The sequence below is a fragment of the Ananas comosus genome, linkage group 24, assembly GCF_001540865.1.
Source record: "Ananas comosus cultivar F153 linkage group 24, ASM154086v1, whole genome shotgun sequence".
In the NCBI taxonomy this organism is placed as follows: domain Eukaryota; kingdom Viridiplantae; phylum Streptophyta; class Magnoliopsida; order Poales; family Bromeliaceae; genus Ananas; species Ananas comosus.
In genome coordinates, this window is record NC_033644.1 from 727,883 (window position 1) to 796,914 (window position 69,032).

The 69,032-nt window shown below is 34.4% G+C and overlaps 4 protein-coding genes across 4 annotated transcripts; 3 read left to right on the plus strand and 1 right to left on the minus strand.

Moving 5' to 3' along the window:
- Positions 2,560–3,486, plus strand: LOC109728731 (E3 ubiquitin-protein ligase ATL4-like). The gene has a single exon (XM_020259236.1). The coding sequence runs from the start codon at positions 2,745–2,747 to the stop codon at positions 3,279–3,281; it is 537 nt and encodes a 178-aa protein (XP_020114825.1). The 5' UTR covers positions 2,560–2,744; the 3' UTR covers positions 3,282–3,486.
- LOC109728730 (MADS-box transcription factor 50-like) lies at positions 6,767–20,914 on the minus strand. Its single transcript, XM_020259235.1, has 7 exons — positions 20,556–20,914; positions 9,304–9,385; positions 8,185–8,246; positions 8,017–8,116; positions 7,874–7,915; positions 7,714–7,755; positions 6,767–7,417 (listed from the first exon to the last, which is right to left on the minus strand). Exons 1-7 carry the CDS (start codon positions 20,735–20,737, stop codon positions 7,289–7,291), a joined length of 639 nt encoding a protein of 212 aa, XP_020114824.1. The 5' UTR covers positions 20,738–20,914; the 3' UTR covers positions 6,767–7,288.
- LOC109728704 (homeobox protein BEL1 homolog) lies at positions 40,871–46,486 on the plus strand. Its single transcript, XM_020259188.1, has 4 exons — positions 40,871–42,256; positions 43,070–43,452; positions 45,279–45,339; positions 45,574–46,486. Exons 1-4 carry the CDS (start codon positions 41,582–41,584, stop codon positions 46,150–46,152), a joined length of 1,698 nt encoding a protein of 565 aa, XP_020114777.1. The 5' UTR covers positions 40,871–41,581; the 3' UTR covers positions 46,153–46,486.
- On the plus strand, positions 58,849–68,996 carry LOC109728762 (E3 ubiquitin-protein ligase RHA1B-like). Its single transcript, XM_020259285.1, has 2 exons — positions 58,849–58,856; positions 68,122–68,996. The coding sequence occupies exon 2, from the start codon at positions 68,140–68,142 to the stop codon at positions 68,590–68,592; it is 453 nt and encodes a 150-aa protein (XP_020114874.1). The 5' UTR covers positions 58,849–58,856; positions 68,122–68,139; the 3' UTR covers positions 68,593–68,996.

Sequence of the window (69,032 nt, forward strand, 5' to 3'; positions counted from 1 at the left end):
GTTAGGATGATGTGGGCCCTCTAGGGTTGAGTGAGTGGTTGGTTAAATAATATAATCTAACGGATAAAAATAATCAAAGGTTAAATCTAACGGTGAAAAACTCGATAGCACCAAATCCTTGGTGCTATCAATAGTACCACAACCATAATATATATATATATATATATATATATATATATATATATATATGAGTTGATCTAGGATACTTTTACAAGGTATCATCCCCATGTTGCTATCACTTTTTTAGCTATTGGATCTACTTTTTGATTACAAATAGCCCTTGGATCAAACATTATTCCACCTACCACCACCTACCCCCACCTACCCCCATCATCTCAACCTCACATCTCTTCATCCAAGGGCTAAAAACACACAAGTATCACTTAGGTGATACTTGTAAAAGTATTCTAGCCCTTAAATATATATATATATATATATATAAAAGTCAAAATTTTAATGTACTAGGCCTCTATGTGTCATGAATTCTTTGTGATTATATCAGAAGTATACGAAATCATACCATAAGAATCAGACAAAATGGGATGCTAAAAACTCGAACCAATCCAAAAGCCTAAACTGATAGATGGAGAGATATATATATTCTTTTTACAGCTCTTTTATTATCCAAGATGAAGGTTAAAGGAAATATTTATTGCTTATGTCGAGAATAATAAAAGTTCCCTGCCAAATAGTCATAACTATCTAGTAATAATTTAATTACCACTATATAATGCAGTAATTGTTATCCGAACTGAGTTAATGTATACATATTACTTGAGCTTTTCGACTTAATGTCCAGCGTACGAGGAGTGACAAGAGTGCTATATGAGTAGAGTTGTTTTTTTTTTTTTTTTCCTAAAAAGACAACATTTTTCTTTTAAATCCGTCCAAATCACTACAGCAAAATTAGATTATTTGGACATATTTTTTGAATACTTTTGTGTAAGTGTTCTATTTATGCCAAAATTTTTTTAAAAAATCTACTAAGACTTAAATACAAAGTCCAATTCAATCAAAAACAAAAAAGTTCCGGTGGCTAGAGTTCGACCACGAGGATCTTGTAGGGACCGTAGAGAATTACGATCGCCACGTGTCCCTCTGCCACAGGTCACTAAAGGAGTAAGTGTCAAACATCAAGATAATCCTACATATAGCGACTCCACATATAGCAATACTTTTAAAAAGTATCGGTAATTTAGCCAGCAACACTTTTTTTTTGATCTGTACCCATATTTAAAAGTATCACTATATACCGTTTTTTTTTATAATGAATCTCTTTCACTTTGCAAATGCACGCAGAGAGTTATCAAGATGAACAAAATGCTATCAATTAAACTCCAATTTAATTCATCGTATATACAAAATTTTTTATTTTTTTGATATTTTATTACTGCTTATCGAAGTAGAGAAGTTATTATTCTATGGTCACTTTGGTTTGACAAATATATATGCGATGGATGGGAAATAGCACAAGTCAAACAATGGGTTGGCAAATTGATTTTAGCACAAGCACTTTTAGTACCATGTTTAAGTTCAATCAAATCAACTTCAAATTTTTTTTTAACACCTGTAAATTATTAATTATATATTTAATAATCCCCCTTAAGAGTTCACACACAATACTATGTTTAGGAGTCAAAAAGGATTTGGGCATCCAATTAAAGTCGGCAGCATTTGTTGAATCTCCTCCGACTTCTATGTACAAAATTATATTAAAAAAATATATTTAAGATAAAAAAGGACTAACATTAGCACATGGGTTGTCAACCCCTATCAACCCTCCATACATTGCACATTATATTTAATGATTAATATATATCGTCGCATCACCGACCAACTGACCAACTGTCCCTAACGCAAATGGTAAAGAACTTGGTGGTTAGTATCTGAGGTCCCGAGTTCGAATTCTAGTTGATTCAATTTTCAGCTAAGTTTATTTCTAAATGAAACAAATGAAATGGGTACGTAGCAAGCTAATATATAACAACTGAAGAGTCGCTACGGATCGGCACTAAATTATGTATTTTAAAAACCAATTACCTAGGAATCAAATAGTTTGAAAACTCATTAATGGAGAGAGACTGTTAGCTCTTTAATTCGAACGAAATTATTATAAAAAATTTAGACCATATTTGGATGTCAGAATTAAATATCCGGTGATAACTTATTCATTATTATGAGAAGTTTGATTTTTTACTTATTATCTATAAAATGATTTATATTATTCTAAAAACATTGATTTGGAGATCGTATATCCTATTCTGTTGTTCTAGACATCTGATCGGTATGCTTTTTATCTACGAAATGTCACATATCTTTTGAGTAAATTAAAAAGATATACCGAATAAAATGTTTATACATACAAACAGAACCTTATAGTCTTTTAGTCAGCAATCTTTTTGATTAATTGCATAATACATCTGATGAGTTACATTTTGATTTTGAAGCTTTTGTCATGGAGATGTAATTGTACACATGGTGTACCCAATAATTAATTCTCCTCTCTCTCTCTCTCTCTCTCTCTCTCTCTCAACCATGCACCCTCCTATTTAAAGGCCCCACCTCTCATTCCAACTCTCATTTCCCCCTCTCCATACTCTCCCTTTCATCTCCCCCAATATTAACTCCCTCTCTCCCACAACCACAACCAACACCACCATCTTCTTTCATTTTGTCCCTCTATTATTTCTCCTCTAACTCTTGATACACATCAATATCAATATATCCAATATTGCACTTATACCATGGGGTTCCCTTCTGTGTACTACTGTGTTATCCTCCCAAAGCCTCTCATCCTTGTGATCCAACTCCTAGACTCCCTTAGGCATGCCATGTTCCTCTCTCTCTTCTACCTCGGCCTCGCCCCCTCCGTCGTCGAAGACTACTACACGCTCCCTCCTCTATCCACAGCTGCAGCTGCAACTGCAACTACATTAACTGCAATTGCGACCGCAACTGCGACTGCAACTGCAACCCCTCCCCCTCTCTCTCCTCCGGTTACGCCCTCGGCGATCAAAGCGCGGCTTCGCACCGTGCGCTTCGCGAGCTCTTCGAAGATCCCATCATCATCATCATCATCATCATCAACATCAACACCATCATCACCAGAGCTTGGGGAGGAGCCCATGTGTGCAGTGTGCTTAGGGCCATTGAAGGCAAAGGATGAGGTGAGGGAGTTGGGGGGGTGTTGCCATGTTTTCCACAAAGGGTGTATAGATAAGTGGGTGGACATGGGCCAGGTCACATGCCCTTTGTGTAGAGCCTTTCTTTTGGCAAATTAGGGTTAGGGTTAGGGTTAGGTTAAAAAAAAAAAAGGATCCTAAATTGTCATATGTTGATTTTATTAATGAGAGGAGAGAATTAGGTGATGAGGAATTGGAGAGTTGATGGGAATTATATATGTGTCAAAATGTTAGGTAAGAATAACTCTCTTAAAAATTAATGAATAATATTAATAATAAATAATAATAATAATAATAATAACAAGAGTACAATATATTAATTATATATATATATATAATATTATATATATATATATATAGATCCGGCTACTATGCTTTAATAAACACGAAGCACTTTAGTGCTACGAAAGTTTTCCGCCGTTTAGATCTACCATTTTCATATTTTACCCGTTAGATCAACTATTCAACCAACCACCCACTTCAACCCTAGGGGTCACATCATCTCTAACCGCACATCTCTTAATCCAATGGCAAAACTTGGTAGCACCAAGACTTGGTGCTATTAATAGCATAGTAAGCCTAGTTCGTATACTATATATATATATATATATATATATGCATAGTTTGATTATATTTTTTTTTTTGAGAGATAAATAGCACGCTACTCGTTTCGTTTATTTCATTTAGAAATAAACTTAGTTAGAAATGTGAATCAACTAGGATTCGAACTTGGGTCTCGGATACCAATTATCAAGCTCTTTGCCACTTACTCTATAAAAGCTTGATTATATTAACTTAGGTATTTTTGTAATTAATTATTTCCCTTCTCCTTTTGGGGAAACTTGTAAGAATGATGATCCCAAAATTTGATAATGATAATGAGAATGTTTACACTCTGATCAATGATTGATGGTGATGTGTGGTTCAAAGAAATCTATACTATATATAGGCTAAGGCTACATTATTTTATTGAGTATAAACTTCTTTATACTCATAAATTTTTGACCGTTAGATAAAAAAATATACGGTTAAACTAATAGTGATTTTCTAGGGTTGCATGAGTGGTTAGTTAAATAATATAATCTAACGGATGAAAATGATTAGAGAAATAGATCTAACAGCCGAAAATTTATTAAGTAAAGAAGGATTTATATTCTCATTTTGGCCTTTACTGTAGGGAGATGGGAGTTGTTGATAAATGATAAGTGATACATGAATGAATGCTGTTGATAACTGCTGGTGTTGTTGTTTTAGGGTACAAAAGGAATTAATGATTGTTGCGTGTGTAGAGCAACTTGTTGCCCTTGCATTTAATGAGCCAAGATCTACTCCCACATAAAGTTGGGTAAGGGTTAATTACTGCACCATGGTCACTCAACTTTTACCCATGTTTTTTTTAAAAAAAAAATTTAAAATCCTAGTCCTAGCTAGGGCTGTCGGCTAGCTGAACACGACCGAGCTGGCTCGTTAAAATATAATATCGAGCAAAGAAAATTTAGCTCATGTACGGTTTATTTATTAACAAACCGAATACGAGCTGGATTGCAAACAGTAAATTGGATTGTCAGTCTTACTATTGAGTGAAAAGTTAAAAAAAATTTAAAAATTAGAATCTTAATCTAATAATTAAAATTCATAAAATAAGTGTCTTTACATGCATTTTGATTGGCCACGGCTCGTGTTTAACTCATTTATTAAATGAGCGATCAATCTCAAATTCATTTCAAGCCGAACATAAGCTGGCTCACAAACTGCGCGCTGGATATATAGTGAGCCGACCGCCGCTCGTGTTGGACTCACTCATTAAACGAGTGATCGATCTCAAACTCAATTCAAGCCAAATACGAACTGACTCATGAACAGCAAGCTAGATTGCCAGCTTTAGCCCTAAACTTTTAGCTTTCACAATTAAATCCCTAATATTTACTTATCTACTTAGATTTAAGTTCTTCTTGTCAACTGGAGGAAACTAGTTTTGGTCCTGGAAAAAATAGCAATTATCTTATGTTACTAATGCGACGGCGATGCGTAATCTATCTAAATTTTTGATAGTGAGTTCTAACCTAACTACAATTCATATCGCGATCCTTAATAACTGATTTGAAGTAGAGGTTATGCAACATTTCATTTTCGATCTAATTAAATTATTAGTTATTTATCGATATCATTCATAAAACCTGAATAGAGTGATTGCGACAAATTGAGCATTATAGTGGTAAAATTAAGAAGCTGCTTTGACACACAAATCCAGTTGAACTACTGCGTTCGAACCGATCAAACCTGAACCAGTGCTAGATCAAGATCAAATAGTAAAAACTGGTCCAAACAGGCATTCGATAAAGCTGTGTTCTTTCCCAATTTACACAGCACAAAATTTATATTAAATTGGTTGAATACATTCGAAAGTGGTTTTTTTAAAAAACTTAACTTTTACTTTATTTTGTTTGTTCTCCTGAAACTAGATCTCATTCACCATCTTATTTTGATTCATGGGCATTTAATTTTGTGCCCAAAATTTATAGAACAGAGAAAAAGGAATTAGCATTTCTAATTGAGACTAGGAGTGGTTGGATGCATAACATTATAATTAACATAATCATTTTTACTATATGTATAATAAATTTAATAAATCTAGCTAAATTCAATTATAAAATAATAATAATAAGGGACAATTACTTATATACTCCTGAAAAATTTTTAGCTTTTTAATTTACCCCTCTTAGAAGGCTAATATTAAAAATATTTTTTTTAACATTCCAACCTATTTCAAATATACCCATAGAATTAAAATCTGTTAATAAACTATTAGCAATAACTATTATCTCTATAAAATTACTATTTTATTCTTTCAAATATGTCCTTCTACTATCACCGACTTTCCTTATTTGCCCTTAAGTCATGAACAAAAAACCTATTTTTCTTGTCTTTTCAACTTCTACTATCACCAATATTTTTTATTTGCCCTTAAGTTAAGGGTAAAAGAAGCATTTTGATTTTTTTAAACTCTGATGGATATTTAACTCACGTTTAATTCAAGTTAACTTAACGAGTGGTAACTGTAGATGTATTTTGAAACAACGGAGGAACATACGAGGGTATATTGAAAAGAAAAAAAAAAAGAATAAATGAGATATTTTTGAAAATTTGAAGGGTATATAAGCAATTATCCATAATAACACCCCCTTTAGTTCAGACTTTAAAACACATTAAACAAAGGGACCCTCCAACTCCTCCTATCATGGCTTAAAGAGTCTCTTCAACTCCCTATCTCCAACTTCTTTTTTTTTCCTCTATAAAACATGCTTCATAACACCCTCTTGTGTACCATACACAAAAAGTTCTCATTGGATACAAAGCAAATCTCTCCAGCCTCAAACTTTGTTCACTTTTAAGGTAATTTAATTTGCTCTATTAACTTTATTATGATGTATTCATTTCTTATCTTGAGGATTGTTTCTCTTTTTTTTCACTTTTATAGTCATTTTTCACACAAGCAAACTCAGAATTAATGAAAACCTATCACTACTCTTACATCCATTTGCATGTATTTTTTGTATAGACAAATGATAATTTGAATGAGATTATATAGAATATGTATATTTTGGTAGAACAATTAAACAATTGTGGTATGGGGGTTACATGGACACTGCAATTACATACATGCAACAACAGTGAACTTTTCAATAAGCATGAACATATAGATCCAATGAATGTATACCGAAATTCGACATCTACAAAACAGTTTAGATACAGTTGTAAGAAACTTATTTCTAACTTACTATAGTGCACATCCACCAAGTACATTGGATTTAAGTTCTTTTTGTCTACTAGAAGTGTCTAATTGGATATCAATGTAGAGTAATTTTGCTCTTCCTCTTGAGCACTATGGATTTTGTATCTTAAAGTGTACCAGACCAGTTGCATGATTCTTCACTTTAGTTTGCACACAGATTAAACAACACCCGAATTAGTCGGGAGACATGATTGCTGACAATTAAATTGCTAGTATACTTAATTTGATGTGCCTTTGAGTTCTTATTTTTGTCATTTCAAAATGATACAGTAGTGTATCATTATACTGATTGTTTGTAAAGTCGACTAGTCATTTACCGCGAGTCGCTGGTTCCTGGCCTCCCAATAATAAGCTCTGTTTCTACCTCTACATTTGGACTAGCTTGGTCACTGGTATTAATCCCTTCAGGTATAGTTAGCTGTAGCAGAGGTTCAACCTTGCACTTTTATAGAACAGATATAATTATCATGTTAGTCGCAAAGTTATTGAAACTTCTACTAGGGCTAAACTTATTTATGCAACATCCAGAGTCTCACACATAACACTGCTATCTTCTTTCAAAAGTAAAATTTGGTTGATTTTTGTGTTATAAAAAGTTCTTTTAAAGAGGACCATGTTCATAAGTATTGAGTAGACGTAAAAATTCAAGTTCATAAATTCAGATTTAAGAAGATACATGTAAATATATAATTTTGCAGAGCGAAATATGGAAATATTTCTTTGGCATATTACTATTACCTTCTCACGGAGCACAGCATTCTCCCTTAAAGCCATTCTCTCCTGAATTCATGAGCCCAAAAATGCGAAGCCACATTTGTAATTAGCATTGGAAGTTAAAACAAGTCGATTCGTTGGGTGAACAAAAGAAGATTCAAGGTAATAAGTAATTGTAGCTAACCTGTTCTTTTAGCTCTGAAATGTGATCCAATAACATTTTTTGCTGAATGTAGAGAGAACGAAATGTTAGCATTATCAATTACTAATAACATTTTGCTTTAGGCTTAAGATAAAACAAAATGAAGCTAATGCTATTATACTAACCTTTGTTGCTCGAACGTTGCTAAGACTTTTCTCTAATTGAGCCTCTAGTTCACGTAATTCCTCCGTCGAACACGGCTCTATACCTTCACCCATGAGTTTCCTGCAGCAATCTTATATTATACATGTGGCGGTACGAAGCAAGATAATCCTTAAAATTCAAATCCATACCTTTTATGAGCTTCAAGAACTTCTATCTTATTTGCCAGCCTTGCAGTTTCAGACTTCCAATGCTGCATTTATAAATAGAAGTATTTCAGAAGACAAATTTGCTGACATCATTTCTTTGGCAGACTCTTAGGTGATTAATAGATAGCAGGAACATCATGTTCTCTATCGACAAATTGTTCTTATCATTTGATTTTACTATCATCAATCACATATACTTAGTTGCTGTCACTTGATACAGCTGATCCTTTTTTGATGGTGTGTTGAAAATTAGCATCTAAGGTTGAAATTGGCTATTTTTCTATCTATTCAGGGAATATTCCACCGAGGATTCGACAAAGTAAATGAATGTTGTGTGGAATTTAGCAGTTCCTATCATAATTAGGCCACTCAATTTGATGATTTACACTCTCTTCTATGTCAGAAACTACTGGATTTGAGCCAATACAATGCTTCTATAATATTAGTCTAGGATCTTTATTTAGGAGCTATTTTTTTAATATTTTAGATCAACATACAAACATTGTTGATCATCAAGTTATAAATAGGTTTTTTCTGTTTGGGATATCACTGCCAACTCTTCCAGATGTATATTTGAAAAACTTTCAATCATCATAATTGAACAACTGGAATCCAGCTTGCTGTCTGAGATACTGAAATACCTAGAAAGAAGAAACAATTTGCTTTAGGTGCAATAATTTGTGCATCATCAGGAGCAGCACTCATAGGTAAAATAAGAGAGATTAAAGTTTCGCATCAACCACTGATGTATCTCATAAGCTCTACTATTTTACGACGATACGCATTAAAACTCCTGCATATATTATATCAGAAGATACAGCACTCGGATGCCCAAAAGTATGACTGAACATAAAAAGTTGGAAAGATAAGAGTTTCTGATCCACGCTGTAAGCACGTGGACTTGTTTTGCAACAATACCCTGTCGAGACAGCGCATGTCTTGCAAATGACAATCCTTGAGTCTATAATCCTAAGATGTAAATATAAATCACCGAGAAAGCAACAAACTGCAGAGACCTTTAACTTGATTTAGAACTTATAAATGCCGCTACAAGTAATCATATTTGTTGAATGAAACTGCTTAATTAACCACTGTTCAAACCTGAATGCTTTCCACTGCAGCTCTCTTGGTACTCCCTGGCTCTTTCATATGCATTTTATACCGATCAATTGTCTTCTGCACACTGACGAAAATAACAAAAATTTCAGATCATGGGAAGTCTACATCTCTCTGACTAGTTTGAGGCAAAAAATATGAGCCCGATCAGTGCGACTCTTTACAAAAGAGCTCATTCTACCACAAGATTAAGCAGATAATGATGACGCTGAAATAGAATATCACATTCACATCACCTGCTTATGATTAATGCTTCAATGCCGCTAGTATTTACAACACTCTGCAAGCCACTTCAAGAAGTTTTAACAAAATGCTAACAACAAAAACAGGAGGCAAGAGAGCACATCCACCGAGAATAATGCAAGCAACCCTTGCTACCAAAAATCTGAAGCTATCTTACATAGCTAAGAATGCTAAATATTAGAACAAGAGTTACATAGCTAAGAATGCTAAATATTAGAACAAGAGTTACATAGCTAAGAATGCTAAATATAATATCAAAATGAAATATTGCGCACAAGAAAACTATGTTCTCCATATATGCTGTACTCAAACCAGCAAATTATGCTAAGATTTTTTTTTTAAAAAAAAAACCAATATTAGAACTAGATAAGGCTGTTTGGATTCATACACATCTTGCTTAGCATATCTTTTTCACTTAAAAAAATTTGTAGTATTTAATAGATGAGGATTATGGTCGAACGTCTAGAAAGAAATACTAAATTTGGCCTTCAAGCCATTTTCTCAGAATAAAATAAATCATGTCATAGATGAAAGTTATACTACCCGACGAAAATCATGATTTCCAAGACCTTCTGGAGAAAAAAAAGGATCAAATTCTTAGATTGCAATTACAAAAGAAAATTGTCATAATGCATAAATTATCACTGAATAACTTGTTCTAACATCTAAACAATGCTGAAGGAGCTAAATCCCCTGGGGATGAAGTACGCATTTAAGGTGAGGCCTTTTGTTGCTCAAAAAGCTGGATCCATTCATTTAGTTCAGGTCACACTGTTTGATCCCCCTTGAACCTATTTCAGGTTCCCCACTATTTGACAATGCCAACCTTAAATTTCAAATTTAGTCAAGAATTCTAACAACCATTTGAGGGTTCTTCTTGAAATCCTTATTATTTGATCATATAAATGATACTACTCTATAATAGGATATTAAGAGCAGAGGAAACAAAGTTCTCATAGTGGTCTGGGTGCAATTTCGTATCTTGGTTTAGTTACAAAATTTGGTACTCAGGGTCAAATTAATTTCTACTGTAATCCGACTAGTTTTAATTCAAAGTTGTGTTGCAATAATATCACCTTCTTAATAAGAGCTGAACCAATTTACACAGGCTAATTCAGAAGCATTAAGAAGATACTAATAAAACAACCACTTGTGCCATATATAGCCACAACAAGCCAACATTCTCCTTGCAAATAAATCCATTTGACCTCGAATTTTAACATCATAATCTTAACATCATCCCCAATAGCATGCTAAATTCTGCAATTTAATTCAAAGAATAAAGGAACAAATCAAAGGAACAAATCTTCTGCTAACCTTTCTAAGTTAAACAATAACAGTTGAACTATATTTTTCATCATCTTCTTCTTGTTTAGTCTTTCATGAGATAATAAAAAATCACGATGAAGAAGAAGGGAAGGGAAGGGAAGGTTAATGGTGAGGGAGAAGTTGAAAATAAGAAATCAGAGAGGAAGGAAAGGAGAATAGGAATAAGGGATACATTCTATCCTTTCTCTTTTATTAGTTTGTCAATTTTTATGATTTATTTTAGATTTCTACGATTTTTTTTTGCCCGTAATAAATCTCTAAAAATTAGGGCTATGACTTTAGAAGATTATTAGATATATATTTGTTTATGAAAATTTCTAATATCTTGAGATTTCATTTAAAGCAGGATTATGTTTTGAATGATAGAACTGGCCGAGTGATAACCAAGCACGCCTCAAACCCTTTGGATAAGATAGCGCAGTGGAAAATCGAATTTTATGCAGAAAAACTTTGATGAGAGCAATCGAAAAGACAAGCACAAGAGTAACGAGCACCAAAGAGAACAAGGGAAAACAAGAACACAATAAATTTACATGGTTCGGCCAAAGATGTGCCGACCTATGTCCACGGGCAAGAACTCCTTAATGCATTATATGATTAATCCATGGCACAATGTACGAGGAGTAAATTGGATACAAAAAATTTCTCTCCAGAGCTCTCCCATGTTTTTCTCTTAACTAGGGTTTACAATGAAGTTATAAAGTCACAAGCATGGATTACTAGGTATATAAACCCTAAAATCTAAACAAGTAGAAATGTATCACCACCGTTCATCCAAGCCTCCCAATTCACTTTTATCCATCAATCACCATTTTAAAAACCTACACAAGATGGTTCTGGACCATTTCTAATCTTAAAGCACAAAATTAGATAAAGTTGGAGTTGAAGCCAACTTAACTTGCATGTCATAGCCTCGAGTCTGGAACTTATATAGGGTGACTCGGAACCTGATACTTAGCAAACTGTCATGTTTCAGTACATAGATGAGGCATTCTGGAACACCAGCCCCCAGACCAGCTTCATGTCTTTCAGGTTCCGCGAAAAGGCTGACCTAGGTTCCAAAACCTAACTGAGGTTTCAGATCAACACTATTAGGTTTCAAAACCTGCATCTAGTAACCTGTATTTTTCGATGCTCATCTATGAAATTGACTTGAAACGTGGCTTCAACATGATCCAACATTGAAGACTATAAATCTAGCCTATGTCTTGTAATTTTGTTTATTTTGAAATTAAGATGCTTGATTTTAGAGAAATCCCCATGCTATCTCTCTTTATCTATTTGTTCTCTTCTTTGTTGTTGGGAGGTGCGTTGTTCCTCTCTCTTTTCCCCTCTCTCCCACACATCCTTTCGACACCCATTGCGCGCAACCCGATGCAACATAAGGTGACCTCTCCTGTAGCAACATAATTGTGAGACCCCTAGAATTTGGAAGTCTAAACTTTAGAGCATTTTGGGCGGTAGCTAGGTCCAACAAGTTGAGAGGGTTGAGCACCCAGAGCTGAAGTATGTAAGATGGATGAACCCTTTGAAAGCGAAGCATCACAATTGGTTTCAGAGCCAATCAGCAGCCGAAAGTGTGAGATCTAGTGAGGCGAGTTTCACATCATCAAGCGCTTGTAAGTGTGCAGGAGGCTAACAAGGACATTAGGACTTAAAAAGGAAAGAAAATCTGACACCCCCAGGATATGGAAGTCCTATATATAAAATAGGTTATCTTCTTTGAAAGCAGGACTTCACAATTGGCATCAGAGCCAATCTTCAGTCGAACATGTGAGATGAGTCTTGGCTGAGCTACAGCAAAGCATGGCTTCCCACGAGATCGGCTAAGGCTAGCGAGACAATTCTCACATCGCCTGATACTTGTAAGTGTGCTTAAGCTTGACGAGAACGTCGGGCTTAAGGAAAAAAGGATGTGACACCCCCAGTATTTAAAAGTCCTATATATAAGGTAGAATAAGACTAACCTCTTAACCTGGCTATAACATTTTGGGCGGTGGCTAGGCGTAAGAGGTTAAGAGGATTGAGAGAGCCTAGGGCTAAAGTAGTTCCAGGACAAGTGACTTCTTTACGAAGCAGGGCATCACAATCCAGGTAGAGGATAATCAACTCTACAGAAGTAGCCGACTGAGCCTGGCCTTAGGTGGACTACGGGGGGTAGTCCGGTGTAAAGCTATTGAAAATAAAAGGATCTTTAAAATAAAACATAATGCAGATTGATCAATTGACAAATATAAGACCCAATTAGTGACGAAAAGATACACCCAAAAGGAAGGAGTAGACTATGAAGAGACATTCTCTCCAATGGCAAGCTTTGTCTCTATTCGCCTGATTCTGGCTACCTTGCACATTTAGATTTGAAATTGTTCTAAATAGATGTGAAGACTGTATTCCTAAATGGGGAACTAGACGAAGAGATTTATATGAATATACCTCCTGGTTTCATATTGTAAGGAAGTGAATTCTCGAAATACGAGGATTGTACTTCATCCAAGATCGACTAATTGTCGAAAGTATACCCTTTGTGGAAGTTGAGAATGTCCCAAACACAAAATGTGCTTTGGGGTTGAGTCCGCGAGAGCAAATGATGCAAACTGCATCATTNTAGTGTAGTAGCTTTTCCTTTTGCATTAGTACACCTATGTATTGAGAGAGATTCATGTAGGTGGGGTTGGAGAGCTATGCATTTTGAGGATCAAATGTATTCATTTTTGAAAATGATGTAAAGGTAAAGAATGTAACTATTGTAATAGTTAGTAAAGTACTCTCTTTATTTCACTCGTATATCTTGTGGATTACTTGCTCTTCTTGTTGTTGGCACTGTTTGTGCCCCCGTTGAATGTGTATGTTTAGAATTTAAAGTCCTGGATAAATTCTTGTACACATTCCTGTGGTTGAGCCTTGGGCAGGCAGGGGAGGTGCTGTCCGTTCGGCGGTCTGTCGCCGCGGCCGAATCGTGCCAAATTGGTAGTGGTTTCGGGGCGGGGCGTGACACATACCCTAAAGATAAGAGCAGAAAGTGTACAGCTTAAAATGTTCTATCTACGACTTGAAACAATCATTTAGGCTATGGTATCAACAATTTCATCGAGCAATTATTATACTAGGCTTTATGATGATCGAAGAAGACCATTGCATGTGTTAAAAAGAAAAAATTCTTATCCTTTCACTATATATGGACAATATCTTGTTAGTCAGAAATGACATGGAGTTGATTGTCACCACACAGAGGTGGTTGTCCTCCACATTTGAGATAAAGGACCTGGGACAAATGGGTTATGTATTAGGAATCAAGATCCATAGGGATTAGTTTCAAAGATTTTTAAGTTTGTCTCAAGAGACTTACGTTAAAAGAATCGTAAAGCGATTCCAAATGCATAATTCAAACGTGTTGATGCTCCAATGGAAAAAAGTGATACTATCTTGCTCTTGAACAATGCCCTGAAACGGAAGAGAGAGAAAGTAGATGAAAAAAGTTTCATTTGCAAGCGCAGCCGGTAGCCTGATGTATGCGATAATGTGTAGTCAGTCAGACATATGCTTTGTAGTTGCATGGTAATTTGATATTAGAGTATTACTAGTGCGACACAGTGGTAGATAGTTAAGATGATTCTCAAATATCTACGAGGTACCGCAAACCTTACTCTATGCTATCACGGTGGGAACTCACATTAACGAAGTACGCGGACATAGATGAATCTACAGATAAAGATGAGCATAAATCCACTTCAGGATATGCGTTTCTACTTGAAGGTGCTGCTATTTCATCATGTAGTAAGAAACGACCTTGTCTCCTTGTTGACGATGAAGTTGGAGTACATTGTGTGTACAGCAGCAGTGCAAGAGGTAGTTTGGCTAAGGAGATTTTTGACAAATTTGAATATAATAGCATATATAGATAATGCTGTTATTATTTATTGTAATAATTAGCAACGATAGCTTTTGCGAATGATCCAAAGTGTTATAAAAGATCTAAGCATGTTGAGAACAGATAACACTTCATTAGAGATATGATTGCAGATTACAATTGTAAATAAGCAAGCAAGTATTTCAATTGTATATGTTGCCTTAGATAAGCTAAGATGAGACCTTATGAAGTCGACAATAGAGATGGTCCACGACTCTACTTGGCCTATATGAAGTCAAATGTGAAGAAGGCACGATGTGGGTTAGTGTCTTGACGTTGTTGTCTTGAGTTGCAATAGAACCAACATTCTTATGGTGTTTTGAGAATGACATGTCCATAGAGGTAGCTCTATCATAGCATATGTTCTTAACTTCTTACCATATGTGCAAAATCGAACACTACAAAAGAGAGTGATAAAATTGATCTCTGTTTCGTCGCTTTGTGAGCCTTTTGAGACTTGGAACCATGTCATAAAGTGGATACTTGGTGATGCACTTTACCATGATATCCAAGGGCCAGGATTCATCAAGTCAAGTGGAACATGTTTAGGAAAGCAACCAAATTGAAATGAATTGGCATAAGGCATCTGAGAAAAAATTATTTGACAACACACTTGTGATTTGTGACTCACACATGCATTAATAAGAGATTTAGCGTGCTCGACGATAGGAATCAGATATGCTATGATCTGGTACAGTTCAGTAATTTAGAGTATTAAACGAGATGTGGAGAATTAGTATCATGTTAGTTGGATGGTGACTTAATATAGCATTCCTCATTTTTTATTTTTCTCATTTTTTGATCACACCAATCATTTTCCGTATAAAAAGTAGAAATATATGAGAGACTATATTTGGGATAAGAAAATATGAATAAATACAAAGTGTGTACAAGTGGGGATATTAAAACTTGTCCATATATATTGGGACTTATCCAAAATATTCCTAGTCCATATAGGCTAAAAAATAAATCTAAAAAATAAATCCTATTTTGTTAAATCCCTATTTAAGTGCGATCTAGTTAGAATCATATTAGGATTAGTATCTCCCCTCAGACCTATAAATACACGAGGGATTGGCCACAAATTATACAAGAGAAAATTAGAATTATCTCTTCACAAAATTTCTCTTTGGTTCACTCTAGGGCATTATCAGAAATCCTACGGATTTGGACGGTGCACTGCGATCAACTCTGATAGCCGGTTTGTGACGACAAAGATCAACTCTACAAAACAAAAAGGTGCTAAAGACCGAGACAGATTTTGTCAGATCAAGAAGTTCGTAAAACAAGCCAAGATCGGATCCGAGGTAATTACAACTAAATGCTGCAATGCAAAGATATGTAAAGTTTATGTGATTTTCATAATAAATTTGTCATAATTTCCAACACACTGTTTACCATTGACGGGATTGTTATCATGAGTTATAGAGTGGAGATTCAAAATAGAATACGATGAGTTGACACAACCAAATTTAATAGGTGAGAACATGACCTTACACTACCAGAAGTGACAAAGATGGATCGGATCCTAACATTCGTATACTAGGGCAATGAGCTTTGGGCATGCCAAAGGGCTAGCGTACATCATGTGGGGAAACTATGTTGGACGATACTACCAAATCAGTTGGTATGATTGGTGTAGACTAGAGTAGATGAATACATATGGGTTCGGAGAGGTACAACCCAGGTATTATCATCAAGGACGAATAACATACACTGAGGTAGCCAAGTGTGCTATGAGGAGCTATTTTGTAGTACAATATGTTCGAAGCTGGGATGTATGGATTTGGAGATGTTTGTGATAGTTGGTCTGTGTTGTGATACTGAAGGTACCTATATGTCGTGTTCATAGTTGGTGTCAATATTAGAGAGTAAATGTAGACCATTCAATGCTATTGGTATATGTCAGGACCAGGTTTGTTTATATCGCGTGAACGCATCATGTGCACACTCATCAGTATCTTGGAAAGTAAATTATGTGCATCATTACTAAATATTTAAGTCGATTAATTATAAATATCCTAATCACATAGGATGCGTACCTAGTCTGTTTTGCAAGTAGGTCTGAATGATATACTAGGGAGGACTACGCAGTGGGATGACACAGTTTCAAGTAGTATATGCATTAGTGATGGTTCGTATTAAGCAATGATCTTATTTGTTGTTTCTTGCATCTCAGATCCCTCGCTACATCGCTCTATACCACCCCTCAAGTGATGCTAGCAGGCTTTTTCACTCCTATAAATCTTGTGCTTCCATGGGATTTACGTTAAATTCAGATTTGAATCTTATGGAGGCGCGACAGTCATGACCTGAACAAAAAAATATTTTCCGAATTGGGGTTGCACGCTAATCGGATATTCAAGTGAAAAATTATAGTTGTTTAAAGATTTCTCGCACCGATTATAAAAGTTACCCTCAACAGAATTTTCGGCTCAACTTGGTTGAGTCAAGTTTTTCCAAAAACTCTAATGCTAAATTGGCAGCATCACAAATGAAATAATTGTATTGCATGTCAATCTAGAACACAAATAAGGTAGGTCGGGTGTGACACGCACATGAACATGATAATGGCATGAGTAACTTATATTAGCAACAAAATATATTTCTTGCATTAATAGAATAGTAAGTAGGTTCAATACTTGTGCTAATCTAGATTGAAACTTCGTTTTCGTGATTAGGACCCAGCAGCAAGACCTGCAATGGGGTGGGCTACAACACCGCCATAGCAGTTCTTAGAATAGTTAAATAAGTTCAATACTTGTGCTAAACGAGTCATATTTTGTGGATTGTTTTTTTTTTTAAGATAATTTTAATTGCCTCGAGTATTGTCCACCCAAAATGACCCACACAAATGGTTTACTTGTTTGTCACAGGTGTTTGGGGTTTTTTTTATTTTTTATTTCCTTGTTTTACACTATTAGTTAACTATGTTGTGTTCATGTCTAACCCAAATATGACTCTCGAACACGAATCACGAATCGCCACATCTTGTTGGGCACATAATGCTTTTTCAACATTTGTACATTGATCCACTGATATCGATGCTCGGTCTGTATCTTATTGCACGACCATCCAATCTAGGTTGCAACAAGGTTGTTCAAGAAAGTTGGCAGTTCTCAAGTTGCTCAAATTCGGTACATATTTTCCAACAACTCTAGCTTCATGTAAAATTTGGAGCTTGACAATTAGTATGTTAAGTTCAAACTGCTAGCTCTAATCAGAAAATATCAACTATATACACTGTAGATTAAAAGAATTCATGTATAAAATATGCCTACATGTATGTATCTATGTATATGTATTACCTTTTTGTTTTCATTTTTTTTCACTTGAGCTCTCTTTTCTTTGTTAAGTATATAAAAGACACATACATACATATCACTTGGCTCCTCCTCCTTTCAAGTCAAACTACAATCAAATTTAAACCAAGCAAAGTGCTCTTTAGCTCCAGTGAGCTTGGCTCTTTAATTAGTACGTCATTAGTTTAGCAATTAAAACAAAATGTTTTAAGTAACACAAAACAACGAAAACTAGCTCAATTATAAAAAGACTAAAATGGAGTTTTTGAAAAGTATCAGGAAAGATTATTAGCCGACTAAATTTAATTTCAATCTATTCATGTTTAGCTAAAAAAATTAAGCACAAAGAACAGATATACGTTAAACAAATTGTAAATATTATATTGTAAACAAAAGGCTCCTAACTAATATAATTGACGAGGCTTACACAACCGCAACTTTTAATAACGGAAAGAGGTTCATTCATGCCATTTCATTAGGTATAAATACATACTATACGCATGTGTGCATAGCCATATATATATATATATATATATATATATGTGCATGTATATATGTATCTACGTACATGCATGCATAATATGTTACAGCATGCAGTAATCAATCAAAATAGATCTAGACAAAGATTTCGGGAAGTTCCAGCAACTTTTTCCTTTTGTAGTAAGCAACAATAAGAGAATACTTCGAAGTTCTAACAGATGACCATATAAATGTATCTCCCCAGGGCTAACATAAAAATAAGCCTTGGTAGGCAAATGCAATTAAAATATATTAAAATGATTTAAGTACTGAATTTATGCATCTAAAGGGTAGAATATGCAGCCACACAAGTAGTATCATTTCAGCAGCTCCTTTAGATAATATGCAGTTTATGTGCAATATGGAGAAATGCAGTGAAGTATCAAAATTAATCAAACAAAAGAACTATCGATACAATTAGTTGTTCATAAAGAATTGGATAAAAAGACCATACAAAATTAACCAAAGAATAAGATGGAAGATATATAGAGCTCCTATAAATAAGGCTGAACTTAGAAAATGGTCTTTAGCCAAAGTAGTTCGCGATGATAATATAAGCCACATGGATATGCATGGCCTTCATTAGTCATGTAGATTAAGAAATGCGGTTAGCCAACGATCACTGCCCTACTATACGAACTTAGAAGAGAAACACTACAAAGCGAGATAAAAAGATGGTAGTTCCTCTGAAACCTACATTTCGAACGCTGAAGATCAATTCTATGCAAAGATCATAACTATGGCCATTTCATAAGAAATAATAGAGATCTGATCGAACCGCAAGCAAAATATTGAGTGATGACACCAAAACAGCAGTAGAGCAGTTTTGTCCACCTACGATTGAATCAAATTTTCTTCTATAAAATCAGACTGATTTAAATATTCCAGTTCATTTGACATTTAAAAAAGTGAATAAATCACAAATATTCAACCAACAAACTACTGTATCATATGCTCATTAGTTCACTATTAACCGTGTCTTTGTGTTTAAGATCCCATAATTAGTGTTCAATGACAAAAAAATCATCGTCTAAAAACATTCAAAAGGCGAGCTACATTAATTCTTATTTCTCCGAAAGAGGTTGCTACATTGCGGAAGTGTATGAAAACGGAAAAGGTTCAAATCTAGTTTAGGAATAAAAAAAAAAGAAAATCATAGTCGTACAACTATACAATTTAAATATTCTTCTTTTCTTCTCTTCTTCCTCCAAAGCTAATCAAATAGCAAACTCGCAATTATCGAAACTCTAAACATTTTTTTAAAAAAAAAAAGAAAAAACCTGTTGTTTCTTTAAAATGAGACATTGAATAAGCACCAGTTAATTATCACACACCATTAATTGGTTTTCCTCAGTAATTACTAATTATGGTTAAAATTCAATAGCAGCTTCAGTATGATCATTTATTGATGATAAACACTGTACTTAACCCCCCAAAAAAAAATTTAAAAAAAATCCCATTTTTATCCATTATTGTTAAATTTAGCAACATGAGATGATCTACAATTATAATTAATTGTGGTTTTTCTCATACAAACAAAGAACTAAACACTGACAAAAAGGTTTTTGTGATGTGACCATTCAAATCAAATGACAAACCCTAACCCTAGAAAGAAAAAAAAAAAAAAGAAAAGAAAAAAAAAGAAGCTAGGGCAAGTCTAATATCTGATCAAATAAAATAAAATCAAAATAATCCAAGAAATATGCATCAAGAATGATGAGGGAGAGATCTAGAGAGAGAAACCCAGGTACTTTCTACTACTATCTAATACCAAATCAATCTAGAGAGAGAAATTGCCCCAACACTATGCACCATAGGGATTGGAACTATGTAGAGAGATTAATAACTGAGATGGATGAAACTATGTAGAGAGCTTAATAATTAAGATGGATGAAACTATGTAGAAAGCTTAATACTAGAGGGAGAGGGATTCGCACCTGGAGGTGGCGAATTCGTAGAGGTGGCCGCGGGAGGAGAAGACGATGAGCGCCACCTCTGCGTCGCAGAGCACGGAGAGCTCGAAGGCCTTCTTCAGCAGCCCGTTGCGGCGCTTCGAGAACGTCACCTGCCGACTCGCCGTGTTCTCGATCCGCCGCATCTCCCTCTTCCCCCTCGCCATTTTTGCCCCGATCCGAAGATCCCTCCCCTCCCTCTCTCCACTTCCGCTTGTTCTTGCAGTGATAGAGAGAGAAAGAAAGAAATTGGTCAATTTATCGGTTTATTTGTTTACTTTCTATAAAGGAAAAGAGAAAGTGTAAGTGTTTATTTAGAGGAAGGGGTGATGGTCTCTTTCTTTCCTTATTTGTCCACAAAAAAAAAAAAAAACTTTTGTACTGAAAAAGAAGAAGAGAATAAAAGTGGAGGTTGGAGAATGGACAAAAAAGATCACTCAAAGTAAAAGCTGAAAATAAATTATTATTAAATGAATTATAAATAGAGAAATATGTTTAGACTTTGTTCACCATGTCAGCTGAGTTATATATGAATCATTCTTTAATTTGCTAATAAATATCTAAAATTTTTTATTTTACTGTTTAATCTTTTAATTTCTTCGATTTTGAATCAGTTAATTATACACACACTTCAAAATTTAAGCTAATTATTTTAAGAAATTTATAATTGCGAAAATTATATGAAATATATTAACTAAATCTGTAAAAATAATTAACCGCTCATTCAAATTTTAGAATTAAATTAGTGTTGACTAACTCAACTCAAATAAATTGAAGAATTAGTTACTAAAATCAAAATTTGAAAGATTGATTAGTTAACTCGAAATGGTCTATAACTCAAATAAATTCTGTACGTTTTTTCCTTTAAAATGTAAATTATCTTGTATGTAATCCATTAATTCTAAAAATCCTATAAAACTTACAAACCTAATGTAATAGAAAAAATTACTAAAAAAATTATGTTAATAAATTATTGACAACTTCATATAGAAATAATCACGTCAGTTTAAACAATCTTATTCGACCAGCAAATAATTCTGTGCTAATATTGTCGATATGTTAAATAAGATGTGTATCAAAACAAAGTAGCGTGTTGTATTTATATCTGATGATATTATGAAACGTCTCGTGCCAATAGCACAATAATTCTTTAATTATATAAAAAATATTTTTTTAATATTTATGTGTTTTAATTTTTATATTAATTTTACTATTGTATATTACTTTGCATAATTTAATATTTGTACTTTTAGACACAACTACTAGCGTGAGCTCCGAGTATCTAAAATGTTTATAATTTGTATTTAAAATTTTGTATTTTTCTTTGAGTTAATGTAGTTTTAAAAAGAACACAAAACAAAAAAAAAAACTCCATTTATTGCATATTTAGAGGTCGGTTCATGGTGGACCAGGTCCAAGCAACATCAACGCGGATCAGCTGCTAATGAACGGCCCAGGATTTTCCTCAATGTCCACGTGCCACTATTTTACTGGGCGAAAATCTCTGTTCAGTGAGCTCAGCTAAGATATTTTTACCAGTTGTAAAAAAAAAAATTACAGACAACAAACAGCCAATGGCACGCGAACACGTTCGCCCAGGCATTGGCGAGAAGCTCCTAGGTGGGGCCCGCACAGTACGAGGCGTAATTCTCGAGTCGTGAATGGTCCGTACACATCGCCCTTCAGATGTCGACACGTGGGGAGTGGTGGGGACCACCGCACCGAGGAGCGTGTCACGTGGCTCCACGTACCATGCCTTTTTCGTGGCTCGCGTCTCTTGTACTAAAGAAGAAAAAAAGTAGAAATGTACGGAGACACCTCAACTATACACAATTCTGAAAAAACCCCAGAATCTTTTTTTTTTTTTGGGGTTAATTACATAAGGCTCCCTGTGACATATCGAACAGTAGATACACCCCTATAAAATTTAATTTTTTTACTTTTATTCTTATAAAAGGCTAATGATATTTATATTGGTTTGTTATTATTAAAATATTATTTATTTTTTAACCGTATATAAGTAAAATGATATTTTTATTATGACAAATATGTTTTTTCAAAAGTTCCAACTAAAAAAATTATATAAAAATATTCTTTCAAAAATCATCTTCTTACTTTATAAGTGAACATGATTATTATAATATAAGAGAGGTAAAAATATCAATTTATCTCATTTGCAAATCAGAGTTTAGTATTTTATCTATGATTAACTATATTTTTCTAACGGATTTCGAATAGCAGAGCTATATTTGAAAACGTTAAAACTTTTGCAAGAAATAAAAATAAAAAGTTGAACTTTGTAGAAATATACCTGCTATTTAATATGTTTACAGAAAGCTCTATGTAATTAACTTTTTTTTTTGTGGGGGTAAGGGGATTAATTAATATTCGCTTTTCTTGGGAAAAAAATTAAGAATTTTATCATGCTATGATAATTTCATCAAATAGCTTTTATCACTTTTGTTGTAACTAAAATTACATTACTTAATTAGTAATAGCTAAAATTGAATTACTAAATTTACAAAAAAAATTAATTTAAAAAACTAACTCAAATTAACGAGGTCGAAAAAAATATACGCTGACCAAAAAGCAGATAACAATTTATTGAAAAAAATTACAGAGGCAAAAAAAAAAAAATATTATTTTTGGGTTTTCATCTTACAGTTGGTAAATAAGTACCTTAAATATAGATAGTCAACAATACATCAACCTTTTTTATTTTATTTTATATAAAAAAATTTATTTAAAAAAATGAAAAAAAAATGACAATGATGCTAAAATTGGGTCCACTACTATGCACACTATTTTTCCAAGTGTTTGGAGTGATTTTTGGGACCACAGCATTTAATTTTGAAGTTTCCACACACACAGATTCTCTCCCTTTAATTCCTCAAGTTTCCTGATATAGATATTCTCTCCCTCTTTCACTTGCTCAACCCCTTTCTATGGCTCTAAGTTTAGTACAAAAGTAGAAATATTTGGAGAGAGAGGAAAAAAAAAAAAAAAAGGTGAAAGGGAGGTTCGATTGGACATATCTATTTTTTTAAGAGAGATAGATAGCATATTATCCGTTTCATTTATTTCATTTAAAAATAAATTTAGTTTGAAATGTCAATCAATTAGAATTCAAACTTGAGACTTAGGTACTAACCAATAAGCCTTTTGCCACTTGCATCAGAAACGGTTAGTGATTGGATAACTATAAATATAGTATAAATAGAAATGTATGTAGTTAAAAATATAGTAATTATATTTACATACATCTTATTTAATTCGATATAGTAGAAAATGTTGCAGCTATAAATATTTTATTTGATTATGTACAGCTGAGTAAGTGTATTTATAAGTTTTTATCATTTTTTATATGAATAGTGAGATTATTATATTTGTTTAAAATTACTCTCATTAAGTGCTGCAGTTGGAACTGCGACTAATTTAGGCGTAATTCCAACCATCGTAGTTGAGCCTCCTCGTGGAGTTGCAAGTGCAGTAATTGAATTCAAATACATCAAAACAAATGTCTAATTTGAATCTTTATGCAGTTGCAATTGCAGTTTAGTTGCAACACATGCAACCAAACAACCCTTAAAATGTAACAATCACATGGGTGTCTATGATACCCCACTCTCTAGAGTGTCACTCATTCTAGAACTACTCTAGTTTTAACATGCCTAATTACCTTCTTAATCTCTTAAGCTTAACCACCACCCAAAACATTATAATCAGGTTAAGAGATTTATTCTTACTATATCTCATATATAGGACTATTTCAAATTCTAGAAATATCACATTTCTCCCCTCTTTATATTCTGACATCCTTGTCATACTCAAGCACACTCGTAAGCATCAGACAATATGAGAATCGTCTCGCTAGCCTTAGTTAACCTTCTGGGGAGCCACGCTACACTCACAATGGTCGTCAGCTAGAGAGTTGCGCTCTACTGTGAGACCCCAGATAGTTCTATATATGAGATATAATAGAGCTAAACTCTTAACCCGGCTTAAACATTTTGGGTGGTGGCTAGACCCAAGGGGTTAAGAGAGTTAAGCGTGCTAGGACGGGAGTAGTCCTAGGATGGGTGACCCCCTGGGAAGTCGGGGCGTCACAGATGGTATCAGAGCCAATTACCAGCTGGAAGTGTGAGATGAGTCTCGGCTGAGTCAGGGTCTGGATGACGGGCTAGCGAGACGAGTCTCACATCCCCTGGTACTTGTGAGTCTGAGCCTGACGAGGACGTTAGGGCTTAAAGGAGGGGAGATTGTGAGACCCCAGATAGTCCTATATATGAGATATAATAGGGCTAAATTCTTAACCCGGCTTAAGCATTTTGGGTGATGGTAAGACCCAAGAGGTTAAGAGAGTTAAGCGTGCTAGGACGGGAGTAGTCCTAGGATGGGTGACCCCTGAGAAGTTGGGGCGTCTCAGATTGTGAGACCCCAGATAGTTCTATATATGAGATATAATAGGGCTAAACTCTTAACCCGGCTTAAGCATTTTGGGTGGTGGCTAGACCCAAGAGGTTAAGAGAGTTAAGCGTGCTAGGATGGGAGTAGTCCTAGGATGGGTGACCCCCTGGGAAGTTGGGGCGTCACATCTACCCATTATATAACCCCAGCTTAGTCGAGACTGATCTCACACGTACAATTAGTGATTGGCTCTGATAACAATTATGAGTCCCCACTCCCCAGGAAGTCACCCATCTCAGAACTACTTTAACTCTAATTCACTTAAATTTCTTAACCTCTTGGATATAGCCACCATTCAAAATGTTATATAGTCGAGTTAAAAGAGTATATAGGACTATACCAATTCTAGAAGTGTCACATTGAAGTGGTGTCTCCAACCAATCAAATTGCTCTTATAGAGTTCACTTATACCATCATGGTTCATAGAAAAGTATTTTTATTACACTTTTCTCTATAAAAAAAAAAAATGTGATTGGTTGGACATAAATGATGTATTATACGCGAATGCCACAAATTAAACTTTCTCATATTGAGAGACTCCTACAACTATATATAGAATAATTTGCAATATACTTCTAAGATTTTATATTTTAGAGATATAGAACTTATTTCAAGTATCACCCATTTAGATTCTGTTGCCTTAGTTTTTAAAAAATTTGATTTGAGTCCGTTAATGACTTTTAAATCAAATTTTGAATATGTCGTTTACCAGCTAGTTCTAAAAACCCGGGAACTACTGTTCTCGGATACCAAACGTTGCGTTTGGGAACAAAAGGAGGTACAAGAGCTTATTCTCCTCCTTATTCCCGAACCAAACGCTACCTAAAAGCCTAATGTGATTAGTTGAAGACACAATGTCAGCCATGCGACCATCACACCATCACATCGATCTTAAACTTTTTCTCAGTTGACCGGGGTGGGGGAATGTTCACGCTGTATCAACAATCTCTCTACTTAGCGTGCACTTCGCATAGTCATCTATTAAGGTATAATGACGAAAAGGTCTTATTAAGATCAATTGCTAGTATAGAAGATGTAAAGAAAAAAAGCTCAGTTATACTCTATCACACGGTACTATAGTATTCTTTTCATTTGGTATAATTTTATTGATTTCTACACTGTATTTTATAATTTTTTTAATTTTTCTATCTTGTCCTATTTTTTTTTCTCATAGATGTCATCAAACTATTTTTTTAAACCAATGTGTATATTACTGGTAATAAATTACTACTTTAGACAAAATTTAATAATTTTATTAAAAAATATTAGTTCAATAATATAAAAAATGTAAAATAAGTATCTATGATAAACTCATTAAAAACTTCTATCACGTTATTTTTATTTTTTTTGTTATTTTTATGTCAAAATGAGATATAACGACCCAGCCCACTAGCAATAATAATTCGTTGGGCTCGGCCAACAGCCCAAAATGCTTAAGCCCAGTTATTATTATTAGTGTCTAAGTCCATTTCCATCCAATGTGGGGTTATTAGGGTGTCACAGACTCCCCCCGTTAGGGCTCTGACGTACTCGTCAGTCCAATCACACACACAGCCCAAGATCACCAGGCGATGTGAGACTCGTCTCGCTAGCCCGTCATCTAGACTCTAGCTCAGCCGAGACTAGCCACACATGTCCAGTTGGTGAACGATCTCTGATACCAAATATAACGACCCAGCCCACTAGCAATAATAACTCGTTGGGCGCAGCCAACAACCCAAAATGTTTAAGCCCAGTTATTATTACTAGTGTCTAAGTCTCTTATAAACCCAATGACAACCTCATTCCTATTCGATGTGGGGTTATTAGGCTGTCACATGAGATGAATATATGTTCTGCCATTTTTTACTAGTATTTTTTATTTTTTTTTAATAAAATTATAGGTCGATCTATTGCGTATAGTGTGAGGATTACAAAAAAAAAAAAAAAAAAAAACAATAGTTGAGTGATGCTTTTCACAAAAATAATAGTATAGTATAGAAAATTAAAAAAAAAATTGTAAAACAAAAATATAGCACAGGGGTCTCCATAAATTTTTCACCTTTACTATTTTAGTTTGCTGTAATATTCGTGCGTATGTAGTTGCCTTTATTTACTTCATTTTGCAAAAAGGTGACACCATTATCTACTTCATCATGTTAATTAACAATAACTCTATTTCATTATATATGAACTTAATGCAATGCATTAGGGTTTATTTGATTTGTTAATTAATCACTCTAGTGCCTACATAAATATTATAATAAATTTTTGGGGTGCAGTGGTTTGATGATTGGTGATGCTGTAATATTCGTGCGCATGTAATTGCCTTTATTTACTTCATTTTGCAAAAAGGTGACACCATTATCTACTTCATAATGTTTTTTTTTTTTTTTTTTTTAGAGATAGGTAGCGTGCTATCCGCTTCGTTTATTTTATTTAGAAATAAACTTAGCTAGAAATGTGAATCAACTAGGATTCAAACTTGAGACCTCGGGTACCAACTATCAAGCCTTTTGTCACTTGCGCTAGGGACAGTCGGTATCAACTTCATAATGTTAATTAACAATAACTCTATTTGATTATGAACTTAGTGCAATGCATTAGGGTTTATTTGACTTGTTAATCACTCTAGTGCCTACAAAATAAATATAATAAATTTTTGTGGTGCGTGGTTTGATGATTAGTGAATTACTCATTAAAGCTAGAGCTTGTTTGGATTATTGTAGAGTTACTTTAATTACTATTAAAAGTTGGGGATAATTTCTTAGTTGCATGGTAAGGGACAAAAATAAATAAATAAATAATTTATATGCATGCAGTTGAAAATACAATAGTTAAACATATATGCATCTCGTTTAACCAAATGCAGTAGAAATACTGTAACTATAAATAATTTATTTGGTTGCATGCAATTGAGAACTGCATTTACAAATTTTAAAACTTTATATATGGGGTGCTTAGATTACCACCAATTTAGGAAAAAATTTTAATTTTATTTCCAAAGCGATTAAGTAGGTAAGCATATCTCTTATTTAAAATTACTCTAGCTCTTTAGGTACTGGCATACTGCAGTTGGATCGAATGACGGTCAATTTGTGTCCAGTTTCAATTACTGTAGTTGAGCCTCTTTATGCAATTTTAATTGCAGTAGTTGGTATCAAGTGCATCAAACCAAACACTATATTTGAATTTATATGCAATTAAAACTAGAGAAAAATATATAAAACTTACCTCAACTATCGCCCATTTTGATCTGGTTACCTAATCTTTAAAAAAATTGATTTTGTTATCTAATTTTTTAATTTATTTGATTTAAGCCGGCTACTGACTTTTTAACTTCAAAGTTTGAATACATTTGTTATCTTTATAGGTTTAATTAATATATTATATAATTCTTATAACTATATATTCTTTAAAGCTAGCAAATAGCTTAAATTTTGAATGGTAAGAGTCATCAAATGATTTAAATCAAGCAAATTAAAATGTTAGACAATAAAATCAAAAATTTGAAAGATTAGACAAATCAAATCAAAATGGTTTGTAGTTTAGATTAATTCTATGCATTTTTATCTTAAAATTATAGTATAATTGCAACTGCATGCAATTAAACAACCGTTTATTGTTGAAAATTATATCGCGTTCTTTGTTAACTATACAAACCATTCATTTAAGGGCTTAGAAAAAATTGGGCTTGGGCCTTTTTCAGATCATGATGAGAACACCTAGGCCAACAAATTTTTGTTTTTCTCCAAATTAAACAAATTTTAAAATTTCACCAAATTATAATACAAACTATCTCAGAAATTAAAAAGAAGGGTGAAAAATGTATCATAACCCCCACAACATTTCCTTACAAATTTAAATTAAATTACACGACTAGCGTAATTAATATTTCAATCACTTACCGAATACCAAATTTTATTAATTTTCTTAATAATCTCAATTACATTTTCCCCCCCTTGAAAACAAAATATAGAGGGATTTTACTATTTTGAATTTTTTTGAAATTGAGATTTGAAAAATATACTTTTTTAAGTATTTGGGTGAGTTGGGCCACTTAGTTCATCTTTGCCCACTAACATATCTAGGTGAGAGAGATAGTGTTATAATGTTTTATTTTAAATTAAATTGATTTATTTGATCCACCTGCTTGAGTTAATTCAAAGAATGGTTGATTGGATCTTACAAGAGAAACTATTAATTTCTTGGAAGGAAATTTTTTCATTTTTTGGGGGTTCTATTTACAAGGTAAATTTAGGGTTTTTGGATTAATTATCTCTTCTCATTTTTCAGTACATTAATTTATCATCTATTGAGTTCCTGTGCTTTTAAAAGCACCGGAGCATCTTGTGCTTGTGATTTTTTAATCGTCAGATCACCTCAAGATTCATGCAGCACTGGTCAAGAGGACTTAATGGGGCATACCGTTAATAATGCTGTATGAGTCTTAAAACGATCCAAAAGTTAAAAAGCCATAAGCACAAATTCTCCCATACTTTTAAAAGCAGAGGAGCTCAACTCATTATATTATAAATTGTATATTATTTCACGAATTAGGCTACTATATTATTAATAGCACCAAGTCATTGGTGTTATTAGGTTTTCGGCCCTTGGATGAGGGAATATGCTGTTCGGATGATAGTGGTCTCCTAGAGTTGAGTTGGTGGTTGGTTGAATACTATGATCTAATCAGTATAAATAGTTAAAGGAATAGATCTAACAGTAAAAAACTGATAGCACCAGGTATTTGGTGTTATCCATAGTATAGTAGCCGTACTCATTATTTCACTATCTAATACATGAGAAATAAATGGTCTTGGTTGAGACACAGGCCTAATTACACAGCTTGATCAACCTGGCAATGAAAGCAAGTGGTGTAGCCTTTTAATTAAGATGTGAACTTTCACAAATTTGGGCCTAATTACATGGTCTTAATCAAGTGATTAGACATCTCAACGATATTTTTCTACAACTTAATTGCTAACTGCCGCGATAATAAATGTAAATTCAGGTGGTTAAAGTGTATTACTCTCATATAAATTCTCAAACAAATTAAGATATTTATTTTTAAGATGTCAAGTAGTTATGATAGCTACGTAAGTATGAAAAATCAAGTAGTGTATCAAATGTGCCTCGCGTGCAAGGATTCGGAAGACGCTATCGAATTCGAATTATTATCCCTATCATATCATATAGAGCACACTAATGTGCTCTCGCGAAACAGCTAATCGCGCGTATTATTGCAGTGTATATTAATTGTCTTTGTCGTCATAGATACCGAGAATAAGTCGTCTTAACTCCTTGGTTGTTCTCGATTAACACAAGCGCTAGGTCACGCAGAGAATAAGCCGTACTTTGACGAATCGAACGTTTGTGAATTATCAAACTAGCGAACGCATTAAGTACTAATATGCTTTGGGCTATCTTTTCAACTAAAACCTACAATACTATTCTAAACAGTGATAAAGATAGAATTTTCTTGTTCAAATTTAAACGAAAAAGAATATATATATATATATATATATATATATATATAGAGTTGAGCTAGAATACTCTCGATAGTAAACGGGGCATTTTACTATCGAGTTGTTTTCGATGATAGAGCTTCCAAATTGACGATCGGCTCCGTTAAATATGATCTAAACCATTTAAACTATTTAGAAATCAAATTTCACGCACTTTCGATATTATTCTTTTATCCATCTAGTGAACAGAAAATGAATGGTTGAAAATGAATATTCTTTAAAAAATGATGATAGGAGTCTTGTAATCAAGATCAAGAGTATAGATCTTGTTTTAAATAGTTTAAAGAATTTTCTAACAAAAATTCAATTGATTTGGATATCTTTACACCGTTAAACGATAAAACGTCTCTTATCCACCATTAAAATTACAAATTTTGAAACCTTTTGATCATTAGGCAAATGATGTCGAAAAGATTTGAAATTTCTAGAAGTTTTAAATGTTGTAAATAACCGTTTAACGGTGTGGATCGTCGATTCGGAAGCTCTATCATCCGAAAAACAACTTATGAGTACGAGAGCGATCGTACTCATAATAAGTATATGTAGCTGGACCTATATATATAATATATTATATAATATATATAATAATATATGAATATTTACAAATTACTATCCAAATCGTTGTTTATGGCCATCAATTTGCATCACAAGACTAGTAATTGTGTTGGTGATCATTCACATCAAATTATAACTTGGACTCTATGTGGAAGAAAATAAGCAGAATAATAATGGTGGGGATAGGTCTTTTGTTTAGTCCAAAACGTGGTGATTAGGGCCTACAACCCCCAACAATTGATAGGACATGGGCTATTTGAGTCAATTTTGATGCTTGTGTCCAAACCCATGTCCCATCTACTTGTGTGGAATTGGATCATGAACCCTGTGGGTTCGATCTAATCGGACACTCACATTCCCACATGAAAGCTACTCTCTCTCTCTCTCCCCTCTCTCTCTAGAGAGAGAGAGAGAGAGAGAAGATATTGCTTGCACCCCGCCGCGCCGTGCACGGCTCTTTCGTATTCTACAGTAGAAGTTTAAAAATCAGAATTTGATCGATTCACTGGATGTATTTTGTGACATTTATAAGATCTCCGCATATACAAATTGTGTAAAGCATCTTTTAATACTAGTGCTCAAGGTCGTAGACTTTTATATATGTAATTAAACTCTGTAAAAATTGTAAAATAACATCTATCAGATTATATTATATTAAGTATAGTCGAGGTATAGAATACACTCCGTTTGGACAACAATATTTCTCCCTTCACCTGGCGCACTGCCTCTTTCGTATTCTACAATGAAATTTTAAAATCAAAATTTGATCCATTCATTAGATGTATTCTGTGACATATATATATAATATATATAAATATATATATATAATACAAAGCTTCTTATACTATTATTGTTTTTTTTTGTTGCTTGATGCTCGGGTCGTGCATTTTTATATGTAAACTCTGTGAAAATTGTAAGTCACGTCTATCAGATTATATTATATTAAGTATAATGCATAAGCTATGTGAATATATCCGAAATCTCTGGATTGGAGCGTCAGCCAACCCTGTCAAGTCGAAGAGGGCACTCTGCTTGACTTATCTGGCAGCGATCTGGTTGGTGGTCTGGAGGGACAGGAATAACTATATCTTTCGTGGATCGGTACCTAATGCTTCTCGGTCGCTAGAGTGCATCAAACTACTCAAGAGTAGCTGGTCAGCAGTGCTTTAAAGCGACCCTCCCCCTTTTTTCTTCCTTTCTTTACTTCTTCTCCTCCCCCCTCCATCCTCTTCTTTTGCTTGTTTCGTATCTTTTTTGCCTGTTCTTCGAAAGCCCTAGTTGCTTCCAACATGTACACTCAGTTCATTTATCTTAATGAATGAAGCAGATAGCTTACTATCTATTTCTCAAAAAAAAGAATACACTCGGTTTGGACAATAAGTTCTCTCTCATTCTCTCAATGACCCACAACTATAAAAGGTCAAAAAGTTCCAACCTGGTTTGGTTTGGTTTGGGTTTGGTCGCCTATATGCATCCATAAATTCTAAGTTCATAGCTTGTACTCAACCCAAAAATTCCCGAAATTAGTGGGGGATTTGACTCCACGGCCATTATTGGGTTAGTGAAATTGAGTCGTTTTGAATATATATAATTTATGGTGTTTTAAAGGTAATTTTCAACGACTTAGAAATAATATAATAAATGTCACTTCAAGTCAAAAGTTCTATAAAGTTGTTAAAGTTTTCGAATGACTAACTATCAATACTAGATTTTCCATGTAATGCGTGCACTAAGGCCCCATTTGGATACGGTTATCTCTAGCTCACGATTTTCACGAGTTACGAAGATCTCGGCTTTGCGCTTCCCCTGTCGGAAGTACATGAAGGCTAATAAGTTAAGTTAGATAAGTCTAATAAATTAAGTGGAGCTAGTTTCAGTTCACGATAAACTTAGCGGTAAGGGACCTAACAATAAACCTAAAGTTTTGATAAGTTGAATCAGGTCAAAGCCAGTAAACACTGTGGCTGAGCCTTTAAGTGCGATGAATGCGTCTTTCCTATCAGCATGTGTTTTTGAAATTGTTGATTAGCATATGCATTCAATGCACAGTTTCATACCTCCTCTCACAAGCCTTACAAAACGACAGGCCTGCCGCTGCGTTCCTTGATTCATCCAAGCAAAAGTTTGAATCAATTTTCGCGTGCTATATTTATATATATATCTGAGTTTCGACGAAACTTTTTCTCATGCAATTAAACAGTCTCTAATAGTTTGGGTCAATGTCATGCTCATCTAAACCGGGTGCAGTCGCGGTGATTTAATTTTAGGCAACCCAAAATCCTAAACCTTAAATCCTTATAATATTGTACATTTTTTAAAAAAATTAGAAAACAAAATCCTTGTGGAATTGGATCTTAAACACATCTATATGTGGCATTTATTGGGGGAAATATATAGCTCACATCACCCAAAATTAGTCAATTCCTATATAGATTCTTTATATGAACCCCTCTCTCTCTCTTTCTCTCTCTCTCTCTCTCTCTCTCTCTCTCATGCACAAATAAGTGGCAAAAATTAACTAACATAAGATTTTGGTACTTTGTTTGTCCAAGTTATAGCAATATCCATGTATGAGGAATAGTCATGTGAGTATATTTTAGGGTCCTACTTGATCAATGGTGTGGTGTGATTGAGCAATAATAATAATAATAATACAACACCAACCATGTACACAAAATTAAATTGCGCGTGATTTGAACAATGCGTATACAACACCTACTACGGACATGTCTCGTCATCTCAATCAATTAGGACAAGAAAATATTGTCCCATGTTTATCATAATTAAAAAAAAAACAAAAAAGAAGGATTCTCATCACTAATTAAGCATCTAGATGAAGACATCTTAAATTGGCTAAGAAAAGTATGCATGGAAAATACTTGGTGAAAGGTTGAATATATATTAATTGGAGTCCATTTAGTTTCTACAAATGGCTTGGGTGGATATTAGTTCTTCTTTGACTTGACCAAAAGACATATATATATTTTTGTAATCCCATATGTTTGAAAAATAAATATTTTTATTGAGCATAATCGTCGCATCATCACTGTTGTCGTCGTCGCTTAAATGTTCGCTTGAGAATAAGATGCAAATGAGTCTGGGTTGATGGAGCTTCTGCCTCTCGAAAGATAATCTATTCTGAATCCCCTTCTGTGGGAATTGCTTGGGAGGATGGGGAACACTCTTTCTTTTATTTTTCCAATCTGAATCCGCTAACAACCCGCCAAAAAAAGGGCAAAAATTTGGCAAGCATCCATCCCCAAACAACTTGTTTGGGGACGGAGCCGATGGGCACCGCGTGATGTACTGGCGCCCATCGCGACCACCCCTTTCCACCACCGACTTCTTTCTCTCTCTCTCTCTAAAAAATCGGAGCCCATATTTTTTTTTTTCCGTTTCTGAGGGTCGCGACCACGCGGCGCCCATCGGCTCCTCCCCCAAACAAGTTGTTTGGGGGCGGATGCCCACCAAATTTTTGTCCCAAAAAAAGAGCAAGATCGATATAGGGGACCCCTCCCACACTAAAATTTTTGTCCCAAAAAAAGAGCAAGATCGATATAGGGGACCCCTCCCACACTAAAATTTTCTCACTATAATAATTTTATTCTATTACATCAATTTAATTATATAAAAAATTAAATTATTGTAAAATATATTTTATTGCAACTGTTTGCGCTGTTGTGATAATGCAAATCATATTATTTAGTCATTTATTACTACAAGATATATAGTAATGGTTTACAACGATTTTTGTTTATTGCAAAAAATTATTATTGAAACTAATTAATAGTTATGAATTGCTATTTATTGTTGGGAAAAAAAAAAAAAAGGATTTGTAGTAGTAGTGGCCCCATTTGCATCCCTATTTGAGAACATAGTGTAGGCCAAAATTCAAGGCAATAAATGAAGCTTTTATTGTTGTGATGATGCACATGAAATTAAAACAATATTTGATTTTAGTTAATTCCTACTATCTTACATGGTCTATTGATATTACTCACATTACCATACAAAGAAGGATTCNTTTTTCTTTAATCATTTAGATATAGCCTAATATGCCTCTTGTCTAATTAATGTTCCTAGGTAACCTGTTATTATTTGTCCTTAAATTGTACATATGTAGGAATCACGCGATTAATAAGGGCCCCAAACGTGGTGCAATAAACTCCACACATATTGCATTTATTGTCACCCACATATATAAATTCTGATACCCCGAAACACTAAAGGTATTTGGTTGAACGTTATAAATCAAAAAATTAACATTTTATCAAACCATACACATAAATATAATACTCGAAATTTAAAGCACGAAATTTAAAGCACGTGTGTGTGTGTATATATATATTAATATTATGAGATGTACGTACCAACCTCGACTAAAAGCCTCCGTATGTTTTCATGACCAATCATATTCACGTAAGTTTCATTCGACATGTTCGCATATATAACTGTGCACAGGCTTGTACAAAGTTTATGTAATTAATCTTAATTCTATCCTAAAAGGTGAGTATGTTTCTTAATATTCACAGATCAGTAAGTGTAAATTAATGTGCTTAACCACAAGGAAATATTAATTTATCTGATCAAGTTTTTAATTTCCACGATTTGTTTTTATGTGAATTTGATCCTTTACAAATCAAAGTAAAAATATTAAGAAACATACTCACCTTTTAGGATAGAATTAAGATTAATTACATAAACTTTGTACAAGCCACAGTTATATGTATATGCGAACATGTCGAATGAAACTTACGTGAATATATATGATTGGTCATGAAAACATATGGAGGCTTTTAGTCGAGGTTGNACACGCACACGTGCTTTAAATTTCGTGCTTTAAATTTCGAGTATTATATTTATGTGTATGGTTTGATAAAATGTTAATTTTTTGATTTAGAACGTTCAACCAAATACCTTTAGTGTTTCGGGGTATCAGAATTTATATATGTGGGTGACAATAAATGCAATATGTGTGGAGTTTATTGCACCACGTTTGGGGCCCTTATTAATCGCGTGATTCCTACATATGTACAATTTAAGGACAAATAATAACAGGTTACCTAGGAACATTAATTAGACAAGAGGCATATTAGGCTATATCTAAATGATTAAAAGAAAAAGAAAAAAAGAAACTTTACATGCATCTTAGCCCGAGTCTCAATTAATCCTTACATAAAAAGTTGCATTTGTACATTTTTTTTTTTAAAAATTATGTACTTACCATTGTCTGAAGCATGCTAAATTAATGTCGAATGTTGAATTCAGATTTATAAAGCTTTATCACCACAACAGAATTAGATTATAGGAATACGTTTTTAGGACACTTTTATGTAAATATTTTATTTATGCCAAAAAATTTTAAAAAAATCTATTAAGTCCTAAATATAAAATCCAATCTAATCAAAAATAAAAAGTTATACTACTCAACCAATCCTACCGAGCCCACACGGTTCAAATACAAATAAAAAAGAAAAAATAATGATCACCATCTCTCTTTCTCTCCTTCGCTCCCGCAGCCGACAACGTAGGGTTCCGGTGGCTAGAGTTTGACCGCGAGGATCTCGCAGGGACCGTAAAGGGGCTATGTTCACCACGTGTCCCTTCACCACAGGTCGCTGGAGGAGTAGATGCCAAACATCAAGGCGACCCTACATATAGCGACCCACATATAACAACACTTTTAAAAAGTGTCGGTAATTTAGCCAACATCACTTTTTTTTTGACCTATACCGATATTTAAAAGTATCGTTATACACTATTTTTATTGTAATGTATAAAAATAAGTTAGTGAATAAAAATGCTCATACATTTTAAATAGAGCAGAATAATATAAACTAAATAAATATTCCGACAACTTATCAATTTTGATATCAAACTACATATTGATCGCACGTAACATATCAAACTATACTAGGTCTAGTGAGGTTTTGCATGCAATAGGGATTTTTTTTTTTTTTTAAGACAGAAAGATAGCATGTTATCTGCTGCGTTCATTTTTTTTAGAAAAAAATATTGGGATTTTTGGATGTCAAAAATATATGGTTAATTAAGAGGAACATAAATTAATATGCTTAATGAAGTGATTAAAATGGATGATTTTTTTTTAGATGGGGAATACAATTAAAATTCATTAAAGCTATTTAAAATTATTCAGAAATACTGATCAAATTTAATACATAAATATTTATATTAAAATCAAATTTTCTAATAGGCTAAATTACATAAAATTTTTCTGTCAAAATTCGATTTTTCACTTTACCCTCCTGTCATTTAAAAACCTACACTTTGCCCCCTTGTAAAATAAAAAATATTCACATAAGGTATGGTGTGTAAAATGACCATTTTGCCCCTCACCATTTTCGTCTTCTCCATCATCTTCTTCAACCGCCGCCTCGATCAGCCGCCATTCACATCTCGATTTGCTGCAATTTCTCTCCATTTTCTTCTCCACGTGCTTCCCTTCTCCTTCTGCACCCTCGTCGCTCTTCGATATCGGCGACAGTAGGGAGGAAACCGAGATGGACATTGATGGAGAGGTAGGCAAGAGCAACAAGAGCGAAAGCGAGGTGGCGGACGACAGCGAAGGGGATGTGGGCGAGGGTGAAGCAGTGGAGGAGTGCGAGACGGCGAGGCGGCGAGCCGGAGGGAGGCGAAGCAACAGGAAAGAGGGCGGAGGGATATTTTTGGCATAAAAAAATATTTTATAACGGAACCCTAACGGTAGTTGGTGAAGTGCATATTTTTCATTTTACAAAGAGACAAAATGTAGATTTTTAAGTGACAGAAGGAAAAAGTGAAAAATCAAATTTTGATCGGAAATTTTGTGTAATTTAGCCTTTCGAATATTGATGTCAATATGCAAAACTTTAATTCTCACATAAATAACGCAGGAATGACGTCGATCTCACGATGGCTAAAGCATTTGTCGTATATAAGAGAGATTAAAGGGATTGGATTAGTACTATATGCATGTAGCACCACAAGAAATTTTTTTTTTTTTTAAATATTGTAGGGATTTTCTTAAAATTTTAAAGGTAATTAAATATCTACAGAACCTTCAAAAGTACTCATATTTGTATTTATATACTTCTAAAAAGCTTAAGCAATTAACCTTTTAGAAGTAAATAAGGCCACTACAACAGAATTAAATTATAAGAATATATATTTAGTATATTTTTATATAAGTGTCTGATATATGCCAAAGCTTTTTTTTTTTTTAAAAAAAAACCTATTAAGACTTAAATATAAACTCCAATCCAATCAAAAATAAAAAATTCTCTACTCAACCAATCTCATCCAATCCACTCAGCCCAATTACAAATAAAAAAAAAAAAAAATGATCACCATCTTCCCTTCTCTTTCTCCGCCGCCGCCGCAGACGACGAGGTAGGGGTCCAGCGGCTGGAGTTCGACCGCGAGAATCTCGCAGGGATCGTAGAGGGTTACGATCACCAAATATTCCTCCGCTACAGGTCGCTGAAGGAGTGGGTGCCAAATATTAAGGCAGCCCTACATATAGCGACTTTATATATAGCAATATTTTTGAAAATTATCGATAATTTAGCCAACAGTATTTTTTTTTTATCTGTATCAATATTTAAAAGTGTGATTATTGTAGTATCAGTTATTTTAAGGGGTATGTGGATAATTATGTCAAAATTTTATTGCACCAAAAAATTGTCCAAATCATGCGACTGTGATTTAGAAAGAAACATCCCCATCAGCAGCTGTAGCTGCGTAGGAAATCCTATTCATCAATATGTACACAATTTATTATTTTTTATAGTTTTAATTTATCGAGAAAAGCACAACTATAAAAAGAGAATTAGAGCCTTTCTAACAGGGACAAAACTACTGTATATTTATGTCGCTTAGAAGGTAAGTTAAAATATTGGGAAAACTTTAAATAACACTCATGTGATTTCGTAATTTTTTACTTTAATACTATATAATTTAAAGTGTATCAATTTAATATTCTGTGAATTTATTTTTCTCTTTTTATTATCAATTTCACTAATTTTTTTTTAAATCAATAATAAAGTTAAAAATAAAAGGTATTAAAGTGAATATTTGATAAATCTAGATGGAGTATCTGAAGTTTTTTGTATTTAATTTAACGAAATATTAACGAAGAAGATGATAAAAGAGAAAAATAAAACCACATGGCACCACTAAGCTGATACACTTTAAACCACAGAATACCAAAGTGAGAAAATGCAAAACCAGGTATTTGAAGCTTACCCTAAAATATTAAAGTTAATTGTGTTAGCCCTACAACCAAAAAGGGTTTTGACCCCTACAACTCTATCATCCAAGGGGCCACTTCTGTACACTAGCTAGTTTTATCAATCTCCTTTGTTTTGGTTCTAAAACCAAGAAAAATTCTATTTAAATCTTCGAGAAAGTTTTAATCTCTTGAATGAAGGGTTGTAATCTTACAATCCTCTTGGGTTGTAGACTTAGTATTTTTTCAGTTTGAATTTGGTTTATCCAACTGACCGTCCCTAAAGCAAGTGGCAAAGGGTTTGGTGCTTGATATTCGAGACCCAAGTTCGAATCCTAATTGATTCATATTTCCAACTAAGTTTATTTCTAAATAAAATAAACGAAGCGGATAGCATGCTATCTATCTCTTAAAAAAAAAAAAAAAGAATTTGGTTTGTCCACAATGAAATAGGAGTTCTGAGTATCTATTAACAAGATATGCATTGTGGCTGATATGAATGGCTACACCAGTGCCCGTAACATTTTTAGCATTTCACTTTCTCTTTTAGCAATAAATTCACTTGCATAGAAAATCATCTCGCATCTTGCACTATATACTTAAAACCAGGAAATAAGTGCTTTTAATAGCTAGCACATGAATAAATACAACTGCCAAATAGTAAACTCTAAGCATCGATTGAAGAATTAAAAAGTTAGTAGGATACACTATTCGTGTGCTATTAGAAGCATTCTAGCTCTCACGCATCCCTTACAGCTCTAAAGAAATCAAAAGAAACACTACAACTACTGTAGAACTGATAAAATACTCTCGATCGGATAATTAAGGGATATTCATTGCTCATGCATGACATATTTATTAAATAATACGAAACAATCTTTATTCTCTATAAAAACTTAAGCTGATAGAGAACAATATTTGAAATATTTTTATATTTAACAATATTAAGATTTTGATTGTATCATTTTGCTTTAACAAGCAACATGTTAACTCATTCCAGATACTGTGTACAGTGATTACATGTCTTTTATAAATTAACAATTAATATTGATTAACTAGGTATTGTGGCAATGTCATAGTGGTTTTTCTTTTAAGCCAGGGACCAATAATTGGATTTGCTAGCATCCATATGTGCAAGGACCACAAAGATATTTAGCTGCGGGCAAAAAATAACAAATAGAAAAGCTTTTGAGTAGAATAATGTTTAGAAAAAAAGTCTAAAATGCACCGATTATATTGCTGTTGCGACGTTTTCAACTAATCAGATTGTTCCTTTTGAGCTCAACCGTTCCATCATAAATTATTACAAAAATATTTTTATTTTACTTTTCTCTCTAATAAAGATATATATAATTGATTGATTATTGATGATATAGTGTAAGTGTGAGGGTAGAAAAACGAAAAAACAAAAAAACAAAAAAAAAAGAGAGAGAATAAGTTAAGTGGCATAGAGAAAAGTATAAGCTGAGAGAGGAGAGAGAATGACTTGTTGCGGTCCCATGGGGCCTTTAATTTGCCCTTTAATGGCGATTAGTTGGGAATTGAGGACCACTTCTCTCCTTGGTTGTCCCCAATACCTTCCTTTGGGAATATTTTGCATTCTCCTCCGCACATCTCTCTCTCTCTCTCTCTCTCTCTCTCTCTCTCTCTCTCTCTCTAGTTTTAGAAGTGGTAGTAAAGGAATATTGGTGACACAACTCTACAAAGTAGGAGAGGGGGGAGAGGTGAAAGAAGCCTAGCTTAAAGGAGTTGGGCATGGAGAGAGTACAAGAAGCAAGAAAAGGGTAAGAAAGAGTCTCACTTTGAACAAAGTTGGACTTGGTGCCAATCCAATCCCAGCAAACCCTTTGTACCACAGAGGAAAGAAGATTATTATTAAAAGTGTTTGGAGTACTTCAAGACCACTTGGTGCAAGAAGGAGAGAAAGCAAGTTAGAGAGAAGAAGCCTTGTTGGGTGGTGGAAAGGGTCATGAATTTGTTTACTTTGTTATTCAAGGAGATCAGGACTAAGATCCACTCCTCATGCTTCTTTTGATCTCCTCCTTTCTCCTAATCTCTTCTCTTCTCTCTCTGTCTCTCTCTCTCTCTAGAGCTTGGTAAATGGTTTTTTCCTTGAGCACTTAGTGAGCTCCTCTAGTTAGAAATGCCCATGATAGTTTAAAGGAGGAGCTAGACATCCTTATATGTATCTTTAGTTTACTCCTCATGGGGCTCAATATTTTGGGATCTTGATCAAACCTGGTGGTAATATATACATGATGGCCCATGAATCCAACTACACTGATTTCCCCTCCAACCCGACGACGATGCACGGCTTCGACTCGAACCACGACCTCTTCGCCATCCAAGCAGCTTCTGGGCTGGACATGGTGGGCTTCTCCTCTAAGCAGCACCAAATTATAAGCTCCAACCATGTGAGAGGCTTCTTCCCAAAAGAGCTTTCCAATATTGCTTCTTCGGTAAGCCCGTGGCCCATCGACGACACCGCGATAAGGCACCACAGTGGGGGCTTATCCTTGTCCCTCTCTAATCCTAGGCCCTCATCAGATGCTTTTGGGTTGGCTCATGATCAGCCCTTCAACCAGGGAGATGCAAGTCATAATCATCATGGATTACTCTCAAGGGCTTCTGCTTCTGCTTCTCATCAGCAGCAGCTTCTGATGCATGAGGGGATGAGGGCTTTTCATTCTCAGCAAACCTTCCAGCTGGGGAGTTCTAAGTACATGATTCCAGCTAGGGAGCTTTTGAATGAGTTTTGCAGCCTTGGAGGGGATCAAAGCAGCTTAATGAAGAAGCCCCAAAAGAGCACAAGCCAGTGGGAGGAAGGAGCTTCTTCTTCCTCCACTTCATGGGGTCATCAGTCTCTACATAGTTTGGACCTTTTGGAGCTGCAGAAGAGGAGGGCTAAGCTCTTTACCATGCTAGAAGAGGTCAGTAACAATTCCTTTTCCTCATCAACCTAATCATGCATATATAACTTTTTTGATAAAAAAAAAAGGAAGAATACAAACAGGTTATACATACATAATTTTTAAATATTCTTGTTTTATTAGGGAGTTGTTTTCATGGATATATACATGTAGCTAGTGAGAGAACAACAAAAATGTAGGCCTAGCTTTTTGATGGGGAATCAAGTTGATTGGTGTTGGAAACTTGAGAAGAGTTTAGTGGGACACATCAGTTATGTGGGTCTCTGCAACACTACCCTTTAGAGTGGTGATAAGCCAGTGTAGGGACAGATTGGCAGCTTGGGACTCTTCCATTTACTTTTAGAAACCTCTATTCCCCTTCCTTTACTTAGGCATCTAAACCCTAGCTACCTTTTTCTTCCATATCCCCCTCATTGAATGGATCCCACACCATATCTCTCTCTCTCTTCCTACTGTATATAGTTTCTACTATTGTCTTTATATACTGGTATACTTCTTAATTTCACATTGTTTTATTACTATTCTATCTACATGCCATATATATTTGTGCTAACTAGTCACTTGAGGTTAACTAAAACAACCCTACAAGAACAATCACTGTTTATCTTTAAGCAGTGTTATTCAAAGAGCAAGTATTGTTATGCGCATATGATCAAGTGCATTGATTCTTGTAGAGTTTATTATACGAATATTTACCAGATTTTGTCAACTCAGTTAGTCGTATGAATGTTGACTAGGTTCAATACACCTTATCTGTCCATAACAAATACGTATATACGGTTCTGTTAATATGCGTGATTTCCCTTGAACTAGGTGGACAGGAGGTATAGAAAATACTGCGAACAGATGAGGGCGGTGGTGTCGTCGTTTGAGGCCGTTGCGGGGGGAGGGGCGGCGGCCGTCTACTCAAAGCTGGCGTCGAGGGCCATGTCGAGGCACTTCCGGTGCTTGCGGGACGCGATCGTGGGCCAGATTAGGGCGACCAAGAAGGCCATGGGAGAGAAGGAGCCAGTTGCACCGGGGATGACGAGGGGAGAGACGCCGAGGCTCAAGATTCTCGATCAATGCCTGCGGCAGCAGAAGGCCTTTCAGCAGGGCAGCTTCATGGAGACCCACCCGTGGCGACCGCAGAGGGGCCTCCCCGAGCGCTCCGTCTCGATTCTCCGCGCTTGGCTCTTCGAGCATTTCCTTCACCCGTAACTCTCCCTCTCCTTATCCTTTTCTCTCTCTCTCTCTCTCTCTCTCTCTCTCTCAGTAAGGAGAGGAGAGTTAACTGAATTTTATTCCAAACATTACTATATAATGGTTTGAACCATCGTGTCTTTTCTATGGCTTAGGAAATATTAGCCATGCAACTAGAGTACAAATTCCTTATTCAAAACAAATCAAAGAATTAAGTATCTGTTAATATAGTACACCTTTTATGATTTTCTCACCATTGGTTATATATATATATATATATATGGAGAGAGAGAGAGAGAGAGAGTAGTACTACTGTGCTATTAGGAGCACAGCAGTTCTTGTGCTCCTAACTTTTTAATCACCTATCAATTTTGATGACTGATTAGGATGAGACCGAAAAGAGAAATTGAAGAGAAATTCAAAAAGAAGAGAAATTGAGACACTCAATTTCTCTCCAATTTTTCTTCTCTCTTATTCTAACCATCCATCAAAATTGATGGGTGATTAAAAATTTAGGAGCACAAGGGCGGCTGTGCTCCTAATAGCACAGTAGCCCTGCTCTCTCTCTCTCTCTCTCTCTCTCTCTCTCTCTATATATATATATATATATATATATAGCTAGGCTCCTATAATATCTATAGTGTCAGAGCTCCGGTGCTATAATTAATCTCTTTTTCGATTTTAGGGTGTTCAAATCAACGATTCACACCGTTAAAATTGATCTAGGGTATTAGAAGTTTTTAGAAATAAAATTTATATTTTTTCGATATAATTTACTTTATGATCAAATTATTTCAAACTTGTCAATTTTCAATGGCTACTATGGCGAGTTTGTAGTTTAATGGTGTAGAAGAAACTAAATTTATTCAAATTTTGATAGAAGATATTTTAAATTATCTAGATGAAGGTCAATATCCTTGATCTTGAATTCAAAAGTGCTATTTTCAAATTTTAAAAATTGTTCAATTTTCGCCATTTATTTTGACATGATTTGCTTACTAAGTAAGCGATGTTGAAAAAAATTAAAATTTTATTCCTAAAAATATCGTATACCCTAGATCATATTTAACAGTATAGATCATTAATTTGAACACTTTAAAATAAAAAACGAGACTATAGCACCGCAGTTCCGATACGATAAATAGTATAACAGCCTCACACTCTCTCTCTCTCTCTCTCTCTCTCTCTATATATATATAAGTATTGGTTGATTATTCTTTTGCGGTGATTGTAGATCAGTTCTTTACTTACTTTATCCTATTTTTAGAGATCAACCACTCAAAGGCATGATTAGTTTTTGATGTAAATGGACAAACCACTTAAACCCTGTCCATTCATGCATGTATGGAAATAACAATTAAATTAAGAAAAGGTGAGTACCACAAAAGTTGTTTCTAGTACTAGGTTTAAGAGCCAAACCTCTACAACCAACTTTTGGTTGTAATTTTACAGCACCCACTCTCTCTCTCTCTCTCTCTCTCTCTCTCTCTCTCTCTCTCTCTCTCTCTCTTTTTGATTACTCGAAACCGAATAAGGATAATTGACTAAATCCTAGAGGGGTTGTAATAACCCTATAATGAAGAGCTGTATAGATTAGCATTTCTCTTTTGTTTAATTTGAGAAATTATTAGCTTTAGCACACACATGTCATGTACCCATTTATGGATATGTGTAATGCAGTATTAAATAATTAAGAATCATGTACCCAAGCATGGGTTAGGATAAAGCTCCTTTCCATGCATAACATTGCAATCAACTTTGTTTAATTAGCAAAAACTATGGATAATCTCGCTCATTGTTGATTCTATATATGGAACTAACCTCATAAATTTTACAACAGGTATCCCAACGATGTCGATAAACATATTTTGTCACGGCAAACCGGACTCTCGAGAAGTCAGGTATATATATATGTATATATATGTATATGTATATATGTAGTAACACATCCATAATGTTTGCTTTATAATTATTCTATGTACTAACAATTAGGTGCCTAGTCACTTGTCTCTCACTATCATCTAAACACATTGATTAGCTTAATTTTATTCATTAAGGTGTCCTTATATTCTTGGTCCATGCTATAAACATAAAGTTAATTATATTCTAAACTGCATTGTTTGCATATATTATAGGTGTCCAATTGGTTTATTAATGCAAGGGTGAGGCTTTGGAAGCCCATGGTGGAGGAGATGTACATGGAGGAGATGAAGGAACAGGAGAAGCAATCCTCCAATCTAGCAACTGGTCATCAAGACACCACCACCAACCAAAACCCTAACCCTAAACCTCACCCGGGCCTCGACCAGAAGCCGCCACCGGGCCGACATCTCATCCCCAACTCCGATTCCCTCTCGTCGGTCGTCAACGGCGGCCACAGTCGCGACCAAGGCGAGAACGCAACCATGAAGAGCGCAAGGCACCATGACATCGCCGCCAACTTTGGTATGGAGGATTGGGACTTCCCCTCCTACAACAATGGTGGCCACAACTTGGGGAGCAGCGTCTCATTAACGCTGGGCCTTCAACAGCACAACGGCGGGGGGATGAGCCTATCGTTTGCGCCGCCCCCCGAACAGTCGACTCTCCTCTTCGCCAGAGACCATATCGACGACAACCAACCGGTTCACTTCTCCATGTTAGATGGAGAGGCACAGGCTCTCCCTTATAGGGACTTGATGGGTGCTCAGTTGCTCCATGACATGGCTGGATAAAAGAGAGAAAAAGAGAGAGAGAGAGAGGACTCAAAGGACGGTGCACTTTTATAGAGAGAGAAACTGAGCACGTAGGTGAGGAAGTTTTTATCTATCTCCCTTGTAAAAAATTTGTTTAGGAAGTAGTAGTAATAGATAGTTTGCACTTTGTACGCTTGGGTTGCAGTGAGATGGTGCATCTATGATTGCATGGAATGGACAATAGGAGAGGGTGCAGTTGCAGTGTCTTTGTTAGAAGCTTAATTGCATGTACACGTCCAAATGTTTCAGTTGAAAAATATACATACAACTACTTCATTCAATTGTTGTATATATACTTTTCCTGATCGAGAAATGCTAAGACTACAACTAAAAGGAGAAGTAACGATCTCTGCAACCCGTTATTCAAGAGTTGTGGGGGTTTACTAACCCCTTTCTGATTTTTAGTTTAAAAAAGAAGAAGAAAATAAAGCGACCGATATGACTTGTACTTACTACAAAGGTGGTTTAGGAGAGTTGTAACGTAGGATTACAATCCATAAGTGAATTGTAGACCTAGTATGTTAGGATTTGGTTAGATTTGTAGTTAAATCCTATTTGGATAAGAATTAATATTTAAATCTGTTTGAGATAAATTAAGATTTAAATATTAATTAGAGGATAAATCTAACTAGATTAGGATTAATATTTAAATCTATTAGAGATTAATTAAGATAGATTTAGATATTAATTGGAGTAGAAATTCTAAATATATTAGGATTGGGGTACGTTTTAGGAGCCTTATAAATAGCTCTTTGTGGGTTTGCTTTTGAGATAAATTAAGATTTAAATATTAATTAGAGGATAAATCTAACTAGATTAGGATTAATATTTAAATCTATTAGAGATTAATTAAGATAGATTTAGATATTAATTGGAGTAGAAATTCTAAATATATTAGGATTGGGGTACGTTTTAGTGGAGCCTTATAAATAGCTCTTTGTGGGTTTGCTTTTGGTGGGAAGTACGGGAGAGAGAGAGAGTCTCTTGGGTTGCCGTACCAGAGAGAGAAAAAGAGAGAGAGAGAGTTATTTAATTATGCTTTGAATGCACCTAGTGCACGGGTGCATATGAAGGATTGTCTTCTTTATGGGTTTATAGAAGACGAGAGAAGGGTAGAAGAGATTCAGAAAGAGGGCTCGAGTTGTAGCTATTCTGTGCAGAAGAGGAGTCAAGTGTAATCTTCTCTTATTTAATGAATCTTATTTTACCTGCATATTTTTCTCTTTTATGATTGTATCAGCTTTTGCTGAGGAGGCGGGTTTATGATAAAAAACCCGATTTGACGTTTTCGTTGCTGAATCCCAACAATCGATACCGGATCCACAGCAGTCGGTATCGGAGCGGGTTGCGGATTCACGAGATCCGGTACCGGGGCGAGTACTGGATTCCCAACAAGTGGTATCAGAGCCGAAGGTTACCGATCTGCGGGAGAGATCGACGGAAATGGCCACAAAATTCGAAATCGAGAAGTTCGACGGCAAGAACAATTTCGGATTATGGCAAATTAAAGTACGAGCAATCCTCGTACAACAAGAGTTAGACGAAACGTTGAACGGGAAGGAGGCAAAGCCAGCGGAGGTCACGGATGCGGCATGGACGAAGATGGAGCGGAAGGCGCTGAGTACGCTTCATCTATCATTAGCAGATGAGGTTCTTTACAATGTAGCCGGCGAGACGACACCGGCGAAATTGTGGAAGAAATTGGAAGATCTGTACATGACCAAATCCCTGACGAACAGATTGTATCTGAAGCAGCGATTGTTTACGCTCCGGATGCAGGAAGCGGCGAGCCTACACGAGCATCTGAATGAGTTCAACAAGGTGGTAGCCCAGTTGACCAGTATCGGAGTCAATCTGGATGACGAAGACAAGGCGTTGATCCTACTATCTTCGCTACCGACGACATATGAGCATCTGGTGACCATGTTGCTATATGGCAAGGAGTCCATAAGCGTGGAGGTGGTCACGGCGGCGCTTCTCTCGAACGAGATGCGGAAGATGACTCAGGAGTCCGGCATGCAAAGTCAGGATGTAGGACTGGTGGTGACTGCGAAGAAGAAGGTGAGAATATCGGCGACCGGATATCGACAGAAGAAACCACTATCTGAGGTAGAATGCTTTTACTGTCACAGGAAGGGGCATATCAAGCGCAATTGTCGAAAACTTTAGGATGATCTGAAGGAGTTAAAGCGACAGAAGGAGCAAACTGTCATGAACCAGGACAAGACGGTATCAGCTACAGCGCAGACAGCAGAGTCAGAGATGATCGATTTTGATGTGCTATATGCGGCGACCGGAGGTGCGAAAATTTCGGATGATGCGTGGGTGCTCGATTTGGCGTGTTCTTTTCACGTATGCCCGGAGAAGGAGTCTTTTGCCACCTATAAGGCGACCAAAGGTGGAAAGGCTCTAATGGGGAACGGGACATCGTGTAAAATATTGGGAGTCAGCACAGTGAAGATCCGAATGCACGATGGGTCGTGAGGACGCTGACAGGTGTGCGGCACATTCCTGGATTGAAGCGGAATTTGATCTCGTTAGGCGCATTGGACTCGAAGGGTTGCAATATTTCAGCTTCAGGTGGAGCTATGAGGGTCCGAAAACGAGATCGGGTCGTATGCGAGGCGAACAAGCGTGGGAACTTATACGTTCTGAACGGGAGCACAGCCAGAACGGGAGTGAAGACAGTTTGGGTTCCAAAAGTTCACGGATGTGCAGTTTTTCGAGACGGAGCGACGGATGCGGCGACATCGAGCGGAGAAGACAAGCTCAAGGTGGAGTTTGCATGGTGAGCTCGACGTAGCGGTTGAAAATTACAAATCAAACCAAAGTGGAGAATGTTAGGATTTGGTTAGATTTGTAGTTAAATCCTATTTGGATAAGAATTAATATTTAAATCTGTTTGAGATAAATTAAGATTTAAATATTAATTAGAGGATAAACCTAACTAGATTAGGATTAATATTTAAATCTATTAGAGATTAATTAAGATAGATTTAGATATTAATTGGAGTAGAAATCCTAAATATATTAGGATTGGGGTACGTTTTAGTGGAGCCTTATAAATAGCTCTTTGTGGGTTTGCTTTTGGTGGGAAGTACGAGAGAGAGAGAGAGAGAGAGAGAGAGAGAGAGAGAGAGAGAGAGAGAGAGAGTCTCTTGGGTTGCCGTACCAAAGAGAGAAAAAGAGAGAAAGAGAGAGAGAGTTATTTAATTATGCTTTGAGTGCACCTAGTGCACGGGTGCATGTGAAGGATTGTCTTCTTTATGGGTTTATAGAAGACGAGAAAAGGGTAGAAGAGATTCAGAGAGAGGGCTCGGGTTGTAGTTATTCTGTGCAAAAGAGGAGTCAGGTGTAATCTTCTCTTATTTAATGAATCTTATTTTACCTGCATATTTTTCTCTTTTTTGATTGTATCAGCTTTTGCTGAGGAGACGAGTTTATGATAAAAAACCCGATTTGACGTTTTCGTTGCGGAATCCCAACAATCGATACCGGATCCACAGCAGTCGGTATCGGAGTAGGTTGCAGATTCACGAGGTCCGGTACCGGGGCGAGTACCGGATTCCCAACATAGCATTGCTAATCTCTCTTTCTCTCTCTCTAACGACCCGACTCGCTAGCAATAATAACTTGTTGGACCCAAACCATCAGTCTAAAATGTTTAAGCTCAGTTATTATTACTAGTGTGCAAGTCGTTACATTTGGTATTAGAGCCGGTTCACCAGCCTGAAGTGTGAGATGAGTGTTGGCTGAGAGAGGGTCGGAATGACAGACTAAGTCAGGGTCGGTGATTGACCAGCTAAATTAGGGTCGGAATGACAAAGGCTAGCGAAACAATTCTCACATTGCCTGATGATTTTGGGTTGTGTGTGTTTAGGGCTGACGAGGACGTCAGGGCCTAAACTTAGGGAGTCTACATGCGACACCCCAATAGTCCCATATCGGATAGTTATGACTAGATGTGGGAGTATATAATCTTGATTGGCTGTATATAATAACTGAGTTTAAGCATTTTGGGCCAGTGGTTAAACCCAAAGAGTTATTATTGCTAGCGGGTCGGATTGTTACACTCTCTTTCTCAATATTATATAGCAACTGTATTTTGCCCTGCTAGCTCTTGAACCTCTAATCAAGTTGCAATTTGGTGCTTGAATCTTCTCTAAATTAAGTTCCATATATATTTGATATCCGAAGCTTTTGAACTGCTTTTAATTTAATGAGTTGAGGAAATATTATTACTAACCTTGCTTATTTATAAGTTTATGCTTATCGTAAGTGTGTGCGCGCGCGCGCTCACGGCGAAACCATCAACATTTCATTCCTCTCATACTATTAAGTTTTGTTTGATTGGATAAGTTGAAAATACATACAGTTGAAAATGCACATATTATAACTACGTGTATCTTATTTGATCGGATGCATTAAAATGGTACACAAATTAAATAATATTTTTGGCTTGTACGCATTTTGGTTCAAAATGAGAAACGGAATCGGAATTGTATTCGGAATGGACAAAAATCAGAAACAGAATGATAAAACCTTTTAATATGTTTGGTTCAGAATAACAATCAGAATCGGTATGACTGATTCATATTTTTAATATTATCAAAAAATAATTAAAATTAAATTAAATTAAAATACAAAATATAAAAAACTTTTANAACTTTTAAAATTGAGTTTGTACCTCAAAACATAAAATTAAGTTTATAGTTTCAATTCAAAATAAAAGTTAAATCCTAAAAATTTACATCAAAATATTAAAATGATATACTAAAAATTTAAATAGAATTTTTAAAAATTTTAAATTTTAAATTGAGTGGACAATTCAAAATATAAAACTAATTTTGATTTGATTCAAAATCAAACTTACAATTAAATTTATATTTATAGATCAAATTCAAAATGCTTTGTATTTTAATTTAATTTCTAAATCAAAACCTAAAAATTAAAATTTTAATTTCTAAATTTAAATTTATATTTTAATTAAAAATTAAATTAAATTTTAAATAAAAAAATATAAAATATAATTGAGATATTTTTCTAAGATGCATTATTTCCTCCTTGATTCAAGTTTCAATTCACCCTCCTAGGCCAGATAGGAAAAAGAGGGATTGGGGATACTCATTAATCCGCTTGAGAATTGGAATCGGAATGGGACTCGCTCCTACGTACCAAACATCTACAAAAGGATTCATCCATTCCGATTCCGATTCTTGGGTAAAAAAAGGGCAAACCAAAATGTTTACAGTTTTTATCTCTTTATATCTAGGGTGGTGAAATTACCCTCAATGAATTAAGAAGAAAAAAAAAAAATTTGTTAAAAGCGATTGAATGTAAACTTGTCTTTTTGTTCAAGTTTATTTTCTTCAACTGTTGCGGCTGGAATCTTAGCTAATTTTGGGCATAAGTTTCAATTACTACAGTTGAGGTTTCTTGTGCAGTTCCAACTATAGCAGTTGGATTCAAATTTACAAACCAAATACCGCATTTGAATCTTTAAACAATTACAACTATAGTACAATTGAAATCACATGCAACCAAAAAACCCTTTAATTCTGCAATCTTATTTCTAAATATAGAAAGGCTGCAACTTAGTACTTAGAAGGAATATTGAAATATGAGATGGAATATTAAATGGTTGATAGATCGATGCATAGAGCATCAATGTAAAGATACATATATGGTGTACATGTGAATTAATTAGTATTTTAATAATAAAAAAGGACTACAGCAAAGTGAAATAAATTAATTATCAAGTGTTCAGGAATTATCAAATTAATGTCAAACTCAAAAGTTTGAGGACCACAGGTCCACATGCAGTGAAACCTGGGCACAAGTTTAATTAAGGACTATTATTAGTGTAATTTACACTAAATATTTATCATATCTATCACATGGATGTTTAACAATTCAATATTACGAGAATAAAAACAAAAGGCAAGCTTGTATATACGTAGCACTACTTATAAATTATACTAACTTATTGCATGCATACGTATGGTTATGATTAAAACTTAAAAGTGACACTACTTCATCATTAACTGGTGCAAGAAATTAAATCCTTTATTATATGATAAAAAAATGTTCTTCTTAGCTTTATTTAATAACATTAATTTTTAATTAACTCTTAATGAAATGCCGCACATGACATGAATATGTTAAACAAAGAGGATTGAGTTTCTTTTTCTCTATCTTTGTTATTTCAAAGAAAGATTAAGTAATTAATTAGAAGAACAAGTGTAAAACTCCGGAAATTTAATTGATAATTTTATTTAAAAGTTATGAATGCAAAAATTGTAGCTCTCTTTTGGTGTCATTAAATTATGTTTCTTCTTTTTTTAAAAAAAGTTATGAATGCAAATATTGTAGCTCTCTTTATGCATGGAATGTAACTTTAAAAATTGTAACTTTAAAAAAAAGTTATGGAATGTGCATGATTGCAACGAAAATTAAATAATTTACTCTCTTTTTTTTTTCTCTTTGGCGTCTAACATCTGGCTAGATTGCATTGTTAGCTAACCAATGATGATATTTTTATCACGGGATGCATCCAACTACATACATAGAATATATGTTTAATTGTGGACTCTAAGCAATGACAACACGAAAAGAAGCCATATAATTAATTAGTTGTAGTTGTTCTCCTACTTTTCTCTACTCAAAGCTACTCAATCTTAATATGGTCCCATGCAAAGTGGTGCATCTCAAACCATGGGAAATTAATTAGCACGCACCAATCATTGAAATGTTTACTTTATTCTCATATTTTATCCTACATTATATATATATATATAGAGAGAGAGATGGGCTGGAATGCTATCGGTAGCAAATAGACTCCATTGCAACCCATTTGTTTTTGATAATGGAGCCTCCAAATCGACGATCGGCACAGTTAAATATGATTTATACCACTTGAAGTATTTACAAACGAAATTTCAAATTTTTTCAACATCTCTAGTTTCAAAATTTATAATTTTAATACTTCATATGAGACGTTTTCTCGTTTAATGGCGTGAAGATATCCAAATCAATTGAATTTTAATTAAAATTTTTTTAAAACTATTTAAAATAAGATCTATACTCTTGATCTTGGCTACAAGACTCCTATCATCATTGTTTAAATGATATTCATTTTCAGCCGTTCATTTTTATATCTACTTGATGAACAAGAGAAAAATATCGAAAAAATATGAAATTTGATTTCTATATTAGATGCTGCAAATCTTATGTGTTTTAATTGTAATAAAGAAGACTCTATACTATATTATCCCTTGAGTAGAGCTACTATGCTATCGGAAGTATAGAGCATCTGGTGCTTCCGACTTTTTTGCCCTTAGATCAACTGCTTTGATCATTTCTACCCTTTGGATTAATACTATTATCCTGTGGGGCCCATTCAACTCTAGGGGTACTATTCAACCCTAAGGGGGAGGATCTGTTGCTTCCGACTTTTTGACCCTTATATCAACTCTTTTGATTATTTCTATCCTTTGGATTAATACTGTTATCCTGTGAGGACCACTCAACCCTAGGGATACTACTCAACCCTAGAGGGACCATATTCATTTCAATCGTATATATAATTCTTGATCCAATGATCAAAAAGTTGGAAGCATCAAATTCTTTATATTTCCGATAGTATAGTAGCTCTACACTTACCCCTTTTAATTAATTCGATAGGGACAAATATATTGCATGGAATTTATAAATAAAACTTTTAATGAGCAAAGCTCAAGTGTTTTCGTTTTATTCTTTTGAGAAAAATGTATTGAATATAAAATATAAAAAATATTATTCTTTAATAGCTTAGATTTTCGTACAGAATAGAGAATAATGGTTGTTTCATTTAATCTAATAAAAATATCTATATACAATAAACCACAATTAATGTTACAGCATTAATTACTCTTTTTTTCTCTAATTATAAGTTTTCGTTGCTAGCTACAATTATTATTGTAACGACCCGACCCGCTAGCAATAATAACTCGTTGGGTCTAAACAATCGACCGAAAATATTTAAGTCCAGTTATTATTACTAGGGTGGAATCCTGATATATGCCCACTACAACAAAATTAGATTACATGGATATATTTTTGGGACACTTTTGTGTAAGTGTTCTATTTATGCCAAAAAATTTTAAAAAAATCTTTTAAACCCTAAATATAAAGCTCAATTCAACCAAAAATAAAAAGTTTCTCTACTCAACCAACCCCACCCAGCCCACTCGGCCCGCTTACAAATAGAAAAAGAAAAAAAAAAAATTGATCACCATCTTCCCTTCTCCTCCTTCGTTGTTACAGCCGACGAGATAGGGTTTCGGCAGGTAGAGTTCAACCTCGAGGATCTCGTAGGGACCGTAAAGGATTATGATTGCCACGTGTCCCTCTGCCACAGGTTACTGGCGGAGTTGGTGCCAAACATCAAGGCGGCCCCACATATAACAACACCTTTAAAAAGTGTCGGTAATTTAACCAGCAATATTTTTTTTGATCTGTATCGACATTTAAAAGTGTCGCTATACACCGTTTTTGTTGTAGTGCCAATGACAACCTCATTCCTATCTAATGTGGGACTATTGAGATGTCACAATTATGGTGTTTAAACTCCTTAATTATCTAAATTATTTCAACCATTTCATTCTTAATTATTTTTGTTGAATGTAAATTATTATATAAGCATCATTCTCTAGTTGCTTCAAGTTTTATTTGGTCCTTAAACTTTTGATTGGACATGCGAGAACCTGAAATTTCAATATGATTTCATTTTAGTTCTTAAACTTTTGAATTAATCAATAGGATGGATGTTGATCAATTCCTTCTTAATTTTGATGCCTTATTTTTATTTATGGATTGAGATCACAACCATAGCTTCATGTAATATCATGTAAAATGACAATTTCAAGCCTAAGATCGAAATTAAGATTCACCAATTATATATATATTGCTAGCTCAGTTGGCTAAGACGCCTAAATTTATTGCTATTATAAGTTCAAATATGATACAATTTAAGAATCTATTATGGGATATTAGGGGTGTAAACGAGCCGAACACGAGCGAGCTGGGGTCGGCTCATGTTCACGAGCTGGCTCGTTAAAGTATCGAGCCGAAAAATTCAGCTCGTGTTAACGAGCCGAACACGAGCTGGCTCACGAGCTGGCCAACGAATAATAAATTAAAAAAGATTAGATTAAATATATATATAAAATAAATTTATAAAATCTTATCCACTAGATTTTGATCTAATAGTTGAAACTTTACATATAAATGAGTCTTTTTATAATTAAACTCGCTTTTATATTTTTATTTTGCTAAAATTTAAATAATAAAAATATATATTATATATAATTATTTATTTATATATAAAATATTAAACTAAATAAATTATATAAATATAAAATATATGTATTCGAGCTGTTTATCGAGCCGAATAGAGCGAGCTAACCCCAGCTCGTGTTCGGCTCGTTTATTAACAGCCTGAAAAATTCAGCTCATGTTCGGCTCGTTTACTAAACGAGCGAGCCGATCTCGAGCTCATTTCGAGCCGAACATGAGCTGGCTCGCGAACAGCGAGCTGGATTGCCACCCCTCATGGAGATACATATAGGTCAAATTAACTAAGAGGGTAGCATGTGTCACATGAGCTAATTAATTAGTTTTGCATTAACATATATTTAACCATATTAACATGAGCTAAGAATCAAAATTAGGGTGAGCATAAAGGGTATGGGTGGCCATTAATTATTTGCCACTAAAAACAAGCTACAATCAATAATAATATTCCAAAAGGAAGCATACATGGGACCATATACTAATTGATATTTTTGTCACCCATGATAATTGTTCTATCTCTCCACAAAAGAAAAGCAACATTACCCCTCCTTGAGGACCCACATTGTCTTGTGGTACTTACCATGTTGAAAATAATATATTTTTCCCCCTCTAAAAAATTTAATTATTTGACTTTTTTTTTTTTACGTCAAAGTTGAAGTAATTGGGTGGAGGTTTTTTAGCTAAATGATCGATGGATGTGCTTAGTCTAGTCGAAACTTCTACGAAAATGTTATCTGAGTTAAATTTTTTTAAGAAATAGTAATATTCTTTTGGTGAAATCTTATATGTTTTTAGTAAAATTCCAATTTAAAAAGCAAATTAAAGCAATGACCCCTATAACAGAATTAGATTATAGGGAGACATTTTTGAAACATTTTTATATAAGTATCCTATTTATGTCAAAACATTTAAAAAAATCTACTAAGGTTTAAATATAAAGCTTAATCTAAAAAAAAATAAAAAATTTCTCTACTCAACCAACCACACCCGGCCCACTCGGCCCGATTATAATAAAAAAGAAAAAAAAATGATTTTCATCTCCCATTCTCCTCCTCCACCACCGCAGCCGACGAGGTAGGGTTCCGGTGGCTGAAGTTCGACCGCGGGGATCTCGCAGGGACCGTAGAGGACTACGATCGTTATATATCCCTTCGCCACAGGTCATTGGAGGAGTGGTTGCCAAATATCAAAACGGCCTTATCTATAGCAACCCCATGTACATATAACAATACTTTTAGAAAGTATTGGTAATTTAGTCAGCAGCACTTTTTTTTTTTAACTTGTACTGATATTTAAAAATATCGCTATACACTGTTTTTGTTGTAGAGGATATATAGATAAATGCATCATATATGTCACTACATTAACAGTCCATAGAAGAGTCAGCATGTTTTATGAGGCTGTTAGTAATTCGCAACTTGTTCCAATACATGCAGCATGTTTGACTCGGCTCATTAATATTAGTAACTTATTACGCCTAAACTAGTAGTCCAAAATTTTTTGAGTAAAATTTAACTAAATATAATGCTATTTATCATGCATGAAAATATATACCTTAATAATTACACTTTGATATGAGACAATTGATGTGTATCTTTAACTGATCAAAAATAATTGATTGATTGAGTAGATGTAAATTATGACACTTTGATACCATTTGTAAAAGATATATGCATAGAACAAAAAAAATAAATTCGCGAGATTTATTTAACCATAATAGCATAATATAAGCAAATATATTACCATCTCAACTTAAAAAAGTTGATCACATGCATTTGGTCCCTGTATTTTTCAGTTAAACATACTAATTACTTCTTCAATTTTCATATATATAATATATATTATGCTTTATATATTTTCTGAGTGTGAAAAAGTAATCAGTTTTCAAATATGTTTGAGATAAAGAAACATAAGTGAACTATTGCATAGAAATGACTAATTAATTAAATAACCATTCCATATGAAAATTTAGAATCATCTTTGGCTCTTACAAAATGCAATGCAATATATGTAAATTGTTCAACTAAAAAGTATATAGATGATAGATTTAACAACTTGTTTGTTTCACCGAAAGTGGAGGAGGGCGAAGTTTTTTTCGGTTGTAAAAATTCACTTTTATTATTTGGTTCACTCTAAATTAAATTTGTCCATGAGAACTCCACTCAAGATGCCAATTAGGACAGAGAAAGTGATAAACAAAAAAAATAAAAAAATAACTATTGTAAGTTTTTTCACCCTGTTAATTATTTGCTAGTGTGGAAAATTTTCATTAAAAAAATATATGGGATAGCAACCGTTCCAAAGTCTTTTTCTTCCTATCTAACAAACATAGATGGAAAATTAATTTTCATCTAAATTTTAGTTCAACTTGTAGATCGTAAATATTAACCAACTATTTTAAAAGTACGTGCTGATAGAAAGGGTATACACATTGACTTCAACCTGACTCAACCCACCTGGACATTAAGTATATATAGTGTCGGGTCTCTTACAGTTAGATCTACTGTAAACTATATTAACTTAAAGGGGTCAGCATTCCTGTGGCAGGAGGCTAGATTGGACCGAGTCATGCACATTCGAAATGACGTGAGATTGAGTTAGGTCGAGTTATATTCAATGTGGCATGTGCTGGTTAGACTGAGTCATGCATTCCTATGGCAGCATTCCTATAGTTAGATCTGCTGTAAACTATATTAACTTAAAGGGGTCAGCATTCCTATGGCAGGAGGCTAGATTGGACCGAGTCATGTACGTTCGAAATGACGTGAGATTGAGTTAGGCCGAGTCATATTCGAAGTGGCGTGAGCTGGTTAGACTGAGTCACAATCGAGACCCGTAGATGCTATATCTATATGCTTTAAAGTGAATTGGTTGTATCCTTCTAACAGCTTGAGCTTTGAAATTAATGGTTAGCGCCAACGATCCAACCAACCGTAGTCCTACTCAACTTATTGGGCCCATCCAACTCAATTTATTAGTCTCCTAAATCTATTATCACGAGACAGAAAGTACGTTGGACCTATTTTGGTCAGTAATAAATAACCAACAGAACTAAAAATAATTTTTAATTTAATTGCAAAATCAGTTACGGACAAACAAAGATGAGCCAATTAAGTACATGGGCATGAGCCAACTAATCACTCTCACATGGCTATTAGTAACTTTTCATTTTTAGGTATGTTTTGGGTTGGATCCAAGTCATCCTGTGGACAAAGGGCTATGGGTACAGATCAGCCCCATGCATCTTATAAGGCCAGGTTCATTGGCACCCCCCCCTACACATTGATAAAAGCTAAAGGGACAAGGGGGGGGGGGGGGGGGGGGGGGGNGAGAGAGAGAGAGAGAGAGAGGTAGAGGTGGTGCAACGTGAGATCCAGTTCATATTTAACGTGCCATGTTTTGAATAGAAATTATTTGCATGCACCTGGTGTATTCGCGCGTCTAACCATTTTATTAGATATGTCTCCCATTCTAAAACTGTAAAGTTAATTCTTTTTAATCTTACTTTTTTTTTTATTATCCGTTAAGTTTGTATTATGAGTAATTTTATTGAGATTATGCCTATTCATCTTTATAGATTTGTATTAATTCTTAGCTGTATGAGGATTTAACCACTGTTAAAAATATACCTTTTTGTTTCGTAAATTTAGTGCGGTAGTTGAGAGGGAATAAGTGGTATATTTTGAAATTAGGATATTATGAAAGAGGCATATTTTGTACTCCAGTTTGATTAAAATTTAAAATCTCCATTATGTCTTTTCTCTCTCTCTCTCTCTCTCTCTCTCTCTCTCTCTTTTATTTTTTTTGGTATTTCGTACCCAACGAATGATCTCTGTTTCGCTTTTGTCATATCAAACTGGTATCAGAGTAAATTTAGTATCAGAGTAACTTGTATATTCCTAACATGTTTTGTAGTTGCAGTAATATTTGCTATTTAAGACATCGATTAAGAACAGGATTGAGGAGAAGAGTTAATAATCTAGCTTCCGTGCACGGCGGAGATCAGGCGAACGTTACTGAGGACATAATAAATAAGAATTCATCACATAAAATGAGAACTGAACTGGGAATCTCTAGGAGCTTAGTTTAGTGAGCTAGTCAGGATTGACTCAATTACCATGTTTTGCGTCAGATGAATCATTTGGATAATAATCTCCCATTTAAAAGTCCAATTGCATGCTAGGATTGAAATGTGAAAAGCAAATAAAAGATGGTACACAAGATGTACAGGTGCACCAGGTGCAAGCAATAATTTGGTTTGTACATTGTCCTTGAATTGTCCTTGATTAGTCCCATATGCTCTACTGTGGGAGGTGTCGGTTATTGTCAATTGTGAATGTTCTCAACCTACCCTATATTAATTGGATCCATGACTATTCAATTTGGATCCTAAAGTTCGAATTTTTGGCTATAAGTTTCAAATCCTATTAATCTGTTTTCTATGCTTAAATTAATCATCACCTAATATAGTAGCTTAATGGATTCAGATTCAAAACCTTAGACTGCGGAGTCAACTGACTCAACACTACCCGAGCTCTAAATCTCTGAATAATTTTCAAATTCAAAATTAATAAGCTTAATAACTTAGGATTCAACATCCTGATTTTGAAGTAACATATATGTTAGAATCTTGAAAGAAAAAAAAAAGAAGAATTGGCGGGTAAGATTTTCAACATGAGATCATCTCATCTATCATTTTATGGTTTTGAAATTCGTGCAATTTACCGACCGTCCCTAGAGCAAGTGGCAAAGGGCTTGATGGTTGGTACCCGAGACCTAAGTTCGAATCTTAGTTGATTCACATTTCCAGCTAAGTTTATTTCTAAATGAAATAAACGAAACAAGTAGCGTGCTACCTATCTCTCAAAAAAAGAAAAAAAAAGAAAAAGAAATTCGTGCAATTTAACGTTGGAGGTTGTCTCTCCACCATTAATTCTTTTTTCTTTTTGAGAGAAAGGTACGTAGCATGACGCAACTAAGCGTTGAACTAACCATGCATCGATCAAACCCTTCGCCACCTACGCTAGGGACGATCAATCTGTCCGCCAAATTTTTGTTTCATTATTTAGGTGCATTTAGGATTTAAATCCAAATACTAGTACCCAACAACAACTTATCACATTCGGATTCGGATTCTATGATCTTACATGAATAGCATCCAATAAGCTCTTAAATTATGATAATTATATAAGCAATTATCTTTTGTTGAGCACAACATTAATTGCCTATGATCTTAATTATAAATCTCATGTAAACTATTCTTTGGAATGTCAATCATGTCCTCTAATTAGGGAGAAGGGTGAATTATTCTAAAGCATTTTTAAGTTTGGGATATGTCACATGGGATTCTTCCTCAATGCTTCACAATATCATAGCAAATAAGCAAAGAAATAATATAGGTAGCTAGGGTTTCCTAAGAAACATTATATATGCAGTACAAACATGTTGGATATGTGTCAGATTTAGTCACCACAAGATTCCATGAGGGAATATCTAGAAGAGAATTTATTATGATTAAATTATAGAAAACTTTTTATAAATACTCGTTTTTTATTTTTTATTTTTTACTTTTAAAAATTTATATTTTATCCTCTGAACATTTCAAGTTGTTATATTTAGTCCCCATCCGTTAGAATTCTATCACTATTCTATTCATTTCTTATAATTTATACCAAAAATACCCTATAAAATAACAGAAATATATTAAAAATTATTTTTTACTTTATAGAAAAAGTAAGAATAATTTGATCATTTTGCTCTCTCCATTAACGTTGTAGCCCCTTGAAAGCATTTCTGAAGTTTTAGGAGGGCAAAACGTAAGCTTTTGAAAGTTAGAAAGAAAACATAAACACTACAACAGAATTAGGTTATAGGGACATATGTTTGGGACACTTTTGAGTAAGTGTCCCATTTATGCTAAAACTTAAAAAAACATCTACTAATGCTTAAATATAAAGCCCAATCCAACCAAAATAAAAGATTACTCTACTCAACTCACCACACCCAGTCCATTTGGCCCGATTACAAACAGAAAAGAAAAAAAAAAAGAAAAATCAATTACCATCTTTTTTTCTCTCTTCACTCAATCCACTGAAATTCTAGACGAAGAGCCTTTCCTATCGTCCTCTTCCGCCACCGCAGCCAACGAGATAGAGTTTCGGCGGTTGCTAAATGCTTAAATAAGTGTTGGTAAATTAGCAGCACTCTTTTAGGTTATAGCGACACTCTTTAACTGTCACTATATACCTAGCGACCCCACATATAGCAACACTTTTTAAAAGTGTCGGTAATTTTAGCTAGCAGCACTTTTTTGACATGTAACTACATTTAAAAGTGTCGCCATAGACCGTTTTTATTGTAGTGAAAAAAAGTGCATTTACAGAAAATTTTTTTATAATTTACCTATTTAATATGAAATAAAGTTTGTATTTTTGTTATGCTTTTAGTTTTTCAGAACCCTTTTAAGTTATACTTAATTAAATGAAACATATATGCTAGCCCAATCATTTTAGCTAGGCCTAAGATCTATATAGCTTGGGTATATATGTATTTTTTTAATGATTAAAGGGCCTTTACACAAGAAGCGGTGGTAGAGAAAGTAAATAGGAGAAGCATCAAAGTGTTTGCAAAAATGTCACTACAATAATTTTATTCTATCACATCAATTTATCGCATCAAAAATTAAACTATTGTAAGATATAATTTATTGCAATTATTTATACTGTTGTAATAATACAAATTATATTGTTTAGTCATTTATTAAATATATCATAACTATTTATAACTATTCAAGTAGGTGTAGTTATGCATGCAACGCATTTCCAAAATAGACCTAATCTTATGTTCATTGCGGACTTGTAAACTTTCACACAAAATCTAAGGTTTGTCAAAAAATATCAAACTCTTAATTTCTTTTGAATCAAATTGGGTTTCACATTGCGGAAAATTAATGCTCCCTTAGGTGTGTAAGTTTTCTCTTTTCTTTTTCTTAAATTAAAACATATAGAACTCATCTGAACCCTGAATCATTTCAAATCTATTATCCGCCATTTCAAAAAAAATAATTTTATTAACCAATCTTTCAATTTATTTGATTTGACATCAAAATTTAAGCTAATTTCTCAATTGTGAAAATTATATAAAATATACTAACTAAATCTGTAAAGATAAATGACACATTCAAATTTTAAAGTCAAAAATATCATTGACTGACTTAAATTAAATAAATTGAAAGGTTAGATAATTGATTCAAAATAATTCATATTTCAGATAATTAAGTTCAGTATATTTTTACCTTTTTCTTGAATTTACTACACATGAGTGTACAAACTATTGAAGAACAGTACTACTAGCTACTTGAGAATATACACCCCAAAAAATTTACTGTCCAATGATTGAACTATATATGTTCCACTCCCTGGGTATAATTAATACTGCAACTTTAATAAACATAAACATATATAACTAATGATATTTAATTTGGACACTATCAATGTATAGTTTCATTGTCTCCCCTTTATTTGCTGGTTAGCTGATCCATAATTTTCTATGTCGGGTCAATTATATATATCCACCAAAGCAATGAGGTGTTGGTATGTTCCAAAGGTACCAAGGCACAATTATATCAAATATTTGAGAATAATTAGGGCTCCTATCACCTCACCAACCATAATATGACAGAGAATTTGGCTGGAATACTATTAATAGTATTTGGGCTTTTTTACTATTGAATTTTTAATTCTTGGATGAAAATTTATAGAGTTAAGATGATACTGGTCTCCTATAGGGTTTAGTGGTGGTCTCTCTAGAGTTGAGTGGGTGATTGATTGAACAGTATAATCTAAAGTGTAGAATTGATTAAAGTGTAGTTCTAACGGCTAAAAAATCGAGAACAAAATAGTCTAAATACTATTAATAGTATTTCAGCTTAAATCTATATATAGGGAGAGAGAGTTGAGCTGGAATACTATTAGTAGCAAACCGGCTCTATTGCCACTCATTTATTTTCGATGATGGAGCCTCTAAATCGACGATCGGCACAGTTGAATATATGATCTAATACCACTTGAAGCATCTAGAACTAAAATTTATATTTTTTTGATATTGTTCTCTTATCCATCAAATGGACACAAAAATGAACGGCTGAAAATAAATATTCTTTAAAAAGTGATGCTAGGAGTCTTGTAATTAAGATCAAGAGTATAAATCTTGTTCTAAATAGTTTAAAAAATTTTCTAATCAAAATTCAATTGATTTGCACATCTTTATGCCGTTAAACGAGAAAACGTCTTGTAATTAAAATTGCAAATTTTGAACCTTTGATCATTAGGCCAATGATGTCGAAAAGATTTAAAATTTGATTTTTAAATACTTTAAGTGGTATAGATCATATTTAATAATGCCGATCGTCGATTTGGAGGCTCTACCATCAAAAATAAATGGATGGTAACGGAGTTAGTTTGCTACTAATAGCAACCCAGCTCAACTCTATATTATAGATAGAGAGAGAGAGTTTGATTAGGCTACCATTGGTAGTAAACGGCTTGATTTACTATCAATTTATTTTCGATAATAGAGTTTACAAATCGACAATCGGTACCGTTAAATATAATCCAGGCCACTTAAATTATTTAGAAATCAAATTATATATTTTTTTGACATCACTAACCAGATGATCAAAGGGTCAGAAAATCTGTAATTTTAATGGTCGATATGTGTGTTTGCTCGTTTAACAGTATAGAAGAATCCAAATAAACTAAATTTTTATTAGAAAATTTTTAAAATTATTTAAAATAATATCTTGATGGTAGATCTTAAATAAAAAAAATTATATCGTCATTTTTTGAAGGATATTTAATCTGAGTCATTTATTTTCTTTCCACTCGATGGACAAAAAAATAATATCAAAAAAGAATAAATTTTGATTTCTCGATAGTATAATGATTTGGGTCATATTCAACGGTACCGATCTCAATTTAGAAGCTCTATCACCGAAAATAAATCGATAGTAAATCGAGTCGTTACTATCAATAGTATTCTAGTAAATCTCTCTCTTTCTCTCTATATATATAAGAAGAAAAATACTAGGAGCTAGGAGCATGCCATACAATAGGGTGTAAATCTACAAAATTAAATTTCTTTAAATTTTTAGTATTAAAAGAAAAGATTGATAAGATTGATGAATAAAATATTACCTTCGAATGGATAGGTCTAAGATTTATATCCTATGTATAGATATACAAATAGCATTGCTTATACGAAAAATGTTAAGTTTACAACTCACAAAGAGCTGTAGAATTATAACCTTAATTAATCGAATAACTGTAACTTTATATATATCTCTTATGGTTTAAACTTTTGGTTTTAGTAATGAAAAAAACGATAAGACTAGTCGAGAAATATGAGTTTTTGGATGACAGTGTTATACGGTTATAATTAAAAAGATTATAGGACACTGACTGTCCCTAGAGCAAGTGGCAAAAGATTTGGTGGTTGATATCCGAGACCCAGATTTGAATCCTAATTGATTCACATTTTCCAGCTAAGTTTATTTCTAAATGAAATAAATGAAGTGGATAGCGTGTTACCTATCTCTCAAAAAAAAAAAAAAAATTGTAGGGCAAACATTGTTCTCTCTTTAGACAGTATTTTTATTTTTAGATTTTAATATTAAAAAATATAGATAAAATTAGCATGAACATATTGTCTTTTGAATAGAAAATTTTTTGGCATTATTTACTTATTAGTGACCAATAAGCATAAAAGTGACATTTTAAACGGTTTATTCAAGTGTTTTCTAGTACATGGTACAAATTAATTCAAATCAACTAAATTTTTAATAAAAAATTATTTTTACTATCTTGAAAAAGATTACAACTCCGATTTTGAATTTAAAAATTTTATCTCTTATTTTCAGAAGATTGTTCGATTTTGACTATAAAAAGAAACTATCAATTCATTTAAAGTGTACAGATACAACATTCACAGATCTCGATTGTAACTAATTAGCTCGATCAAGTCTGCTGTCATTTCGAACATGACTCGCGCAACTCAATCTTTCGTCATTTCGAACGTGACTTAGCCCAGCATAGTTTTCTGCCACGAGATAGAATGCTGACCCTTTTAAGCCAACAACAACAAAAAGTTGGGAACTCTGAGTGCTCCATTAATAAATGTACCAGCAGTAAATATTAGTGAACATCACTAGCTAAATAATTGAATGTGCAAAGTGAACAAGAAGTTAAAAAAGAACTTAAAAATAAAAGTGAGCAGTAAAAGAGAGATCCCAACAAAGAAACCTGCAGGCCATGTTTCATTACTTCATGTCCAGAATCTATCTCCATCACATGGCATACACATATGATGGCCAACCCACTCCCTCTGATCTCAGACACAGACACAAACCAACCCAACTTAGAGAGAGAGAGAGAGAGAGAGAGAGAGTACTGTCACAGTTCTGCATCCCCAGCTAGCCCTTATGAGCTGTAGTTTCTGTAGCTACCTTTAAAGAGTCATTTTGCATATATACCCCTACATCTATGTAAAAATGATAGAAATTTCTATTTAAAGTTGGTATATATTTTTTATTGCACACTTATTAAGAATCTTAATTGTTTGATGGTTATGCCTTGTCCTATAATAATAGGTTAATTTTATACAGATCCCTACAAACATAATAAATCATAAATATATCCCTATAAAATTCAACTTTTATATATTATTTTTGCCAAAGTTCTAATATTTTCAAATATACCCCTGTCGTTAGAATCCGTTAGAAAATATTAGTTAACCATACATGGTTAGTTAATGAGATAACTTGATATTTTTGTCTCCTCTTAATTATATTATACTGTTGTGGCTTTTGAAGGGACATATCTGTGATAACAAAATTGACATTTCACTTAAAATATAAACAGTTGTGTAACGGTAATAAATCAAAGAGATATATTTGAAGATATTAGAACTTTTGTAGAGACAATATATGAAAATTAAACTTTGTAGGGACATATTCGCAATTCAGTATATTTGTAGGAACATGTATGCATTTAATCATATAATATTATTATACATATAAATTTACAATACTACAAATTCTCTAAAAATATTAGTTAGTTTTATATATCGTTACCGACCGTCCCTAGAGCAAGCGGCAAATGACTTGGTGGTTGATACCCGAGACCCAAGTTCGAATTCGAGTTGATTCATATTTCTAGCTAAGTTTATTTTTAAATGAAATAAACGAAGCGGGTAGCATGCTACCTTGCTACCTCTTTCTCTCAAAAACAATTTTATATATTGTTGATATGTTGACAAATTTATATCACGCATTGAAATAGCTATGCTAGCTAATTACAAGTCTTTATATTATCAGCATCAATACATTAATAACACAATAAAGGATACAAAGTGGGAGATTCAAAGTATTTCTCTAAACTCTACTATCATTGTAAAATATTAATATACATGAATATCCTTAACATAAAACCATATTTTTTTAAAAAGTTAAGAGCGGCAATAATTGTCAGTTTGATTAAAGCTTAATTTAACATGTTTAATCAGACTAGTTTGATTAGCTTTCAAAATTTAAAAAAAAAAACCCCAAAAGTACGTGTTCAAATATCAACTTTATTGAGAAACAGTTGCGTAATTTCACATAATTGCCAAAAAAATATACATACAGAGTTGAGCTGGAATGCTATCGGTAGCAAACGTACTTCGTTGGCACCCATTTGTTTTCAATGATGAAGCCTCGAAATCGACGATTGGTACCATTGAACGTGATCTATACCACTTAAAGTATTTAATTAGAAACTAAATTTCATGTTTTATCGATATCATTCTCTTGTTCATCAAGTGGACACAAAAATAAAAGACTGAAAATAAATATCTTCTAAAAAGTGATGATAGGAATCTTGTAATTAAGATCGAAAGTATAAATCTTGTTCTAAATAGTTTAAAAGATTTTCTAATAAAAATTTAATTGATTTGAATACCTTTATACTATTAAACGAGAAAACGACTCGTATCGATCATCAAAATTATAAATTTTGAAACTCTTTGACATTCGGTCAATGATGTCGAAAAGATTTGAAATTTGGTTTCTAAATACTTCAAGTAGTATAGATCATATTCAACGGTGCCGATCGTTGATTTGGAGGTTCCATTATCGAAAACAAATGGGTGGCAACAGAGCTCGTTTACTACCGATAGTATTTCAGTTCAACTCTATATGTGCAAAAGGGCTTGGTGATTGGTACCCGAGACCCAAGTTCGAATCCTAGTTGATTCACATTTTCAGCTAAGTTTATTTCTAAATGAAATAAACAAAGCGGGTAGCATGCTACTTTTTTCTTATTAAAAAAAAAAAAACTCTATACATGCATATCTAAAAATAATTTCACATATATATATGGGCATATATGCAAAAAATCCTTACCATCACATTGCATTTGGCTCTATATATAGAGGGAGGCCTATCATTCATTACTCACAATGCACTTTCTCTCTCTAGACCTTCCCCATCCCCTTCCCGTTCTACCCAATAGAGAGAGAGAAGTTTAGCAAGGTGAGTTGATTGAGCCCCCGTTTCCTTCCCATTCTACCCACCCATTCTAGAGAGAGAGCATTCCCAAAATGGGCTTCCCCGTGGGGTACTCGGAGCTCCCGAAGCCGCTCCTCCACATCCTCCTCCTCCTCGCCCACCTCCGCCGCCTCATCTCCTTCCTCCTCCGCCCCCTCTCCCCCCGCTCCGAAACCCTAACCCTAACCCTAACCCTGGCCCACCCCATCGACCGCGCCCTCCCCGCGCTCCGCTTCGACGAGCTCGGGCTCCCCGACCTCGCCAATGGCGGGGCGTGGTGCGCGGTGTGCTTGGACGAGTTCGAGGGCGCCGCGGAGGTGCGGCGCCCGACGGGGTGCGGCCACGTGTTCCACCGCGCGTGCCTCGACCGTTGGATCCTCGCCTCCCCCGCCGCGGCGCTCGCGCTGCGCACGTGCCCGCTCTGCCGGGCCCCCCTCGTCTCCGGCGACGGCGCCGGCGACGAGCTCGCGCCGCTGCTGATCCCCCTCTGCTTCGCCCCCTCGTAGCGGCGCGGCGATGCAATTTCTCCCAAGTCGAAGGGTTTTCCTGCAATTGTATACATACAATTAGAGGTTTTTGGCTTTTTTTTTTCTCTTACTTTTTAGGGACTTGGTGGGGGGTATTATTCGCGGGTAAAAGTTCGAGGGGCTCTGTTGCAAAATTGGCAGTTTTTGATTGGTTTTTGAATTTTGGGCTAGTTCAAATTGATTGGAGGAGATGGCGCGGGAAAATAAGACAGGGATCATTGCCGTCCCTGCTGCTTTAAGATCCGTGCTCATTGATCGACGGCGGTGATTCCCTGTCTCACTGTGAGTCGCATTTGAACTCGTCTTCTCGTTTGGCTTTGTTTGGATCGCCGTATCTGACCGTTTGATCTTGTGATCTGATGATCTTGAGAGTGATTTTGTTACTCTTTTGTTTTGTTTTTTTTTTTTTTTTTTTTTTT

Bases quoted from the DNA above. Each gene is read 5' to 3' on its own strand.
- LOC109728731 (XM_020259236.1), top strand. From the start codon at position 2,745: ATGGGGTTCCCTTCTGTGTACTACTGTGTTATCCTCCCAAAGCCTCTC.
- LOC109728730 (XM_020259235.1), bottom strand. From the start codon at position 20,737: ATGGCGAGGGGGAAGAGGGAGATGCGGCGGATCGAGAACACGGCGAGT. The intron at 9,386-20,555 runs GTGCGAATCCCT...TATTTTCGTCAG, and splicing joins TACGAATTCGCCACCTCCAG to TGTGCAGAAGACAATTGATC. The intron at 7,418-7,713 runs GTAATAGTAATA...GTTCTATAAAAG, and splicing joins ATGCTGTGCTCCGTGAGAAG to TGCAAGGTTGAACCTCTGCT.
- LOC109728704 (XM_020259188.1), top strand. From the start codon at position 41,582: ATGATGGCCCATGAATCCAACTACACTGATTTCCCCTCCAACCCGACG. The intron at 42,257-43,069 runs GTCAGTAACAAT...CCCTTGAACTAG, and splicing joins TCTTTACCATGCTAGAAGAG to GTGGACAGGAGGTATAGAAA. The intron at 45,340-45,573 runs GTATATATATAT...CATATATTATAG, and splicing joins CCGGACTCTCGAGAAGTCAG to GTGTCCAATTGGTTTATTAA.
- LOC109728762 (XM_020259285.1), top strand. From the start codon at position 68,140: ATGGGCTTCCCCGTGGGGTACTCGGAGCTCCCGAAGCCGCTCCTCCAC.